This window comes from Bombina bombina, chromosome 6 (assembly GCF_027579735.1).
Source record: "Bombina bombina isolate aBomBom1 chromosome 6, aBomBom1.pri, whole genome shotgun sequence".
Lineage (NCBI taxonomy): Eukaryota > Metazoa > Chordata > Amphibia > Anura > Bombinatoridae > Bombina > Bombina bombina.
The window spans coordinates 342,468,653-342,540,741 of NC_069504.1; positions in this window are offsets into that span (position 1 = coordinate 342,468,653).

Consider the following 72,089-nt stretch of genomic DNA (forward strand, 5'->3'; position numbering starts at 1 on the left):
TTATGAGTCTTGTGGGCAGAGATAATGAGGACCAGGAAATTACCATCTGTTGTGAATTACCACCAATTTCTGTGACTCCATTTCAGTTCCTTTGCCAATACCAGCCTGGCTCCTATACATGACAATGTCACATATCCATTCTGTATAATTATTCTGGCTTTATATTCTTTAGATTTGACTGTAATCAAATTTTCTGAGTCACAGGTCTCTAGAGGGGAGGATGGAGGCATTGAATTATGTTCTTTTTTTTAATAATAATAATAATTATAATAATTTCTATTTGAAAATGTTTATTATATCCCATTACACATATACACATGGATTGCCTTTAACTGTAGGTACATCATGTAGATAATTAGCAGGACATATACACAAACTCTTACTACTTCTTTGCCCTCATCTACTAGCTATTTAATTCCCATTACCCACATTATTAATTACTTTGCAACAAAATTCTCTACACTTCACGCATACTAAAATTTTTGTTATTAGAAAAATATGTTTTTAATATCTTTATTTTTTTTGTTTTCAATCAAATTAATCCTAATGGGAAATGGGAAAGAGAAGAACGAGAATGGCACTACCGGAGAGTGACCCAATAAATATACTATACTATACTATGCACTGTACTATACTACTATCAATAGAGGGTAGGGTGCTGTACACAGGGTATGTATGAAGAGAATTAGTGGCATAGCCAATTACAAAGGTGTGTACATAACAGCACTCATCACCATCATTACCAATGTATAAGTAAGTCAAGTTGTTTCTATTTGAGAAACAAAAAATATCAGATGTGACAAAATTAGATCTCTTTAATATTGGAGTACATTACGATAAAAACAAAACTTTATAAGTTATTATTAAAATTGGGAAAAAAACACAGGTAAAAACAGTGTGAGAACAAGATGATTAGCACAAAATTATTATAGTACTGTACTGTGTATAAGTTGAAATGGTCACAGTACAGGTAGTCAATTTTTGCATATATAATGACCTCTTAATAAATGGCTATTATGCAAAAAATGGGGGATTGAGCTAATAATGCGAATGGAAGTGGGTTTACTAGTTAAATTGACACTGCTGGCACATCGTATAAAAAGAAATCCCTCTCACAAAGTGTACAAAACTAGCCAATGATAGGTAGTACTGGGTATAATTGTGTACACTTTACATGTAGTCAGTTATCAAATTTGCTAGTTATTTCGCTCTGTGTTCAACCATGTAATTTCTTTACAAAAGCAGCAGTGTAATATTGTCTACAATTGGATAAGCAGTATTAGGTAACTGTAACCATTATGTATCCAATCATATTAAATGCTACCAAATAAGCTGGTTTAATATGAGCTATATATATATTATAACGTAGATGTGTGACTGCAATATAAATATCCGGATAACGGATAGAGAGGACATTAAATAGACTTTTGTGTCTCTGATGTGTTAGTGATTTTCCCAGCATCAAAATGCCATTATTTATACAGCAGTGTATTTGTTAATATTGAGTTAGACCCATTATGTTATACGCTAATCGTAGCAACCCGGCAGTAGTTTACAAATTCGATGGGTCAGTATAATATTCTACTGTTTCGCAGTGCATATTCTGAGTGCCTAACATGTCAAGCCGTATTGGTAGTTAGCAGGCCAGAAAAGCAATTTAGGTTATGTTATTAAACAGAAGACCAAATACCCACTTACTGTAAATGTTAAGATGTGTGTTAGCCCACAACAAAGTATAGTACTTGTGCTATCTAAATTGTTTCACAAATTAAAAAAGAGGATCCCAAACCCTCTGGCTAGCTCCCTAGGGTAAGAGGACATGGATAATGAGGACAGGATAATGCAATACATTCTTATGTAGGCCAACACTAATTGGCCCACCAATCAGAACTCTTCAGTGAACACCCCCGTCAGTGGTTTACACACAATCAGTGGATATATACATATATAGTCATCATATACTATTATATAACTAAAACAGGTATTATTTACCTTATTTTTTTTAAATACTAAAATAACATAATGTTAAATCTGGATATGCAACAAGAATATCAAAAAAACAATTTATGGGAACAAAAAGCTTCATGTCTCTTTAAGAAAAGCTCTCACAGTGTCTAAAATCTGAAATCTGAGTTGACTGATGTTGTGCCCAAATTCTAAAAAATGTGAATAAACAGGGGCCTCAAGATTCTTACATCTGACATTACTTTTGTGTTGGCCAATCCTGTTGCACACTCTACGGGTGGTCTCTACAACATAGACCCTCCCACAAGGACATTTCACTAGATAAATAGCAAAAGTAGTGTCACATGTGAAAAACCCTAATAGCATACTTCTTACCCATCAGTGGATGAACAAAGGTAGAGCCCTTTATCATAGAGTTACAGTGAACACAGCCAAGGCAAGAAAAACAACCATTATTTTTAGAGGTTAAGTAATTCTGTTTAGATCCTTTAATGCTGCTTAAGTCAGTGTGAACCAAATCATCTCTAATAGTATGCCATCTCCTGTATGCTGGCATTGGTGGTTGTGTAAATTCTGCAATTAGGGTGACAAGCCCTAAGAATAGACCAATGCTTCTTCACAAATTTCAAAATCTCATAAATCTGGTCACTGTGATCCATAACTAGGATCACTCTTTTATCTTTGCCCTTTCCTTTCTCGTGCTTTGGGACAATAGGAGATTGCACACACATCAGCTCCTTAGATATCAGATTAGGGGGGGTACCCTCTATCTTTAAATTTGTGAGCCATCTCCTTCAATCTTTTAGACTGAACCTCCTTATCAGACACTATTCGTTTGACCCTCATAAACTGACTGCGAGGCAAAGATCTTAATGTACTGCTGGGATGGAAACTTTGGAAATGTAAAAGACTATTCCTGTCTATGGGTTTCACATACGGATCTGTAGACAAATTTCAATCCCTAAAATACACCATAGTATCTAAAAAAATTATTATTGACCTTACTTGCACACAGTGTAAATTTGATGGAGTCAGTGCTGCTATTCAACTCTTTTACAAACTTTTCCAGGGTCCCAATGTCGCCATACCACACACCAAAAACATCATCGATGTTGCACCACCATGCTGCTGCATGCTGTAAAAACAGCTTGTTTTCATAAACAAATTTTTCTTCATGAGCATTCATGTAGATGTTTGTATATGTTGGGGGCGACAATGGAACCCATGACTGTTCCCTGTAATTGGAGGTAGAAAGAGTCCTGAAATAGGAAATAGTTTTGATAGAGAACCAATCTTAATAGTTCCTCAAAAATAGTTTCTGTTCAGTAGTGTACTCCCTGCAATTATGAAGTGTCTTGATAACTGCTGCAATACCGCTTTCATGTCTAATGGCAGTATATAAACTGCTAACGTCCATAGTGGACAAAATACATTTATTGGATGTCAAATATAGATTATGTAATTTATTTATAAAATACCCTGTATTTTAAAGGTAGGAATTTGATGCAGTCACAAAAGGCTGTAGAATCTTATTAAGGATAATTGCAATAGGTGAGAGTACTGAGTCTACACCCGCCACAGTAGGCCTTCCTGGTGGATTATCCTGCCTTTTGTGCACCTTAGGGAGGGTATAGGAGATGGGGATACTTGGATGGTCTTTAATTAGAAAAACAGCAACATCTTTTGTAATTAAATTGAATCTTACCCCCTGCTCCACAATGCGTGTTATTTATTTTTTAATTAGATGGGTAGGATCAAAAGATAATTTTCTATAGACATCCTGTTGTGCCAACTGGTTAAGAATTTCCTTAACATACATGTTCTTATTCATTACTGTAATGGCACCTCAGTTGTCCACAGATTTTATGATAACCTCCTTGTTTGCTTTTAGCGTTTTTAAAGATTCTGCTTCACCCTTACTTATATTATATCTACTAAGTCTATTAAATTAAGTATTTTTTTCCAACAGAACCTCTGCCATTATTAATAAAAGTGCTAATTTGTTACATACTCAATTAAGTCTTTCACAACTTGGTTTAAGAAATAAAAGCGAATTTACTCCCAGCAATGTTAGCCATAGTGTTAATACTTATGTAGATCTTGTGAAAAGGGATGTTGAAAAATTTAAGAAAAATATCTACTGTTTACCTAGTGGATATAATCTAACTAAGGGTGAAGCAGAATCTTTAAAAATGATCCACCAGGAAGGCCCATTGTGGCGGGTATAGACTCAGTACTCTCATCTATTGCGATTATCCTTAATAAGATTCAACAGCCTTTTGTGACTGCATCAAATTCCTACCTTAAAGATACAGCAGATTTTCTAAATAAATTACGTAATCTAAATTTGACATCCAATAAATGTATTTTGTTCACTAGGGACGTTAGCAGTTTATATACTGCCATTAAACATGAAAGCACTATTGCCACAGTTATCAAAACACTTCATAACTGCAGAGTACACTACTGAACAGAAACAATTTTTTGAGGAACTTTTAAGATTGGTTCTCTATCAAAACTATTTCCTATTTCAGGACTCTTTCTACCTCCAATTACAGGGAACAGTTATGGGTTCCAATGTCGCCCCCACATATGCGAACATCTACATCAATGCTTATGAAGAAAACATTTTTATAAAAACAAGCTGTTTTTACAGCATGCAGCAGCATGGTGGTGCAACATCGATGATGTTTTTGGTGTGTGGTATGGCGACATTGGGACCCTGGAAAAGTTTGTAAAAGAGTTGAATAGCAGCACTGACTCCATCAAATTTAAACTGTGTGCAAGTGAGGTCAATAATAATTTTATAGATACTATGGTGTATTTTAGGGATGGAAATTTGTCTACAGATCCTTATGTTAAACCACGGACAGGAATAGTCTTTTACATTTCCGAAGTTTCCATCCCAGCAGTACATTAAGAGCTTTGCCTCGCAGTCAATTTATGAGGGTCAAACGAATAGTGTCTGATAAGGAGGTTCAGTCTAAAAGACTGAAGGAGATGACTCACAAATTTAAAGATAGAGGGTACCCCCCTAATCTGATATCTAAGGAGCTGATGTGTGTACAATCACCTATTGTCCCAAAGCACGAGAAAGGAAAGGGCAAAGATAAAAGAGTGATCCTAGTTATGGATCACAGTGACCAGATTTATGAGATTTTAAAATTTGTGAAGAAGCATTGGTCTATTCTTAGGGCTTGTCACCCTAATTGCAGAATTTACACAGCCACCAATGCCAGCATACAGGAGATGGCATAATCTTAGAGATGATTTGGTTCACACTGATTTAGGCAGCAATAAAGGAACTAAACAGAATTACTTAACCTCTAAAAATAATAAGAATACTATAAAAAAGTGGGATATATAGTATTAGTATGCGCCAGCTATAGGACCAATGACCATAAAATATGGCTGTGTATTATATTGATAAAATCAATCAGAAAATTAAACAAAAAATTAATTGGTAGTGCAATGTGAAAAACAAGAAAAGAACTGAGAAAAATATATAGTGTACTTGAAATAATGAAAAAAAAACAAATTGAAAATAATGAAAAATTATGAAAAAAACAAATATGAGAAGTCCTGTTTTAAATAAAATAACGTAACTAGTGCAAAGTGCAAAAAACAAAGAAATGTTGCAAACAGTGTTGAAAAACCTTGGTGGATAACAGTTCAAATATAGTCTCTGGTGAGATGTTAGAGATGGTTAAAAGCGTGAGGCTGCTAGTCTTGTATCTGAGTGATCCTTCAGTATATCTGTGAAATAGACAAAAAAAGACAGCGCCTCATAATGCAGACAAACTTCAAAGGTGATTATTCAAACTTGAAAGGTGAATGAAAATGTACTCACAAAGGAACTGACACTCTTATAGAAAGAAGTGCGAATATGCAGGCTGACCTTTTACAGAAGTCAGTATGCTGAGTGATGGATCCTCCAGGGGATCATTGCTGCAGCCGTGGACTCTCCTTCCAGCTCACACGGAACACTTAGATGTCAACGTCAAGTCTGAGTGCAGTTTACCCTCTTGTATCAGGATCAGGCAACACAGTGTGCAATGCAAACGACTTGAATGTTAAAAGACCTCTTAGGAGGCATGTAGAAACAGTCTACAGTCTATGTTGGATAAAGACCATAACAAAGTTATATTTAAAAGCAAAAGTTGGTTTAATATAGTGATCTGAAATTACAAATTGTAAAGAGCTTAAAAACGTGTTTCTCGGCCACTAGCTCCTGGCCGTTTCCTCAGTTAATTAACTGAGGAAACGGCCAGGAGACAGTGGCCGAGAAACGCGTTTTTAAGCAACTTTTTTTAACCCTTTTATTTTACCTCAGATTTCAAGTTGTTCTAAATATTCTAGCACAGTTTTGGCTTTTGCTCAAGCAAACTTGTTATATGAGTACAAGGTAACGCATTTGCATTCTTAATTAAAAGTATAGGTTGTGCTAGTGCAATGTCAGTCATGCTAACCCTTCTCTGGTAAATGCGATTTACTATGGACTTGTAATATCAAGTCTTGTGCTAGTGTTAGCGTGGTCCAGCGATGTTGCATATCATGGCAGCAAATTCTTAGTCACAAGTTAGCAGGAAAGACAAGTAGCCCAGACTATCTCCATGCTTGGGGTTAAATCATGTGATATAACCCCACCCCTTTTTGTTCTGTACCATCATTTGGGAATTGGTTAGGCCCTTCGGATTTTCACATCTCATAGGTCAACTTGGGAGACGCCTCCCTTCATTGGTTCCCTGGCAATGCATGGTTACTAGGGAAATGCATCTTTGTTAACAGCCAAATCTTTTGGCTGTAATTCTCGCAACACAAAACCAGGGGCAGCAGACATAGACAAACAGTTTGATTCAATTATTTTTATACAGTAAAAACATTTCTTTAAAAATGTTTATTTAATATACTATAATTTCTTTATATTAATAAGTTACATGTTCAAATACACATGGGTCACACAGTATCATTTTCTCTGATCATTCCAATACCACACATGAACATACTCCACTTACAATATACAAAATGCGTTTAAAACCATATTCTCCATGAAACGATTCAAAAAGGGATACAATATCTCCATCCCCTCAACATCACATACATACCTTGAGATCAGCAAATATAAGTGGTTTTCATACAATGATATCTACATTGGATTATTATCCCATACAGATCAACATTTCATATCTGTATATCTCTCTTTGAGAGCACAAAATATACAGGATATCATTTAAAACACCAATTATATGTGTACTTACCAGGTGACTGAAATGAAAGAAATAATGTTGTCAAAATGTTCATTTTAAATTCTTAACATTCTATGCTTCCAAATGTACTTAGGTTAAGACATTTGGAAATCTGGATTTTTAGGTTTTAGGCTTCCCATATTATCCTTCTTAGGCATAGACAATCTAACATATTCATGTGTTCATATTTAATATCATACAAATAGACAATCTCATATCCATTAAAATATATATTTTCCTACAATACTGGGGTATATTTTACTTGAAATCTAAATACAAGTTGTATTTTAACCGTGTATTTTGAGAGTCACAATGTAGACATGTTTCTTTGATATATTTATTTATGCAAATTATGACACTTGGGGAAGACTCCCCAAGTGTGATGCGGGAATCCAGACGTGGACCCGTTGCTCAGTGTGCCTAGAGGGATATGGCTGCACCTCACTGACGAGGCCCACAATAGGCCAAAACATACGTCTGGGGTTTTGCTGTTTCTCTCGTTCAGAGAGGGATTGCCTGGTATTTCGGGGCTGGACTGTACTGAGAAGTCAGGATCAGACTGATATGCTTCAGGAAAGTTCTTCTCTGTGAAAGGCACATGTTGAGCAAAAAGAGGCTGCTTCTTGGGTGGTAACTAGCCATAGAACAAGCTATTATGCTATTGTTCATTCCCAGGTTGAGCGCTTCTCTCTTTTTATTTATGCAAATTATGACACTTAGAGAAGTCTCCCTAAGTGTGATGCAGGAATCCAGATGTGGACCCGTTGCTCAGTGTGCCTAAAGGGATATGGCTGCACCTCACTGATGAGGCCCATAATAGGCCGAAATGTACGTCTGGGGTTTTGCTGTTTCTCTCATTCAGAAAGGGATTGCCTGGTATTTCGGGGCTGGACTGTACTGAGAAATCAGGATCAGACTGATATGCTTCAAGAAAGTTCTTCTCTGTGAAAGGCACATGTTGAGCAAAAAGAGGCTGCTTCTTGGTTGGTAACTAGCCATAGAACAAGCTATTATGGTATTGTTCGTTCCCAGGTTGAGCACTTCTCTCTTTTTATTTATGCAAATTATGACACTTGGGGAAGTCTGCCTAAGTGTGATGTGGGAATCCAGTTGTGGACCCGTTGCTCAGTGTGCCTAGAGGGATATGGCTGCACCTCACTGACGAGGCCCACAATAGGCCGAAACGTACTTCTGGGGTTTTGCTGTTTCTCTCGTTCAGAGAGGGATTGCCTGGCATTTCGGGGCTGGACTGTACTGAGAAGTCAGGATCAAACTGATATGCTTCAGGAAAGTTCTTCTCTGTGAAAGGCACATGTTGAGCAAAAAGAGGCTGCTTCTTGGGTGGTAACTAGCCATAGAACAAGCTATTATGCTATTGTTTGTTCCCAGGTTGAGCACTTCTCTCTTTTTATTTATGATTCTTTGTTAGCCAGTATAGATGTGGATTCAACACACAGGGACACATGGATGGGCAAGATGTGTATGGAGCTCAACAGGGGATCATTTAACAGGTAGTTGGTAAAAGCTACAATTCCTTGAAGATGTTTGTATATTGAGCCATTTCCCTAGACAGACCGACTATTCTCCACAGGGGCCTGTGAGTTAATTTCTTATCTTGGGCAGGAAACTCCATATATGGATCTACACGTCTGAAGGTTCCAAAATGCTAATATTTACCTTGAAATGGTTCACTGGTCTTATCTTATATAAAGCTTTAAACCTTTTTTTCTTCCTTAAGGTAACTTTGACAACATTTCTTTTGATGAATGAGTGATGGTTTATACAGCCAAACATCGTTTTGGCATAGAGGACTGCAACCTACAGTAAAAAGACTTATGCAACTAGTTTCATATGTAATTAATCCTGTGGTCTTAACAGCCATATATATATTAATAATACTCAGGTACCCTGACACTTTAAATAAGAAAGAACAATATACTGGATTTAGTTTGTCAAAGCCTGGGCAGATTACCCCAAGGAGAATTCGTAGTCTGTACTAATAAGGTCTCATGAGTTCCCAATGAAATGTGACTAAGCTTTAACTTTTCTGCCAAGATGAGCTGGATACAATTGTTAACTACTCATATGATACGTTCATAAAGATCTGCCCAAACAGGCATTTTTTCATAACAAAAAATGCTTTCACAAATAATTGCATACATTTAGTTTTTATATTTTTTCCAAAAAGCGACTTTTGTTTGCACCAGTTATCATAATGTAGCCCATGGTGTTATAGCCACGACTCTCTTAAATCCAGAAAATTAAGAAGTAGGCAAGGTTACTCTTTATTGACAGAATTTCACACATATTTTTAACTAATTGATGCAAATTATTTGAAATATCTTAAACATTACAAACCAATCACAATATAAATACTTAAACAGAGACCAAAGGCTTTTGAGGTATTCAATAGGATGGGGTTTTATGAGTGGAATGGGCAGCAGGAGTAATGGGCAGTATTAGGTGCTTATGAATAAATCTTAAGAGATTAAAATATATGTTTGGCACAAAGTTTATAAGGTTCCTCGCCCAAATATCACAGAATGTGCTATCAAGCATGGTCGTAACAGCATCATACTATGGGCTTCTTCTCTTCAGCAGTGATGGGACTGTGATAACGATAGAGAGGGAAATTAATAGCTTCAAATATAAGATTATTTTAGGTGAGTTAACCAAATAATTTCTTTATTTGAGGAATTCTAAACAAGAGTCTTCGGGGGTAAATACTCTTTCATCAAAAGTGCACTGCAGGAAGGGTGGCCACACACACATGTTATTGCTTCACCAGGTGTATTTAAGGAATTCTCACTAGATCATTGCTGTTGTGGAGCTAATATGAACTATGTCTTTAAGTCCTTTGCAGTTTATACTTAGTATCCAACTGACACACCCAAAAGGCTTCTCTTTTTAAATGTTTTTGTTTCAACTGATATTTTGCCTCCCTATTCAATTATATTCTTGAGAAAAGTTATTTGGAATAGAGGGTATGGCCACCCATGTATGCTAATAATTTTACATATGAGGTAAAAGATTAATACAATTGAGAACAAACCATTTTTACCTACTTTTTACATGGGTTAAAAAATATGGATGATTCTTATTTTTGTAATTGGAAGTTTTTTTTGTTTTTTTTTTAAATATTACAAATGATGGATTATGCAAATAATTTCCATAAAGATGTGGCATTTACTTTGGAATATAAAAACAGTTTTTAGTGTGTAGAGGAAAAAAGGGGGAGAATGAATGATTTGTACAAAAAAACAGAAAAATAGAATTAGAACTTTACTGCCATCTAGCCATTACCCATCTGCTATTCCATTTGGCCAATTTACAGTGGTTAGAATACTCTGTTCTACATGAGAACAGCATAATTGTAAGACATTAATTATGCTGGATACATTTAAATTCTGTAGTTATGAAAAAGAACCATTGATAAATATCATTAAATATATTGGATGTTTTCCAGAAGAACAACTTCTTTGGAAAAAAGAAAAATCTAAAGATACCCTAACTGCTTTTGTAACAACTTTTGATGTTCTTTCAGCAAGGTCAAAAAGTTAATTTGGCACATTGGAATATTTTGACCATATAAAAAGAAACGTATTTTGGATATTTTAAGAAGGTACATACATAAGCATGCATAGTAGATGAGATTGAAAGAAGTCCATTGAGTTCAACCTATACAGATCCTAACTGATTTATATTAAAGAAACTACCAATAGAACTTACTAGACATGTGCGATTCAGTTCGGTTCGATTCGGAAATACAGCAAATTCTGCAAATTCGGAGATTCGGATCGAACTGAATCTCCAAATTAAAATAGTGCCGAATCTACCGAAAAAAATCGGAATTACTTCGGATTTATTCAGATTTATTCGGTAGATTCGGATGGCCATGGATTACACTAGTATTGTACAGTATATTAGGTTATATCACTCTGCTATGGGTTACACCTAATGTACAGTACATAATACTAGTCTAATCCCACCTAACACTTACCGAAATTCCGAATTTCCGAACCGAACCGAATCAAACCGAATCCAGACGAATTTATTCGAATCCGAATGAATCCGAAACAAATCCGAAACGAATTTATTCGAATCCGAATGAATCCGAAACAAATCCAAACCGAATTGATTCAAATTTTTCCGAATTCGAATCGCTCCGAACCGAAATTCAAAAAAATCCAAATCGATCCGAACTGAACCAAACCGAATTTTTTCGCCATGCACATGTCTAGAACTTACATTATAAAAAATAGAAATCCTACCCATTTAACACAAACAGTCATATCCCTGAATTTGTTTTTGCAGACAGAAAAATATAAAAAGCCATTTATTTATTTTTAAAAAGATATTGGCATTCACCACCTTCTTAGGCAATGAGTTCCACAATTTGATTGCTCTTACTGTGAAAAAAAGTTTACATTTCTGGAGATTACATTTCCTTTCCTCTAACCTAAAATTGTGACCTCTTAATTGTGATCTTAATAGCCAAAAAGTACCCACACTCATCTTCATACTGTTATTAAGATCAGCTATTTAATTGTTACAATATTAGTTATTATTAATATAGGGCTGCTATATCTTACAGTATGGCTTCCACTTCAATGGCCATGTGTGTTACTGTGAGCTTTTTAAATAAAATGATGTAAGGCATGGGCATAGGAACCAAAATAAATCTGGTAGAGATATCACATTTTATATATATATATATATATATATATATATATATATATATATATATATATATATATATATATATACAGTATAAAAAAAGTATAATTTATATTTGGGAGAGGAAGCTGGGGTATTTGTACTGTACAGTTTCTATGTCCATCCACCACCCCAGTAGTCAAGAACCTGTATAGACAATTCTACTAATAACAAAAATGCGAGGATAGGCGTGGTTCTGAGCCTCCAGTCACTTCTGAGGTGCACAGTTGGGTGGTGGTATATCCCGTGGGTGCTGCAGGTGTCATTTGGGGGATTATGGGCAACAGGTGCATCCTACAGTGCTGCCGCTCACAGTGTGTGCTATATGTAGCACGTCTTCTGCAGCTCATTTTTGCCCCCATTGCTGTATAAATGAGCTGCTCCTGCAATGTAGGCATCCTCTGGCCATGGGGGAGGGGAACTAGAAGTCCTAGCATTCTTGCAGGGCCAGAGGAGAGGATGCCTACATTACGGAAGCATCCTAGAAAAGAACCAGCTACATATGGGTACATTTTAGGCACTTCTGGCAGCAGCAAGCTGCAATGGTGGGGTCCAGACCTGTGTTAAGCAATTCTCCTGCCTCATTTACCTGGGGGGGGGGGGATCTGTATTATCTGTCACCCCACATGATTTCCTTGGGGGGATGTGTTCCCTGCCCCCCCCCCCCCCTGGTTCCTACGCCCATGATGTAAGGAGTGATGTACTTACTATACAAAAGAATGTGAGTGTTCTCTCCAAGCTTCATTTTTTGCTTGTATCTGCCACCAACCTATTGTTCCTGTTGGAGAAACCAAAAACACATTTTTCAGAATAGGTGCAAACAAACTATTTAAACCAGTCAAAAAACTGAAAGATCCTACCCCCATAATAGCAAACAAGTGTATCAGAAAGTTAAGAAATAATGTTAGAGCTGAACTAACTAAAACATTAACCAGCTTAAACAATATACTGTGCAAACACGCATACAGATATTCTATTTGTCCATAATTATTATAAAATATCAAAACTTCCAATAAAGTTTATGTACTGAAATTATATTTATGTGAATCCAACCACAGAGAACAACATATGGAGCAGTATATCTAAATTTATTAGGAACCACCACTGCTTTAAAATTTTCCCACAATTATGAAAGCTGGGTGAAAACACGTATAATTTTATCTTCACAAGTCCCTTCTAAATCAAATCAATTAGGAGTTGTGGTGTCTCCTTAGTCTTCTATCCAGACAGAGTCAGCTCCTTTAAAATCCTAATAGGAATAAGAGAAAGCTGGATTCTCAGGGCTCAATGATTGAAAGCTCTCTGGGCTGGTGAGATTATTAAGAATCCTCGCCAGTCCTTCTATTCCCCTTGTGGAATGATCTGAAACCAGGGTGTCTCACTAAGAGGCGTATAATGCATTTTCATATGAAAAGTGCACAATAAAATTCGTATTTTAAACATACAAACAAATATTTGAACCATTCACAGAAAACTAAGCAGGGAAACATTGTATTGTTAAGGTGCATCAAATTCATAACAATATTCTTCACCAAAAATTGTATTTTAACAAAAACGTAAAATTTGTTTGTAATTTACACGGGAATAAATCATATTAAACATGCACAGCGTAAATCGTGATTTTAGTACACTGGATGTGCAAAAACACACATAAATTTGTATTTATAAATACAAAATGCAAAGCATAATTGTTTTTTGTAAAATGGGCTGAACATGGGCGTTTCATTGGATATATATTTAAATGTCTCTCTAATCCCAGCGTAATTCTTTAAAGCTCTTTGCACTGCAGATCTCAAAGTTTTTTCTCGCCAACTAAAATGTTGCAAGCTTTTCTCAAAACACTACAAATACTTAATACCCTAATTTAAAAACACATGCATAAGAAAATTCAAATCAGCCAATAGGATGAGAGCTACTGAAATCCTATTGGCTGTTCAAATCAGCCAATAGGATAAGAGCTACTGAAATTCTATTGGCTATTCAAATCAGCCAATAGAATTTCAGTAGCTCTCATCCTATTGGCTGATTTGAATTTCCAAAATGAAATCAGCCAATAGGAATGCAAGGGACGCCATTTTGAATCACGTACCTTGCATTAAAGATTCAGTGTACGGCGACGTCCGTATGAACAGCATGCTCCATGCCGGATGTCTTCAGGATGGACCCGCTCCATGCTGCCGGGATGAAGATAGAAGACGCCGTCTGGATGAGGATAGAAGATGCTGCCTGGATGAAGATGGAGCCGCCTGCTGCCTAGATGGAGGCACCGGGATGAAGCTCCTTCAAGCGGGACTTCAACAACTGTAAGCGGATCTTCAGGGGTTAGTGTTAGGATTTTTAAAGGTTTTTTGGGTGTTTTTTTAGTTTAGGGTTTGGGCTATTCCTAAAAGAGCTAAATGCCCTTTCAGATCAATGCAAAAGAGCTAAATGCCCTTTTAAGGGCAATGTGGATACAAATGCCCTTTTCAGGGTAATAGGTAGATTAGGTTTTTGTTAGTTTTATTTTTTGTAATTAGTTTGTAATTTTTATAGTAGTGTTAGGATTTTTTTAATGTGTATTTTAGTTTTATTTAATTGGAAGTTAGTTTAATTTTAGTTAAATAGTTATATTAGTTCAATTGTTAGTTTAAACTTAGTTTTTTTAATTTGACAGGTAAGTTTTAATTTACTTTAAGATAGGGAAATTGTACTTTTAATATAAAGTTAGGGGGGTTACTAGTTTATTGCGATGTGGGGGGCTTTTGGTTTAGTAGTTAATGGGTTTATTTAGTATATTTCTTTGTGAGGGCTTTCGGTTTAGCGGTTAATAAGTTTATTATAGTGGCGGCGGAATTAGGTGTAAAAACTTTGGTATAGCGGGGGCGATGTGGGTGGACGGTAAATTAGGGGTTAATAATATTTCAATAGTGTTTGCGTTGCGGGAGGGCGGAGGTTTAGGGGTTAATAACTTTAGTATAGTGGCGGTGATGTCAGGGAGCAGTGAAATAGGGGTTAATCATTTTAATAGTGGCGGCAATGTCGGGAGCGGCAGGGGTTAATAACTTTAAAATAGTGTTTTGCGATGCAGGAGGGCCTCAGTTTAGGGGTTAATAGGTAGTTTATGGGTGTTTAGTGCACTTTGTAACAGTTTAGTTATGAGTTTTATGTAACAGTTTTGTAGCGTAAAACTCATAACTACTGCTTTTCGATTTCGAAATGGATCTTGTCTGTATAGGCTGCAATGCAAGTTTTTAGCCTCATTGCAAAACTTGTAATACCAGCACTATGGAAGTCCCATGAAAAACGTCATTTTTACGAGTGCGGGACTGACTTTGGGTTACAGGCTAAAAGACTTGCGGTACAGCTATACCGACAAGACTTGTAATGGCTGCTGTGCTGTTTTAACACTGAAATTACAATTTTTTCAGCATTAAAACACTAACGCAAAACTCGTAATCTAGGTGTTAATGAATAAAGTCGCAAGGGTCTAAGTAATTTATACTCTAGAATAGACATGTGCAACGTGAAAAATTTAGTTTCGTTTCATTTCGTTTTCATTAGTTAAATAAATAGTTTTGTTTCGGGAAATTAGTTTAGTTAGGTTAAAAAAAATTGTTTAGGCAAATTAGTTATGTTAAGCTAAATCGTTATTTTGGATCCTTTCATTATTTCGGCTTCATTCTTTATTCATATTAATTATTCTATTCTGAAGTTTAGAATAGAATAACGAATATGAATAAAGAATGGATTTGAAATAAAGAATGGATCCCAAAAAACAATAAAACAATTTATCTTAACATAATATGCCGATTCCCGAAACAAAATTATCTAAGAAACCGCCGTCACCCACATCGCCGACATTAAATAAAGATATTAACCCCTAAAACGCCGCACCCCCACATTAACAACACTAACTAAACCTATTAACCCCTAAAACACCATCCCCCCACATCGCCAACACAAACCAAATCTGTTAACCCCTAAAACACCGGCCCCACATCGCCAACACTAACTAAACCTATTAACCCCTAAAATGCCGCCCCCACTTTGCCAACAATTACTAAACCTATTAACCCCTAAAATGCCGCCCCCCACATTGCCGAAACTAACTAAACCTATTAACCCCTAAAGCACCGCTCCCATGACTTCAGATTAATTTGCTTACTAGGACCACCCCCTATCTCACATGCATATTTAGCTTGCTGAGCCATCTTGCCTTGGGTTCCCTCCTGCAGTCGTGGTAGCGATGATTTATGCTTGAATATGAACAATTGCGGCCTAAGCAGCTGACTGCCACTCATATCTCCTCCCACATTTTATTCTGGAGACCTGCCCTCAGGTTAGGGTTCTCCAGCTGGGGTGCCCTCTCCAAGTAGTCCTCAACCAGAGCTTCCTTCTCCTCCTCGGAGTACCTTTCCTCTCTTAGCCTGCCCTTCATACCTGAAGGGCCAGCAGACACAGACTCACCCTCCTGTGGCTGGGGACCAGCCCTCTCTCCCTTCTCTGTCCCTGCATGCTGTGACAGGCTACCACCAGCCCCACCCCCACTTGCCACACTCTCCCTCTTCTTTGTGTTCCTAGTTGAGGCTGACGCCTCCTCTCTCCTCCCATCTCCACTCTTCCACCCTCTCTCCTTGCCTCCTCTGCCAGGGTTTGAGGAAGGAGAAATCCTCCACCCAAACCTTGGCCCCTAGACCTGCCCATACTACTCCCTATGTCCCCCCTCCCTCTATCCTCCCTCTCCACTGCCCTCCCCCTAGCCCCCCCTCCCAACTCCATTAGGCCTATCCATCCCTTTCTCCTTCCTCCCTAACTATAACCTACCACTAAATCTGAAATTAAATATCCCAAAACTAACTACCTAACCTATCTAGACCCCAACTATCTCTAATCTATATCCCTGCAAATAAAAATAAAAATGTGGGGGTGAAATAAAACAAAGGGATGTAAATTAAAAAAGGATGCGCTAAATAGTCAAATAAAAAATAAATGAAATATAAAAATAAAAAATATATGAGATTAGAAAAAAATATGGGATGTAAATCAAAAGAGGGATGGGTGAAATGTATAAATGAATAAAAGGAAAATAAAGTTATGTAGTGGTTAAGGGAAGGGTAGTTAAAGGGGAGATGGGAAGTGGGATAGGGGGTTAATGAAAGAGGTAATAAAAGAAGAAGAAGGGGATATGGGGGGTTAATGAAATGAAAAATAAATTTGAATGTGTTTGTATCAAATAAAAGTGTGTGTGTGTGTGTGTGTGTGTTTGTGTATATAAACTAATGTGTGTTTATTAACTAATGTATGGATGTGTGTGTGTGTTCCTAATACTATATGAGGCCTACAATAAACATATCTGAAAGTAAAATCTCAAACTCTCCACTAACTCTCAAACAACTATCAAAACCACCAAATTCCTACCACCACAACTAGCTCCCGTGTCTTTCTTTCTAGAGGCGATCATAGGTAAAGAGCGCAGGGGCAAACCGTTATTCTTATAGACAGAGGTCGGGTTACCATGGCAATGCACTTGTTATGATGCGCTTTTTGTCGAAACTGACATTGGTTGGCAGCGCAAACTTACATATGGTCGAAAAGAGCACCGACATGCGCACAACATGCTATCCTTTTGAATGGAAACCTGGTATTAAAATGGAGCGATAATTTACTTTTAGCTGTCGGCCGCTTCAGTAGCTTACGGCTCTATTTTTTAATGGCTCAATGGAAACAAGCCCGCTGTCGGCCTTTAACATTGCACAGGCAGTTCTAGTGATTATGATCTCCAAAGATGTGAGACAGCTCCTACCAACCCATAGAAAGTTTGGCATAGGATGGGGCAAACTTTGTCCCCATGGCCGTCACACATCTCTGGAGATAGAAGTTAGAGTATTGAGATAGAAAAAAAGAGATAACCTCTAGCCCTTTCATGTGGGGAATGGATGAATAAAGTGCAGTGACATCTATCGTAATCCATACATGGTTGGCACTATACCCAAACTTGTTCAAGCAAGTTCAATTCCTGCTTAGTGTCTCTCAAAAACTAGGTAAAGATGCCACAAATGTATATAGAATAGAGTCCAACAAAAAGCCTCTATTTACCAAAGTTAACATCCAAGCCTGAGAGCAAAATAGCGCTCCACTCATAATCTAGCCCATTATAAGGTAAATAAATCAACATATAAGGATTAACATTTTGGATTAATGATTCTATTGAACTAGTATGTGACAAGGTGGGTGGCAGTAGAACAGCAGAAGAATCCATCGATAGTAGTCTACAGGGTGGGTAACATGGCTGAGCTATATTTACATCCTTACATACAGGGGTGAAAATAATATCACTATTGTTTACCAGTTTGGGAGAAAAGTTCTAGTACAGGTAGTAGTACAGAAAAGATACTGTTCCTCTAGCCTAGCGGCTAAAAGAAATTTCCAACCCTTGTGTTTAGTTTTTTACATTTTCTATAAATTAGTTGTAGCTAAAGTCAAGAGCCGAATGGCCCCTGATGCCCCTGTTTCTGAGCAAGCCTTCAGGCTAGTCGGAACAGCAGTCCTAAGACCATTGCTCCTTAACTCGTCCGCCTGCTCTGAGGCTGCGGACATCAATCTGCACAATCGCATATGATCGAGTTGATTGACACCCCCTGATAGCGTCCGCAAATCTGCAGGGGGCAGCATTGCACAAGCAGTTCACCAGAACTGCTTGTGCAATGTTAAATGCCAACAGTGTATGCTGTCAGCATTCAGCGATGTTTGTTGATAAATCGGCCCCATTAGCTGTAAATTTAAAAAGTAACTGAAATCTGCAATTTTAAGATAACCTCTGATTTTATTATGACTAGTATAAAGGGTTTAATGAATGTCAGTCCGTGGAAACCAGAGTTAGGTTGACTTTTTCAGATGACAGTCAGGGAACACTAGTGCGCATGCGATTATTTGTGTCCACAATGCACATGCGATCGTGATTGAGATTTTGCATAATGAAAATGCAAATTTACAGTGCTGTGAATGGTCACCTGCTTTTCAAAGCCCACAACCCTATTTATAGTGATGTCGCGAACCTAAAATTTTCGGTTCGCGAACCGCGGACTCAAACTTCCGGTATTGTTCGCGAACGCGCGAACCGCCATTGAATTCAATAGGCAGGCGAACTTTAAAACCTACAAGGACTCTTTCTGGCCACAATAGTGATGGAAAAGTTGTTTCAAGGGTACTAACACCTGGACTGTTGCATGCTGGAGGGGGATCCCTGGCAAAACTCCCATGGAAAATTACATAGTTGATGCAGAGTCTGCTTTTAAGCCATAATGGGTCTAAATCAACTAACATTCCCAAAGTGGCTGTCTCAAAACATCCCGGACAGAAGATAGATTGATAGTGATAGATAGGATAGATAGATATACATAGATTGATAGTTAGATAGAATCGATAGAAGAGAAATAGATAGATTTGTTAGATATATAATTACCCTAATAAATTCTAATAATCAAACATGCGTTCTTGGACCCAACTAGCTTGTGTCAATTAGTACTTTTCTTAGCACTTTAATCCCTGTTCCCCCCCCCCCATCGGGGGAGTTCTATATGGCCTGCCAGATTACCCTGAAAAATTATAATAATAAGACATGTGGTCTGCTACCTATTTTAACGAGGTTGTGTTTTAAGTACTACCATTCTTAGCACTTTAATCTCTGTAACTCCCCCTATTTGGTGAGGTCTATATGGCCTGGATGATTACCCATACAAAATATAATAATAAGACATCTGCTCTTGGTCTGCGACCCATGGTAACTATGTTGTGTTAATTAGTAATGTCCTTCGCATTTTAATAGCTGTTACTCATACTCACCCTATCGGTGGAGGTCTATATGGCCTGCATGATTACCCTTACAAAATATAACAACCAAACATATGTTCTGGGACCCATGGTAAGTAGGTTGTGTTATGTAGTACTGTTCTTTGCATTTTCATACCTGTTACAACACCAAATGGTGGCAGGTCTATCTGTCCTTCATGATTAGCTGCACCCAAACCCAAAAAAAAGCCGAGTGGTCTTAGACTAACACCCATGGCTAACTCTGTTGTTTCAATTAGTACTATTCTTAGCACTTTCATCCCTGTTACGGGCGGTCTACATGGCCATCATGATTAGCCGAACAAAATACTACAATCCAACCTTTGCTCAGTCTTCATAGGCCCTTCATTGTCTGTATTTTGATAGTACAGTTCTTATTATTTTTATAGCTGATACAACACCGAATGTTGTCAGCTCTATATGGCCTGCATGATTAGCTGCACCCAATACAAAAATAAATCCAAGCGGTCTTGGATTAATACCCATGGATAACTCTGTTGTTTCAAGTAGTACTATTCTTAGCACTTTCATCTCATCATCCCTGTTACTTCCAGGACTCTCGGTGGTGGTGGTCTACATGGCCATCATGATTAGCCTAACCAAATACTACAATCCAACCTTGGCTCAGTCTTCCTAAGGCCCTTCATTGGCTGTATTTTGGTAGTACTGTTCATATTACTACATGGTGGTCTACATGGCCATCATGATTAGCCTAACCAAATACTACAATCCAACCTTGGCTCAGTCTTCCTAAGGCCCTTCATTGGCTGTATTTTGGTAGTACTGTTCTTATTAGTTTAATAGCTGATACGACACCGAATGTTGTCAGCTCTATATGGCCTGCATGAATAGCCGCACCCAAAGCCAAAAAAAGCCAAGCGGTTTTGCACTAACACCCATGGCTAACTCTGTTGTTTCAAGTTCTACTATTCTTAGCTCTTTCATCTCATCATCCCTGTTACTTCCAGGACTCTCGGTGGTGGTGGTCTACATGGCCATCATGATTAGCCTAACCAAATACTACAATCCAACCTTGGCCCAGTCTTCCTAAGGCCCTTCATTGGCTGTATTTTGGTAGTACTGTTCTTATTAGTTTAATAGCTGATACGACACTGAATGTTGTCAGCTCTATATGGCCTGCATGAATAGCCGCACCCAAAGCCAAAAAAAAGCCAAGCGGTTTTGCACTAACACTCATGGCTAACTCTGTTGTTTCAAGTTCTACTATTCTTAGCTCTTTCATCTCATCATCCCTGTTACTTCCAGGATTCTCGGTGGTGGTGGTCTACATGGCCATCATGATTAGCCTAACCAAATACTACAATCCAACCTTGGCCCAGTCTTCCTAAGGCCCTTCATTGGCTGTATTTTGGTAGTACTGTTCTTATTAGTTTAATAGCTGATACGACACCGAATGTTGTCAGCTCTATATGGCCTGCATGAATAGCCGCACCCAAAGCCAAAAAAACCCAAGCGGTTTTGCACCAACACCCATGGCTAACTCTGTTGTTTCAAGTTCTACTATTCTTAGCTCTTTCATCTCATCATCCCTGTTACTTCCATGACTCTCGGTGGTGGTGGTCTACATGGCCATCATGATTAGCCTAACCAAATACTACAATCCAACCTTGGCCCAGTCTTCCTAAGGCCCTTCATTGGCTGTATTTTGGTAGTACTGTTCTTATTAGTTTAATAGCTGATACAACACTGAATGTTTTCAGCTCTATATGGCCTGCATGAATAGCCGCACCCAAAGCCAAAAAAAAGCCAAGCGGTTTTGCACTAACACCCATGGCTAACTCTGTTGTTTCAAGTTCTACTATTCTTAGCTCTTTCATCTCATCATCCCTGTTACTTCCAGGACTCTCGGTGGTGGTGGTCTACATGGCCATCATGATTAGCCTAACCAAATACTACAATCCAGCATTGGCTGTATTTTGGTAGTACTGTCATCCTTTTGATTACTGACAGTCTAAACAGTGATGATTGACAATTTTTGCAATACTGTTAACAGAAATATGATTGCTGACAACAATTGGCTAGGTGGGCCTGGCTCACAGCAGGCTGCAAGGCAGGAGGAAAGTGTTATTCAATGGCACCAGCAAACTGACGATTCAAATCACAGCAACTATTACCAAAAATTTTAATTTTTAATTATTAGAATACTGTCACAACAAATATGATTGGTGTAAATATTTTTTAAGTAGGCCTGGCACACAGGCTTGGAAGGCTGTAGAAAAGTGAAATTCAAAAGCACGAGCAAACTGAGGATTAAGATCATCAACAATAAAGATTTTTTTAATTTTAATTAGTAACTATACTGTGACAAAAAATTTGGATTGGTGTAAATAGTTGGCAAGACGGCCTGGCACAAAAGGATGGCAGGCAGGAGGGAGATGCAATTCAAGGAAACTAGGAGACTGATTACTGACAGTCTAAACAGTGATGATTGACAATTTTTGCAATACTGTTAACAGAAATATGATTGCTGACAACAATTGGCTAGGTGGGCCTGGCTCACAGCAGGCTGCAAGGCAGCAGGAAAGTGCTATTCAATGGCACCAGCAAACTGAGGATTCAAATCACAGCAACTATTACCAAAAATTTTAATTTGTAATTATTAGAATACTGTCACAACAAATATGATTGGTGTAAATATTTTTTAAGTAGGCCTGGCACACAGGCTTGGAAGGCTGTAGAAAAGTGCAATTCAAAGGCACGAGCAAACTGAGGGTTAAGATCATCAACAATAAAGATTTTTTTAATTGTAATTAGTAACTATACTGTGACAAAAAATTTGGATTGGTGTAAATAGTTGGCAAGACGGCCTGGCACAAAAGGATGGCAGGCAGGAGGGAGATGCAATTCAAGGAAACTAGGAGACTGATTACTGACAGTCTAAACAGTGATGATTGACAATTTTTGCAATAAATGTGGTGTCATAAAACCAGAGAATTTATCCCTAGAGTGTTCAAATAGTTAATTCTTAAATTTACAAACATATTTTAAAATATAGACTAGGCCTCTGGCCTAGTCTTTGTCTAAGAAGGACACTCCCATGTAGCCTTTTGATTGGTGTATGGTAGGACACACCTTAAGTGAATTAAGTATACAATGGGAGCCAACAATTAGTATACATTTTTTTTTTATCTTCCTCACCTCCTGGAAGCAACTGATGAGAGAGAGAGAGCATTGGAGGACTGAACTGGCTGAGTATATTAGCATTCGTATACATTTTACTTTGGGATAAATTCTCTTGTTCACTATGTTTAGTTAATATTGCTTAATCTGGGTTTGTTTAAAATAGAGTTGCCCCATATAATTTGGACTGTAATTTATGTTTGTAGCTCTTGGTATTTCTTGAGACTTGTTTTATATTTTGTAGCCTATAGATAATTGTTAATCTTCATACCTATATTATTTGTCTTCCAATAAAATAATTTTAAAAAGTGGACAACCCCTTTGGTTTTATATTCTGGTACTAATTACCACCACATTTTGGCAATCACGAAGTGTAGACATTTTCCATGTAAAATCATTTTTTTTTTGGAAGATTAAATTATATAGGAATTTATAGTTTAATAAATTGAGGAATATTTCAGGCTCCTTGGCTACTTTTGCTACAAGAGTGTGGTATCTACTAAATATTACTTATCCAGTTTCCATTGTGTTTTTTTTTTGTAATTTAATTTTTATTTTACATGTTGAATTTGATTCTGAATTAAAGCTACAGTCTAAGTGGTCTCTTAGTGAAAAAAAAATATTTGATTTGGTTTTGTAAATACACAAACATTCAGTTTCTACTAATTGTTTTTTTTTTGTTTTTTTTTAAATATTGAATTTTATTCTGACTTTTTCTGGAATTTGTGTCTGCTCATATTTGCATGGGATTTGAACTTAAAAATATATAGTCTAGTACAATTCAAATTTGGTTTTGTTTGAATTTTCACTTTTGTGAGCAAATGTTTCAGATTGTATGGAAATTGTGTAGAATTTAAAGTTAGGAAAATACAGTTTAACTTGGGGAATATGCTAAGCCATCAGCAGTTTGAAGCATAACAAACTCTAATAATCTATTTCATTATTTATTTTTTTTGAAACTTTGTTTGAAAACAAATAGCTTAACTCTTGGGGTATATGTAAAAGCTTAAAAAAAAGTTAAAAGTTATTTAAGACTTTCTAATGTCTTTATTTTTTATTTTATTTTTCCCTCTCTTTTTCAATTTCCTTTGTTTTTCTTAAAGGGACACTCAGGCTTTATTACATTTTCATGATTCAGATAGAGCATGCAATTTTAAACAACTTTCCAATTTACTTCCATTAAAAAAAATGTGCACAGACTTTTATATTTACACTTTTTTTGAGTCACCAGCTCCTGCTGAGCATGTGCAAGAACTCAGACTATACGTATATGCATTTGTGATTGGCTGATTGCTATCACATGGTACAGGGGGAGTGGAAATATACATAACTTTAAAATGTGTTAGAAAAGAATCTACTACTCATTTGAAATTCAGAGTAAATGCTATTGTATTGTCTTGTTATCTTGCATTTGTTGATTATGCAAATCTGCTGTGTTTACTGGTCTTTTAATTCTTATTACATTGTTAAAATATTGTGAGCAGATGGTTCAGATTTTTTTTAATTAAGTTTGTATTGAATAAAAAGGTGTGTAACCTTTGTTTGGGTAAAAAAGTTAAAAAGTAAATAAATAAAAATTGCATTTTAAACAACCATTGGTAGACGCTTCTTGTTTACTGTTTTATATATCCTGTGTTTGGAGCAGAGGCTGAAACCAAAGATACAATTAAAATTAGCATTTTTGGTTCCAGCCCTTTAGTGGGTATTGTTACATTGCAGTCAGCTTTTAATTAGGTTTTTTTTTTACAATGTGTAACCTTTGAGTAACAAAAAGTAAAACATTTGCATTTTAGGAGCAATTTGATTTTTTTATATATATCCTGTTTTTAAAGTAGATACTTGGAACCAAGCTACAGTTGAAATTAGCATTTCAAAAAGTTCTATAGAAACTACTTGAAACTACCTTTAAAATGTTTTAAGCTCCAATACAGTTATACATATCATTTATTTGCTTTGCTTAAAATATAAGTTTAGATTAATGTGATCCCCCCCCCCTGCTAAACAATCAAAATTTAAAATATTACTACAGTTTTCCTCCATTTAATACTATACTTCCATTGCTTTAGCTATTTCTTTTAGTAAAAATATTAAATAATTTAGAATTAATTAGCTTGGAATTTAATGTGGTTACATTTAGTTTAGTATATTCATTCATAGGCAGTAAACAGCTTCCTTATTTATTTTTTTGTTCACTTTATTTTTGTATTTTTTTTTATCATTATTTTTATTTTATTTTTATTTTTTTATTTTTTTATTTTTTTTCCCTTCTTCTTTTATCTCTCCAATTATTTTGACTAGTAATTGTTGAGGGTTTTACTATTATTTGTAATTATTATTTTTATTATAAGTAGTAGTGTTAATGGTATTGGTACTGGTAGTGAGAATAATGTTAATAACAGTAAATTATTAATAATTGCTTGTTTTTGTTTTTCTCCTCCTTTTCCCTCTGCTTCTGCTGCTTTAAATTATTTTTGCTATCTTATTTTTGATATAAAACACTTTAATCTTGATACAATTTAGTGTAGTCTCCCATACATTGTATCTATTGCTTAGGTTATAGATACCTATGTAACTGTAACTTTATTTCCTTTTAATTTCACTAATTTTATAACTTGGTAAGGTCATTTTGTTTAAAATAAGCTAACAGTGTTTTACTTAGAATTTTTTTTTCTCTTCTTCTGCATACAAATCATAGCAACTGGTACATATTGAACTGTTTCTGCATTACTACTCAGTTTGCTTTGATTTCTTATAATTATTTATTTTATTTTATTTTTCCCTTCTGCTGCTACTTTAATTTGTTTTGCTATCACATTTGGGTTAATTTTGTTTCTCTTGCTTAGGCTATTCTATTCAGTGTCTAACCATATTTTAGTCACATGTATTTCTAAATTATATGAATTAATTTTAATTACACAAATTTGTCAAGGTCATTTAAAAAATTTTTTTAATCAAACATTAGTTAACAGTGTTTTAATTAGATTTTTTTCCCCTCCTTTTACATATAACAAATGAGTATAATAGCTGTTACATACTGAATTATCAGTGGGCTACTATTTATTTTATTGTTATTACAAACAATAGCATTCCTTTCCTATTTTTAATTGTAATTCTAGGTAATAATGTCTTTTCCTGGGGCAAAATATTTTTCTGATGCAGTAAGGGAATATTTTAAAGATGATATTAACAAACATGATGGGCCATATATTCTTCCAGAACCCTGTGAATCAAAAAATAACACATATGAAGGTTTTATGGATGTGTTAACACAAATAGTGTTAAACAAAAAGAACTCTAATAAGAAACGTAAAGCATTAGTTCAAGCAGTCATTGCTACAATTGGTGGACTTGCATACATAATAGAAACATTAAAGAAGGAAAATAAAGATCTCACAGGAAAGATGGAAGAGGCACTAAACAATAGAGACTGTCTAAAAATAGCATCACTTAGAACAACGAATATGGTGGAAGAACTAGAGGATGAAATGAGAATAATTGAAGACCAGAGAGATTCATATGAGTGTAAAATCACAGAGCTTCAAAATATTATAATGGAGCAAAAAAACAAATCTTATATACAGGAAGACAAGGAAGGAAAGGTTATTCCAAGATTATACCCGAATTTGGAGTCACTATGGCCTAGTAAAAGAGAGGCAAAACAAGATATAGAGCAAGGTCAATTACTACTGCCTGTGCCTTTAGCACCAGTTATAGTATCTGAGACTTTTAATGCACATAAAACACCTACAGGTTTTTCAATGCAGACTCGCCCCATGTCTATGACGGATAAAGACAATTTTCAGAAATGGTGGGGTGCCATGCCTCAGAATGATTTCAACAAGTTCACACATTGGTTTCAGAGGGGAGCTGAGAAGGCACAAAAAGGAGGTCTGTGTTTTGATGAATGGACTGAATTACTAGAATTTGCTCTGGGTCCATTTGCAAGCAGACTATTGGGATTTAACACAAGTGTTTCAGATCAAGCTGGAAGAATAGCTGCAACCTATTTCTACTTAACTAATATAGAAAAGGAAATTAGCCACATTACAATGAAGCCTACAGATGGCCCCCGGGAGGTAGCACAGAAAATACTCTTCTGGTGCACCCTAAGGCAGCCACAGACACCAATGGTACAGGGATCAGCAGCACATATAGCTCGTGTGCTTGAAGCCCTTCCCCGTGAATGCCAGGAATTTGTGCATCTGTTTGATAAAATGCCTACAGATTTGGAAATGGTATTAACCAGGGCAGATAAGTGGTGGATGGATTACTCACACAAAGATCAAGCATGTGCAGTCTCAGCAGTAAAACCATTTAAAGTAGAAGCAGATAAGACAATGCAAAGTAATTGGAGAAAAAAACGTGAAGAGCCACAGTGGAACAATCGTAATAGAATCAATGGAAACTGGAGAATAAATAGGCGTGCTGATTTACAGCAGGAAAGATACAGTGGTGACTGGAGAAGGAATGAAGTGGCAGAAAATAACAACAAGGAAAGGCACAACGGTGACTGGAGAAGGAATGATATGGAAGATAATAAAGGCAATATGGGATACTGGGACCTGAGAAAGCAGAATGACAGGATGGGAGAAGAAATAGAAGCATTAAAGAGGCAAATAGAGGCAGATAGGAAGCCACAACGTGAGGAAAATAGGACACAATATACTGTAATAAAGGAGGAAGGGAAACACAAATCAGAGTGAAGAGGCCCAACCCCTGCTCAAGACCACCTCATACATGCAGCTGACCTTGGCATGGATGAGGCAGGTCGGCCCACCATATTTACTTACATTGCAGGGGTGGGAAAACACATGTTGTTAGACAGTGGTGCAGCGGTTACTATGACAAACAGGGTCACAAATGGGAACAGCTTAGTTAAAATAGTAGGAGTTACAGGGAACCCACAGGAAGTCAGTGCAGGGCTAATAGAGATTAAGGTGGGTGGAGAAACAGTTAAAGATGAAGCTATAGTTGGATGGGCTGAGGAAATATTAGGGATAGAAGCATTAAAAAAAGGTAAATTTATTGTAGACTTTGCCAACCAATGCTTGTGGAAAAAGGAACCAGGTAGTGAGAAACATGGAGGGACAACACAGGCAAATGGTACAGTGTGTCCCATGGCATACATAGTGGCACCAGTAAAAATCCTAGGAGAAAACAGGCTACAGTTGGAGGGACGACCAGAATGGTTGAAGCAACTCATGCAAGCAATTCCAGTATGGGCAAGAGATAAGCTTGATTGTGGGAGAATGGATACAACAGTGCTACTTGAAGGAAAAGATCCACCATGGCAGAAGCAATACCCAGTTCCAAGGGAATCTGTGGTTTCTATTACAGAAATGATAGAGACACTGGAGGAACGTGGAATCATAAAATATGGAAATGGATATGGATGTAATTCTCCTTGTTGGCCTGTCAAGAAGGCAGTATTGAAAACCAGTGAAGCAGAAGGCAAAACAGCTCCATCCTGGAGACTTACCATTGATTACAGAGCTGTCAACAAACTAGCAAAGAGAATGGCACCAGTCGTATCAGTCTATTGTGAAATGATGTCAAAGATATCACCAGAAATGAGAATATTTACAGTAATAGATGTAGCAAATGGATTCTGGTCAATACCCCTGGAAAAAGAATGCCAATTCTGGACTGCATTTACCTGGGAAGGACGGCAGTATGCCTTCACAGTTCTGCCACAAGGGTACTGTGATGCCCCAGCTATTTTCCATACACACATGAAGGAAGCATTATTACAATTCCCACGACCTGAACGTATCATCCAATATGTGGACGATGTGCTTCTTCAGTCTCCAAATATGGAACAACATCAACAAGATCTGACACTCTTGCTAGAGTGTATTAATAATGCAGGACTAAAATTAAATGGTGCAAAAGCTCAGTTGGCCTGCAAGGAAGTTCATTTCTTGGGAGTAACTATAACTGGAGAGGGTAGAACAATTGATCAGGATAGAGCAAAAGTGATTGCTCAACTACCAATCCCAACTGATCGTACAGCACTACAATCTTTGTTAGGAATGATGGGCTTCTGTAGAGAATTCACTCCAAGATATGCACAGCTGGCTCAACCCTTGTATGAAATTCTTAGAGCAGAAAATTGGGATTGGTCTGATGAACATACTAAGGCTGTTAACCAGTTGAAGACAGAACTAGGTAGTGCACCAACCCTTGCAAGTCCTGACCATGAAAAAGAGTTCAGGTTGTATCCCATCACAATGCCAGATGCACATGGAGTAGTCATTACTCAGACCTGGGGTAACACAGAGCGACCAGTGGCATTCGGATCCCAGACACTTTCAGCTGTGGAACTGAAATTTGGATGGTGTGAGAGAATCATATTGGCCGCATACTGGGCAGTGAAGCGATTTAAATACCTATTTGGCACACAAAATGTAATTATCTGTACCCACCATACACCTTTAAAAGTACTCAGGCAAGGAGTTCTGACAATCAGTCATATTAATAATGCTCGTATACAAAAATGGACAGTGGCATTGCTTGCAGATAACATTTCAACACATGAATTAAAAGAGCCAAAGCAATAGGTAGCTGGAGTTTGTATTAAAGGAAATGCACATGAATGTCAGGTCAACCACAAAAGAACAGGGCCTCATCGAATAGGAAATAACCTTGCAGATCATCGAGCAAAACAAGCAGCAAAGTGGGCTGAGGAATGGAAACCAGACTATGAAGAAAGAAAGCTAACTGTAGCTGCAACAACAAGGGGAGAATCTAAAGTGGTACAAAAGAGAATGCAAGAATTGCAAGAACTTCAAGATGAAGATGCTGAAATTAAAGAACTCAGAATGAGAATAAGAGGAGGAGAGGAAGTACATCATAAAGGGAAAATGATAGTGGAAGAAAAGGGTTTGGTTTGTGTACTAGAAGATGGCTTTCCTGTCTGGGTTGTACCATTCCATATTAGGAAAGACATCCTTAGATGGATACATGAGTCACAAGCAGGAGGACACCCAAAGATAAAGGAAGCAAAGGAAAAAATACAGAAGATGGGATGGTGGCATGGACAGAATAAGTGATATAATACAAAGTGAAATCAGAGGCGCCCTCAAATACTAGCTGCAAGTATATTGCTAGTATTGATGTGATATACACTGCAACAAAGTGATAATTGTGAGACCTGTCACTAATTACTATGATATGTATCTATGCAATACAACGTGTATATACACAATATAACAACCTATATAAATATATATAAATTGATAGACGACAAAGCAATTGATAAATATATAATATACTACAATGATATGACTATCTCTTAATAAGTATGTAACAAAGATAGTCCACACTCTAAGAGATATTTTGCAAATCTCCAGGCAGCAGACTCATTCCAGATCGATGTTGGCAGTCACAGGTTCTGTTAAAAAGAAAAAGAGAAGAGGCGCCAAATGGTGTGTATCGTTTTAACTTCAGCAGGCCAAAGCCCCCAAATGAATCTTACTTACAAAATTTCCAGCACTTGAGAAGTGCCACAAATGCCTTCTGAACTGTTAGCAGCCGTCCAGCTAGCTGTTTTTTACCAGTATTGCTTCAATATTGTGCTGTGTAAAACAAAAAACACAAAAGAGCCACAATAGTGTGTATCAGTGTGATCACTATCAAAAGCGCAAATGTTGAAATGTACTCACAGGATATAGGGCACTTGAGAAGTGCCACAAAGACCTCCTGGACACTTATCAGCTGTCCAGATCACTGCGTTCACCGGTATTCCTCTGGGCTAAATTGTTCAAGTCACAATGGCTCCAAAAAAGCACCTTGGGATTGCTTTCAGCTAGGTATAAATATCAGTGCATAAATGGCCATTAAAATAAAATGCCAAAAATGCCGTGCTACTCGTATAATAAAAAATGTGTTTATTAAAACAATGTTACACAACGCGTTTCCCGGTTTCTATAACCGCTTCCTCAGGTGTAAATTTAGATACAGAGTAGCAAAGTTTTATAGCCCTTGTCTGCGTCTACCCCGACACAGGGCGCATGCGTGAGCAACTTTAGGTCCATTAGCCAATCAGTGCCTTCGAAAAACTTGCTGAAAAGTGATAGGTTACTATCAAGGGGCTTGGTTTGTCATGCCTCTAACTATCGTATGTATAGAGAAAAACATCAATACCCGATGTGTATTAGTGGGGTTTAAAGTTTTAAATAAACACATCATGCGTGTCATTGATTCTAAGTGTTACCTAGGATGTATATTTGCCCCATTTACAGTGTTTTTCGAAGTTATTGAGACCGAACTCAAGATCGTTGTTCATGCATTTACAAATGATGGATACAATAATGGATCTATTAATTGCTCTATATTACGTATATAAAAAAATCTCTAAATACATGTTCTAAATCAATATCAAATAGTTGACATAGAACATAAATATTCCACGTTATCATTATACAGTGTGTAAACAGATCACATTATCTACACCGTATAATACATCTAAAATATAAAGAATATATAATAATAAAAATGTAAAAAACCTACATATTGGTTTTTTACTTTAGGTTTTTTACATTTTTAAAAAAAAAAAAACCAGCTAGCTGGACGGCTGCTAACAGTTCAGAAGGCATTTGTGGCACTTCTCAAGTGCTGGAAATTTTGTAAGTAAGATTCATTTGGGGGCTTTGGCCTGCTGAAGTTAAAATGATACACACCATTTGGCGCCTCTTCTCTTTTTCTTTTTAATGGACAGAATAAGGACCTTGAAGATTTTTTGGACGGCTGCCTCACCTGTGCTAGATTTGATCGATCTAACAGAAAGAAAAGGGGAGAACTAATGAGACAGCCACCTGTAGGACCATGGGAAAGAATTCAAATTGATTATACTGGACCACTGCCAACAACCACACGAGGGAATAAATATATTTTGATGGTAGTGGATAGTTTTTCAAGATGGATGATCGCAATCCCAACAAGGAACTGTACAGCGGTAACAACTGCCATGAAACTAGTGAATGAAGTAATTACTGTGTGGGGGGTCCCAAAAGTAATTGATTGTGATAATGGAGCTGCATTTATTGGAAATGTAATGAAGGAAATGTGCAAAATGGTTGGAATAGATCTGAAATATCACATACCTTACCATCCACAGGCAGCAGGTCAAGTTGAACGGATGAATGGGACTGTAAAAAGAGAACTTATGAAATTGGTTGCAGAACATGGGTCAGCCTGGGATACCTATGTACCTTTGGTATGTGCAAGGCTTAGAGCCAGACCCTCTAGATCTACAGGATTTTCACCCTATGAAATCCTTATGGGGAGGCCAATGCCATCCTGGACCAACTGAATGACCATTCCAGCACCAGTGGCATTACAAACTGCAGCCATCACAGATGAATGGGTAAAAGAGCTTGCCACACATCTAAAAATTGTGCACAAAGCAGCAGCAGTAGAAGATGAGAATCAGTACCAGCAACGGAAGAGATGGCATGATGCCTCAGGAGATATAACTACATACCAGGCTGGTGACAGGATTATGGTACAAAACCATGATGAACTTCTACCATGGGGTAGAGCAAGATGGAAGGGTCCATATACGGTCATAGATAGATTAGGGGCTACAGTATACCTGATTGACCATGCAGAAAAAGGAGAAGTCTGGCTGCATGCAAGTCAATTAAAACGATTTAAAAAAGACAAGGTTAGGGACCCAGCAAACAACATGCCTTAGTAAGTACACATACACCCTAAGACCTAGAAAATCATAATAGTTAGGTCAGGAAAATAAAATGGGTGTAAGTTAAAGGCAGCAAATGATAATTCATTTTGGGAAATTGAGTATGTGGGTAGCAAAAAAAAAATAAAAAAAAAAAATGAAGAGGGATGAAAATGATTTTAATAGTCATACCATAAAGTTCCTATAACGATCTATACATTTCCTGTTTTTTGGGGAGACAATGTAGATGACATACACACCATTGCCCACAATTTACAACTAGTGGAGGAGAACATTGCCGACATCTCAAACAGCATTAAAAATGAAGAAATAGGAGCTGCCATCTTTTGCTCCATGACCGGGAATAAACTATTATCTGATCTGAAGGATACTATAAATGATATAAAAGGAAACAAGTGGACAGAAAAACTTAATGCAACTAAGATCATAGCAACATTAAGGAAAACAGGTGTGATAGTTACAGAGGACAATTTAAAGCATGCATACATTGAGGGACCAGGACAATGGCTACCGGAAGAATCTGAATCTGGGAGAGTAGGACTAATCCTAGCAATTCCATGTTGGGAAGGAGAAGCGGGACCATTGAATTTTGTGCATAGTATTGGTACTTTTAGCCAACGCACCTACCAGCAACATTTTCCTTCAAAAAAATTGGCAACTATTACAGAAGTAGTAATTGATGAAGGCTGTTGCAAGAAAGTTCAACATCGATGGCTATGTACCTGCACCTGGGAAACTAGAGACATTGAGAATGGATGGGTGCAGTTTACAAAAGCTGAGCTGGTACGCGAGGTCATTCATATTGGAGATATGGCCTGTTTCATAGGCCATAAGGAGTACAAAACATCAGATGAGACATGCCCAGTGGAAGAAGGGACATGTGTTAGAGTAACAACACCCCTCCATGTTGGAACACATACTGTCTTTCCATCAGGAAAACTCACTACTGACTGCATGAATTTTACTGAGGACACTGTCTGGGAGAATTGGACTTTGAAGCTTTTTCCTCCTATTCCTAAGCTCACTTTGCAGTTACATGAACTAGTACAACGTACTAAACAGCAGCTACGCCCCATCAGCAATTTGCTTGAGCAACAAAATAATGAACTTGAAAAAACTAAAGAAGAAGTTATCCATCCATGGTGGGGAGTACTCACTGATGTAGAAACACACCCGATAATGAGAACTCTCTCCTTAATGCTTATGTTTATCCAAGTTATAACAACAGCTGTGATACTGTATTTTTGTGTGATATTAAAGAAGATGAAGAGGAAGCTGAAAGCAAGGAACCAAAATGACTTTATTTAAGTGTTATTCTTGTTGTTCAGGCACGACTGCATACTCTTCTAATAAAGTTTATCCATAAATTCACACACAATCACATACACATCCCTCATCAGGTAAGTATGCTTTGCCAAACCCACCGTCATGCACCCACATTTCTCTCTATCTTCTGATAATTGGTTTTTCTGACTTGTATTAATTTGTTTGGATTGTGTTGGGAGTAATAGTTAGTTTTTATTATTAATTGTATAACATTTAGGTTAGCAGTTGACAGTCCTAGGAAAGTACAGAAGAGCTCAAGTCACCAAGGGATTTATTCCGGAGGGACGGTGGGTTGAATTTTTCCTATAAGGTTTTCGCTCCCACTGGTTTCTTCTGTATTAATGGGTATAAATAGAAAACGGGGCAACATAGGAGAAATTAAAGTGGGGGAATGTGGTGTCATAAAACCAGAGAATTTATCCCTAGAGTGTTCAAATAGTTAATTCTTAAATTTACAAATATATTTTAAAATATAGACTAGACCTCTGGCCTGGTCTTTGTCTAAGAAGGACACTCCCATGTAGCCTTTTGATTGGTGTATGGTAGGACACACCTTAAGTGAATTAAGTATACAATGGGAGCCAACAATTAGTATACACTTTTTTTTTATCTTCCTCACCTCCTCGAAGCAACTGATGAGAGAGAGAGAGCATTGGAGGACTGAACTGGCTGAGTATATTAGCATTCGTATACATTTTACTTTGGGATAAATTCTCTTGTTCACTATGTTTAGTTAATATTGCTTAATCTGGGTTTGTTTAAAATAGAGTTGCCCCATATAATTTGGACTGTAATTTATGTTTGTAGCTCTTGGTATTTCTTGAGACTTGTTTTATATTTTGTAGCCTATAGATAATTGTTAATCTTCATACCTATATTATTTGTCTTCCAATTAAATAATTTTAAAAAGTGGACAACCCCTTTGGTTTTATATTCTGGTACTAATTACCACCACAATACTGTTAACAGAAATATGATTGCTGACAACAATTGGCTAGGTGGGCCTGGCTCACAGCAGGCTGCAAGGCAGGAGGAAAGTGCTATTCAATGGCACCAGCAAACTGAGGATTCAAATCACAGCAACTATTACCAAAAATTTTAATTTTTAATTATTAGAATACTGTCACAACAAATATGATTGGTGTAAATATTTTTTAAGTAGGCCTGGCACACAGGCTTGGAAGGCTGTAGAAAAGTGCAATTCAAAGGCACGAGCAAACTGAGGGTTAAGATCATCAACAATAAAGATTTTTTTAATTGTAATTAGTAACTATACTGTGACAAAAAATTGGATTGGTGTAAATAGTTGGCAAGACGGCCTGGCACAAAAGGATGGCAGGCAGGAGGGAGATGCAATTCAAGGAAACTAGGAGACTGATTACTGACCGTCTAAACAGTGATGATTGACAATTTTTGAAATACTGTTAACAGAAATATGATTGCTGACAACAATTGGCTAGGTAGGCCTGGCTCACAGCAGGCTGCAAGGCAGGAGGAAAGTGCTATTCAATGGCACCAGCAAACTGACGATTCAAATCACAGCAACTATTACCAAAAAATTTTATTTTTAATTATTAGAATACTCTCACAACAAATATGATTGGTGTAAATATTTTTTAAGTAGGCCTGGCACACAGGCTTGGAAGGCTGTAGAAAAGTGCAATTCAAAGGCACGAGCAAACTGAGGGTTAAGATCAACACAAAAAAATTTTTTTATTTAAATTAATAACTATACTGTCTGACTGTGACAACAATTATGATTGGTGTAAATAGTTGGCTAGACGGCCTGGCACAAAAGGCTGGCAGTGGCAGGCAGGAGGTAAATGAAATTCAATGGCCCTAGGAGACTGAATATTTGCAGTCCAAAAAATTATGTTTTTTTTTTTTTTATTACTGTTACAAGAATTGTGATTGGTGCCACTAATTGGCTACTTGGGCCTGGCAGACAGGCTGGCAGATATGAGTCGTAGATGGTAGGTAGGGCAGTAATTTAACACAGTATGCTGTGTAAGTGACAAAAACACAGGACTGATAGAAAATTAAGTTACATTACACTAGCAAAATATTTAAAAATTTTAGATTTTAATATTAAAATTATGTTAAGAAGTGCAATGCACATATGACTCTATGAGTGGTCGCACTGGCTGGCTGCTACGTAGGGCAGCAATTATAACAACAGTATGCTGTGTAAGTCAGATAGACAGTTAGACACAGGCCTGATAGAAAATACAATTAGATTACACTAGCATAATGATTTAAAGACTTTTTTTTGGAAATTTTAAGAAAAAGGTTAAGCACATACATATGAGTCGTGGCTGATAGCCTTGGAAGGGCAGCTATTAAAAACAGTAGGCTATGTATGTCGGATACACACATGCCAGATAGAAAATACTATTAGATTACACTAGAAAAATGATTGAAATTATTTTATGGGGGGGGGGAATTAAAAAAAGGTTAAACACATATGAGTCGTGGCTCATAGACTAGGGAGGGCAGCAAGTAAACACAGTAGGCTCTCTATGTCAGCAAAACACACAGGCCGGATAGAAAATTAGATTTGATTACACTAGCAAACAAATTTAAACTTTTTTTTTTTTTATATTAAAATTAAGGTGAAAGAAAAATAGATATGAGTGCTGGGTGGCTGCCTGGCACAGACCAATTGACCAAAAGACTGAAAAAAAAGAGGTATATTAATGCTGAGTGAGCCTGACAGACACAGGCATGATAGTAAATGTAATTAGATTACACTAGAAAAATATTTTTTTGTGTTTTTTTTTTTTAAATTAAAAATAATGTTATAAACGGATATTAACATTGCTGGCTGCTGGCTGGCACAGAGCAATGAACCAGAGTATATGCTGTGTGACACTGGCCTGATAGAAAATGAAAAAAAATTACACTAGAAAAATAATTATATTTTTGGGTTAGTTAAATTTAAACTAATGTTGTTAGGGAGATATCAGTGGTGGCAGTAGTCACAGCATATTTTGTGAGCCTTAAACACACAGCTGAAAGCCAGGCAAATGCTAATAAAAAAATATGGGAAAAAAAAAAAAACGGCACGAAATATAGCCCTAAAAAGGGCTTTTTGGGGTGCTGTGCTTGCAGCAGAGATGAGTGGAGTCCTTCTGGACTGTAAATACACTAGCCTAGCTATGTTTTTCCTATTAATGTCAGGAGCAAAAACACAACACGTCCTCTCATTAAAAAAGCAAGGTCGTTATGAGTCTAAAATGGCGGATTCCGAGTAGCTGGGAGTGTCTGTGAGGGAGTGTCTGATGTTGATTGGCTCTAATGTGTCAGGCGGCTGTGACATAAAGGGTCAAAGTTTCCACAATGATGACACATAGGGGCGGATCGAACATCGCCATGTGTTCGCCCACAAACGCGAACGCGAACAACCTATGTTCGCTGTGAACCGTTCGCGGGCGAACAGTTCGGGACATCACTACCTATTTAGAGGGCTGTCTTTGATGACATAAAAATGTAATATTTCATAAGAAAGAAGGTTTGTTTTGCATACAACATAAGTGTGTTTTACTTACAATAAAATTGTCTTCAATATGCAACTGATTTGATGTATGAATTTCAGCAAAGCTTTACTGCAACCCTTTAAAGTGAGGGTAAACCCAAGCATATAACAAACACTAGGATTTACCTTCACTAAGAATCAAGTGGACTTTAAGTGATCAAACGTAAAAAAGGGTGCTAAACTCACCCTTTCTGTGCTTTTGCACAGCACTAAATTCAGCTGCTCCAGCCATCCACGGCATACTGCTTTTCTGCCAATGAGGTGCCGCTTGCACCTCTAAACCAATAGCCGTGCGTGCATACAGAAACCTGTCAGTTGACTCGTACGGCTATTGGGTCAGAGGTGCAAACGTCACCTCATTAAAGGAGATCAATGTGTCATGGGCGGCTGGAGCCGCTGAGTTTAGCGCTGTGCAATGGCACAGAAAGGGTGAGTTTAGCACCCTTTTTTTTACATTTGATCACTTAAAGTTCACTTGATTTCTAGTGATGCTAAATCCTAGCGTTTCTTATACGCTTGGATTTACCATCACTTTAAGACTGCACATCTATGCTTAGGTGCACTGGACTTCAGTGCTTAAGTACAAGGCAGTGAATACAATTCAATGATTTCTCCTTGCTTGAGCTTGTTAAAGGGATATTTAATTAAAGTCATTTTTTATTCATATGTTTGTAGGACTTTGTCCATATCAACCAATGAAGCTGTGGAAATCTTTCTTATTAGCCATTTACCTGTTGTGCACTTCCAGCTTTTCATGCAAAAAATATTTTAATATGTTTAAAAAGTGCTTTTTCAAAAGTTCATAGTCCCTTTAACAATTTTATATTTTATAATTTTTGGCAACTGACTCTTATCTCCTTCATGATGCAGGCTACTTTCTGCCAATAAACATTTGCTGTCCGTAATGTGAGCATTATGTAATTATATAAAGAAACTGGTTATCAATGTTTTGTAGAGAATTATAGCTAAAATATAAAAGTAAGTATAAAACTGTATTTGTTTACTATTGCAAAATAAAACCACCCAATTTAAAAGAATGGATAATATGAACAATTTAAATATATTTATATGTTGTTTTTTTACTTGGAAAGTTACAGTCTTGCTGGTTCCCTGAGTTTTAGGCTTAGATGTTAAGTTACTGACCCTTTCATACTGTGGCAAGGGAAATAATCTGAGTAGTGTACAACACATTTAAATACAATGAGGCTTTCTGTTAAAATAAAAAATATGCAGCAATTGTGTTGAATGGGGTCACTTTAATTAAACGTTTAATTTGTACATCCTTTTTTTTCTGAATTTAACAAGAGCTTTGTTATGGCCAAACCCAAATGTTAGCATACAGGGCCAAGATAATAGTTTGGCTTTATTCAACAAAAAATAAATGAATACAAATTTTATAAAACATAGTTGACTAAATACATATGCCTATAAACCTGAACGTGTGCCAGCAAATTGTTAAATACTAGCAAAAAAATTATACCACAAAAACATACATTTTGTGCCAGATTACAAGTGAAGCACTAAATATCGCTTTCCCTATTTAGTCAGCGATATTTGTGCTCCACTGAGTAATACCAGCGCACGCTAATTTGCGCTGGTGTTACAAGTTGAGAGCAATGCTAACGCGAGCTTGCATTCGCATTACTGGAAGCATTGAGCTCACGAAAGCGTGCTTCCATAGTTTACAATGGGAGCCTCATTCTCATGCCGTGAGACATGGTAGGAGAACTAGCACAGCAAAGGCGGTAAGTTGTGCAGCGATGGCAGCAAATTGTAAATATATATGTAGTATATATGAGTATATACACATATTAACAAATAAATATATATATGTATATAAGCATATACATATATATTTACATATGTATTTACTGGAAATACATAGACCGCAATATAAAGGCACTTTTCAGTGCCGTTTTTTTTTTTTTTTTCTACCACCCCACACCCACATGCGATAAATTATCACTACATTTGTAATATAGCCCTTTATGTATTTCTTTATTAGTGCTATTTGTTTTAAAGGTATGTCAAAATATTTGTTAGTTTAAATTAGAAATGTCATGAAAGCTTCATGGTTTTAGGCGCAAGGGGTTAACTTTGTATCTGTGTGTTAAATGTTTTTGTTTTCCCAAAGGATGTGTGTCCCTGTGTTTTGCTTTTTTTTTGTTTCTTTTTTTCTTTAAAAAACAGAACTCCGTATATGTCATAGTTGGTGTCAAAATAATCCTCATTAAATCACAGGGGGATGGCCTATCTGTGTATATGAACTAGATATACATAACAGAAGTAATTATTATTATTATTATTATCGGTTATTTGTAGAGCGCCAACAGATTCCGCAGCGCTAATAATAGGGTGTTCTATCATTTTAACCAGGGATTTTTATGACAGGCCATAAGGGAGAGAAGTAGTTATTTTCTGGGCCCACCCTGGATGGAGGGTTGGTCCAGAAATCTGTTATCAGAGTTTGTCATTCTACATTGGAGACTATGAGGCCGTCAACTATGCTGCATTCGCCGGGACCAATACGCTCGTCTAATATCGCCTAACATCACGGCCGTGGACCTGAATACGATCTCCATATATAGAAAAAAAGCTAGCAAAAAGACGCACACCAAGTACGGGGCGATGAGCAGCGGACTGTTGTTAACTAGCAGTCATCGATCTCGCTGCTATTTTTGGCTTTTTCACAACTTTATTTATACCCTGTCACTAAACACCACTACTATACTAAAATGTTTAACCCCTATCCCGCCACTCCCTGAGCCCACCGCAACCTAAATAAAGTTATTAACCCCTATCCCACCGCTCCCGGACCCCGCCGCAACCTAAATAAATGTATTAACCCCTATCCCGCAGCTCCCGGACCTCTCCGCATCTAAATAAAGTTATTAATCCCTATCCTGCCACTCCCGGAACCCACCGCCACTAAACCCCTGGCCTCCCACATCACTACCACTAACTAAATCTATTAACCCCTAAACCGCCAGCCCCCAAAACGCCATAAACTAAATTAAGCTATTAACCCCTAAACCTAACAACCCGCTAACTTTACATTATAATTACCTCATCCCTACCTTATAATAAATTTAAACTTACCTTTATAATTAAATTAAACTATTTTAAACTATTAATTAACCTACCCTAACTATTATACTACAATTACATTAAACTATATTAAAATATTAATTAACCTACCCTAACTATTATACAAAAATTACATTAAACTACAAATTAAATTTACTATATTACATATTTAAAAACCTAACCCTACTCAAATTATTTAAATCTACAATTAAAAATTACTAAGTTACAAAAAATAAAAAACACTAAGTTACAAAAAATAAAAAAACTCTTACAAAAAAAAACACTAAGGCCTAGATTTAGAGTTTGGCGTCAGCCGTCAAAAACAGCGTTAAGGGGTCCTAACGCTGCTTTTTAACGCCCGCTGGTATTTAGAGTCAGGCAGGAAAGGGTCTACCGCTCACTTTCTTTCCGCGACTCCAGGCTACCGCAGATCCCCTTGCGTCAATTGCGTATCCTATCTTTCAATGGGATTTGCCTAACGCTGGTATTTGGAGTCTTGGAAGAAGTGAGCGGTAGAGCCTCTACCGACAAGACTCCTACCGCCAAAAAAAGTCAGTAGTTAAGAGTTTTATGGGCTAACGCCGGAACATAAAGCTCTTAACTACAGTGCTACAAAGTACACTAAACTACCTATGTACCCCTAAACCGAGGCCCCACCACATCGCAAACCCTCTAATAAAATTTTTTAACCTTTAATCTGCCGACCGGACAGCACCGCCACCTACATTATAGCTATGATTTAATCTGACCTAATCTGCTGCCCCTAACATCGCCGACACCTACTTTATATTTATTAACCCCTAATCTGCCCCCCCCCAATGTCGCCGCCCCCTAACTACAATTATTAACCCCTAATCTGCCGATCGGACCTCGCCACCACTATAATACATGTATTAACCCCTAAACCGCCGCACTCCCGCCTCGCAAACACTATAATAAATTGTATTAACCCCTAATCTGCCCTCCCTAACATCGCCGCCACCTACCTACAATTATTAACCCCTAATCTCCCACCCGCAACGTCGCCGCTACTATAATAAAGTTATTAACCCCTAAACCTAAGTCTAACCCTAACACCCCCCTAAGTTAAATATAATTTTAATTAAACAAAATAAATTTACTATTATTAAATAAATTATTCCTATTTAAAACTAAATACTTACCTAGAAAATAAACCCTAATATAGCTACAATATAACTAATAGTTACATTGTAGCTATTTTAGGATTTATATTTATTTTACAGGCAACTTTGCATTTATTTTAACTAGGTACAATAGCTATTAAATAGTTAATAACTATTTAATAGCTACCTAGTTAAAATAAGTACAATCAGCCAATCGTATTAAGCTCGCATTCTATTGGCTGTTCCAATCAGCCAAAAGAATGCAAGCTCAATACGATTGGCCGATTCTATCAGCCAATCGGAATTGAAGGGACGCCATCTTGGATGATGTCACTTAAAGGTACCGTCATTGTGTTAGAAGACTCCGGATGAAGAGGATGGCTCCGCGTCGGCTCCTTGGAAGATGGCTCCACTCCGGATGGATGAAGATTGAAGACGCCACCTGGATGAAGACTTCTACCGGATGAAGGACCTCCTCTGCGCACCTTGGATGAAGATTTCGGCCCGGGTTGGGTGAAGACGACTCAAGGTAGGGAGATCTTCAGGGGGTTAGCTTTAGGTTTTTTTAAGGGGGGTTTGGGTGGGTTAGAGTAGGGGTACGTGGGTGGTGGGTTTTAATGTTGGGGGGGGTGTATTTTTTTTTACAGGTAAAAGAGCTGATTACTTTGGGGCAATGCCCTGCAAAAAGCCCTTTTAAGGACTGGTAAAAGAGCTTATTACTTTTGTAATTTAGAATAGGGTAGGGCATTTTATTATTTTGGGGGGGCTTTTTTATTTTATTAGGGGGTTAGAATAGGTGTAATTAGTTTAAACTTCTTGTAATATTTTTTTATTTTCTGTAATTTAGTGTTTGTTTGTTTGTTTTTTGCATTATAGACTAGTTTATTTAATTGTATTTTAGTTTAGCTAATTGTAGGTAATTTATTTAATTAATTTAATGATAGTGTAGTGTTAGGTGTATTTGTAACTTAGGTTAGGATTTATTTTACAGGTAATTTTGTACTTATTTTAACTAGGTATCTATTAAATAGTTATTAACTATTTAATAGCTATTGTACCTAGTTAAAATAAATACAAAGTTGCCTGTAAAATAAATATAAATCCTAAAATAGCTACAATGTAACTATTAGTTATATTGTAGCTATATTAGGGTTTATTTTCTAGGTAAGTATTTAGTTTTAAATAGGAATAATTTATTTAATAATAGTAAATTTATTTCGTTTAATTAAAATTATATTTAACTTAGGGGGGTGTTAGGGTTAGGGTTAGACTTAGGTTCAGGGGTTAATAAATTTATTATAGTAGCGTCGACGTTGCGGGCGGGAGATTAGGGGTTAATAATTGTAGGTAGGTGGCGGCGATGTTAGGGAGGGCAGATTAGGGGTTAATACAATTTATTATAGTGTTTGCGAGGCGGGAGTGCGGCGGTTTAGGGGTTAATACATTTATTATAGTGGCGGCGAGGTCCGGTCGGCAGATTAGGAGTTAATAAGTGTAGGTAGGTGGCAGCGACGTTGGGGGGGGGCAGATTAGGGGGTAATAAATATAATATAGGTGTCGGTGATGTTAGGGGCAGTAGATTAGGGGTTCATAGCTATAATGTAGGTTGCGGCGGTGTCTGGAGCGGCAGATTAGGGGTTAATAGTATAATGCAGGTGTCAGCGATAGCGGGGGCAGCAGATTAGGGGTTAATAAGTGTACGTTTAGGGGTGTGTGACTCGGGGTTCATGTTAGGTGTAGAGAGTGTTTCCCCATAGGAAACAATGGGGCTGCGCTAGGAGCTGAACGCTGCTTTTTTGCAGGTGTTAGGTTTTTTTTAAGCCAGCTCAGCCCCATTGTATCCTATGGGGATATCGTGCACGAGCACGTTTTTCCAGCTTACCACTACCGTAGGCAACGCTGGTATTGAGGGTTGAAGTGGAGCTAAATTATGCTCTACGCTCCCTTTTCTGAGCCTAACGCAGCCACTCAGACAACTCTAAATACCAGCGTTGTCTTAAGGGTGCGCTAGAGAAAAAAAACAGCGTTAGCACCGTGGGTCTTTACCGACAAATCTCTAAATCTAGGCGTAAGTTACTAAAAACAAACAAACCACAGTATCAAAAATAAAAAACAATTACACCTAATCTAATAGCCCTATCAAAATAAAAGAGACCCCCCAAAATAAAAAAAAACCTAGCCTACAATAAACTACCAATGGCCCTTAAAAGGGCCTTTTGTGGGGCATTGCCTCAAAGAAATCAGCTCTTTTACCTGTAAAAAAAAATACAAACACCCCAATAGTAAAACCCACCACCCACACAACCAACCCTCTAAATAAAACCCTATCTAAAAAACCTAAGCTCCCCATTGCCCTGAAAACGGCATTTGTATGGGCATTGCCCTTTAAAGGGCATTTAGCTCTCTTACTGCCCAAAGTCCCTAAGCTAAAATTAAAACCCACCCAATAAACCCTTAAAAAACCTAACACTAATCCCAAGACGATCCACTTACAGTTTTCGAAGACCGGACATCCATCCTCATTGAAGCTGGCAGAAGTCCTCATTGAAGCTGGCAGAAGTCTTCATCTAAGCGGGCCGAAGTCTTCATCCAAGCGGGGAGAAATCTTCATCCAGACATCATCTTCTATCTTCATCCATCCGGCGTGGAGCGGCTCCATCTTCAAGACATCCGGCACGCAGCATCCTCTTCTTACGATGGTCAACGACCTTTAAGGTATGTCTTCCAAGATGGCGTCCCTTACATTCCGATTGGAATTAAAGGGGAAAAATCATATTGGCTGTTGCAATCAACCAATAGGATTGAGCTTTCATCCTATTGGCTGATCCAATCAATTGGCTGATTGGAATAACCAATACAATGCAAGCTCAATCCTATTGGCTGATTGGATCAGCCAATAGGATGAAAGCTCAATCCTATTGGCTGATTGCAACAGCCAATAGGATTTTTTCCCCTTTAATTCCTATTGGCTGATCGAATTCTATTATCCAATAGGAATGTAAAGGACGCCATCTTGGATGACGTACCTTAAAGGGAAACTTCATTCTTCATTGACCATCGTAAGAAGAGTATGCTCCACGCCGGATGTCTTGAAGATGGAGCCACTCCGTGCCGGATGGATGAAGGTAGAAGATGCCGTCTGAATGAAGATAGAAGATGCCGTCTGGATGAAGACTTCCGCCCGCTTGAAAGAATACTTTGGCCCGCTTGGATGAAGACTTCTGCCGGCTTCGATGAGGATTTATGCCGCTTGGATGAGGATGGATGTCTGGTCTTCGAAAACTGTAAGTGGATCGTCTTGGGGTTAGTGTTAGGTTTGTTTAAGGGTTTATTGGGTGGGTTTTAATTTTAGGTTAGGGACTTTGGGCAGTAAAAGAGCTAAATGCCCTTTTAAGGGCAATGGGGAGCTTAGTTTTTTTAGATAGGGTTTTATTTGGGGGGTTGGTTGTGAGGGTGGTGGGTTTTACTGTTGGGGGGGTGTTTGTATTTTTTTTTTACAGGTAAAAGAGCTGATTTCTTTGGGTCAATGCCCCGCAAAAGGCCCTTTTAAGGGCCATTGGTAGATTATTGTAGGCTAGGGTTTTTTTTATTTTGGGGGTTCTTTTTTATTTTGATAGGGCTATTAGATTAGGTATTATTGTTTTTTATTTTCGATACTGTGGTTTGTTTTTTTAGTAATTTACGGCCAGATTACGAGTTTTACGTTATGAGCTGTGCAGTGCTAACGTGCAGTTTTTTCTCACCGCTCACTTACCAGCAGCGCTGGTATTATGTGTTTTTACAAACCCAGCGTTAAAAGACAAGAAGTGAGCGTAGAGCAAAATTGAGTTCCATACCGCACTCTAATACCAGCGTGTCAGGGTTTTTTCCTGACTTGTTTGCCATGTGCTGCTGGCAGCCATTTTACTCACCTCTCTTGCTGACTTTGGTGCATTCTGGGAGATGCTGCTCACTTCCTGTACTTCCTTTTATGGCCAGACTGGTTTACATCATCCATGTGAGACAAGATGCAGTCTCAGAATTGTGATGTCATCACTTATTATTTAAAGGGCCTTTGTTCAGTATGCTTTGCTCTTGCGTTGTCTCAGACCTGTTTGTTAGAGCTCCTGTGTATTACCTGGCTGTCTGACGTCCCTCCTGGTTCCTGATCCCTGGCTTGTTCCTGACTCTGCTGTTCTTCTTCCTGATTCCGGCTTGTCTGACTACTCGCTTTGGCTCCTGACTCGGCTTGTCTGACTACCAGCTCTAGTTTTGACTCCTGGCTTGTTATTTGACTTGTGGACTTTTTATTATTTTTTGCTAATAATAAAGGTGTGATTATTTTTGCACTTCTCATCTCAGTCTGATTCCTGGCACCCTGACATTATGCAAGGGCCATGAATCCTGATGGTGCTAATAATCCACCTTTACCTGCCATAATTTCCAGGATGGATGAACAGGATCACCGCTTGGATCAATTTGCACTAGCCCTGCAAGCCATGCTGACTCGCACTGCACATTTGGACCAAAGTGTCCCGCAAGTTATGGCTGCTCCTGTTTCCACTGATGCACCTAGTCTTACCAGGAGCTTGTCCGGTTCTGCACCTCTACCTCAGCGATATGGAGGCGATCCTAATCAGTGCAGAGGGTTTTTGAACCAGGTGGGCATTTACTTTGAGATGTTACCTCAGGCGTTTTTCTCTGACAGAGCTAAGGTGGGATTTCTCATCTCGTTACTCTCTGACACAGCTCTTGTCTGGGCTAATCCCTTGTGGGAGACTAATAAACCTGTGATTTCAAATTACCCTTAATTTGTGGCCTCCTTTCGAAGGGTATTTGATGTTCCAGCTCGCTCCTCCTCTGCTGCTAAACGACTCATGTCCATTCAGCAAGGTACAAGATCTGTTGCTCAGTATGCCATTGCAGCAGAGGTAGGCTGGAACAATGAAGTCCTTGTTGCCGCCTTCTTTCATGGGCTCTCTGATGCGATTAAAGACAAAGTTGCTGCCAAAGATTTACCAGAAGATCTTGAGGCATTGGTGTCTTTTTTGATCCTAATTGACATCAGACTAAGTGTGAGGCCTTCTTTCAAGGAGCGCTTGCAGAAGCCTCCTGTACCGTTGTCTCCTACGTGTTCGTTCCCACCCATTCCTCCCTCTCCTCCCATGCCTCCTGGTTCCCGAGTCACCAGGTACTGCTGAGCCGATGCAGTTGGGATTCATACATCTCTCCGCAGCGGAGAGGGCCTTTAGGAGGAGGGAGGGGCTCTGCCTCTATTGTGGGTTACAGGGCCACCTCTTGAAGTCTTGTTCTACACGGCCGGGAAACGCTCACACCTAAGGTCCTGTCGGGGGCAGACCTTAGGTGGTTTATCCTTGTCCCCGGAACCGCTAAAGGAGAAACCTTTGGTCACAGTTGTCCTTTCCTGGGTGGACTCCTCCATAGTCAACCAGGCTCTTGTTGACTCTGGTGCTGCGGGCTATTTCATTGACAGTGCTTTTGTATCGAAGCACTCCATTCCTGTTTTGCCTCAGTCCATTCCGCTTGCTATTGAGGCCATTGATGGCAGGCCCCTTCAACCCGCACTCATTACTCACGAAACCGCTCCGTTGTCCATGGCTGTTGGGGCTCTCCATTTTGAAACCCTCCAGTTCCAGGTGATAAACTCTCCGCATTTTCCGGTTGTTCTGGGTTATCCCTGGCTCCAAAAGCACAATCCCAGTCTCAACTGGCGCAGGTCCGAAATTTTGTCGTGGTCTCCGCAATGTATTTCCACGTCTTCAGAAACCAGTTAAAGTCTTGTGCACTTCTTCAGTATCTCAATTGCCAGAGGAGTACCGAGTGTTCCTAGACGTTTTTGACAAGGTGCGTGCCGGTACGTTGCCTCCTCCCCAGTCTTACGATTGTGCCATAGATCTGCAACCCGGAGCCATTCCTCCTCGGGGCCGGGTTTACCCTCTGTCTGTTGCAGAGAATTGTGCTATGGAGGAGTATGTTTCCGATGCTCTGTCGCGGGGGATAATCCACAAATCCTGCTCTCCTGCAGGGGCTGGCTTCTTCTTTGTGAAGAAAAAGGGTGGTGAGTTAAGAACATGCATCGATTATAGGGGTCTTAATCGTCTTAACATTAAGAATGCTTACCCTATTCCGCTCATTACGGAACTCTTTGACCGCCTCAAGGGAGCTACAGTCTTTACTAAGCTTGATTTGAGAGGAGCGTACAATCTCATTAGGATCAAGGAGGGCCACAAATGGAAAACAGAATTTAACACCAGGAGCGGGCATTATGAGTATCTTGTAATGCCCTTTGGCCTATGTAATGCTCCTGCTGTTTTCCAGGAATTTATTAATGATGTCCTACGAGATATGTTGCAACAGTGTGTTGTGGTGTACTTAGACGACATCCTCATACACTCACCCACACTTGAGGCTCATCGTTCTGATGTTACACAGGTTCTTCAGAGACTACGTGAGAATGGCCTGTTTTGTAAATTTGAGAAATATGAGTTCCATCAGACTCAAGTAACTTCCTAGGTTATGTTATCTCCGTTGCAGGGTTCTCCATGGATCCTGACAAGTTATCTGCAGTTCGGCAGTGGCCTCGCCCAGTTGGTCTTCGGTCTATTCAGCGTTTTTTGGGGTTCGCCAATTACTATAGAAAGTTTATTAAAAACTTTTCTTCCTTGGTCAAACCTATCACAGACATGACCCGTAAAGAGAATAATCCCCTCCATTGGTCACCTACTGCCATTAAGGCCTTTGATAGTCTTAAGACTGCCTTTGCTGCTGCTCCAGTTCTGGCTCATCCTAACCCTGTCCTGCCTTTCTTGAGGTCGATGCATCTGAGACTGGAGTAGGTGCTCTCTTGTCTCAACGTCCTACACCTGATGGTTCCTTGCATCCGTGTGGTTTCTTCTCTAAGAAATTGTCTCCAGCGGAGTGCAATTATGAAATTGGCGACAGGGAATTACTGGCCATAATTTTGGCACTCAAGGAATGGAGGCATCTTCTCGAGGGTACTAGCATGCCAGTGCTAATTCTTACTGACCACAAGAATTTAACTTATCTATCTGAAGCAAAACGTTTGTCGCCCCGACAGGCCAGATGGGCGTTATTTTTGTCTCGGTTTAATTATTTGGTCTCCTACCTGCCTGGTAGTAAGAATGTTAGGGCTGATGCCCTCTCTCGACAATTTTCACCTCTGTCCAAGGAGGAGTCTGTACCTACTCCAGTTATACCTCCTGACCATATTTTGGCTACCATATGTACTAATTTGACTTCTCCCTTGGGGGAGGAGATCCTGGCTGCACAAACCAATGCACCTCCTGAGAAACCTAGTGGTAAGTGTTTTATTCCTGAGAATCTTCGAACTAAACTTTTGCACACTTACCACTATCCTAAAGCCGCAGGTCACCCAGGCAAGAACCAAATGATTTGGTCTGTCACTCAACAATTCTGGTGGCCAGGTCTTCGTTCTGATGTTGCTGCGTATGTTGCCTCCTGCTCAGTTTGTGCACAGAATAAGACTCCTCAACGTCTTCCTGTGGGTCTTCTTCAACCTATTGCTAATCGTGAGCGTCCTTGGACACATCTTTCCATGGACTTCATTGTCGAGCTCCCTGTTTCCAATGGCAATACTGTTATCCTTATGGTGGTTGACCGTTTTTCTAAAATGTCACATTGCATTCCCTTGAAGAAGTTGCCTACCGCTCAGGAGCTTGCTTCAATTTTTGCCCGTGAGGTCTTCCGTTTACATGGGTTACCCAAGGAGATAGTGTCGGACCGGGGTAGCCAGTTTGTCTCTAGATTTTGGCGTTCCTTTTGTGCTCAAATTGGGATCCAGCTCTCCTTCTCCTCGGCATATCACCCTCAATCCAATGGGGCTGCGGAACGGTCTAATCAAGCTCTGGAACAGTTCCTCCGTTGCTATGTCTCAGATCACCACAATAATTGGTCTGAACTGTTACCTTGGGCAGAGTTTGCTCGTAATAGTGCTATTAATGCTTCCTCCAAGTTATCCCCGTTCATGGCGAATTATGGGTTTCAACCATCCTTGTTGCCCGATTCATTCATGTCTCAGGGTATTCCAGCTTTGGAGGAGCATCTCCGGCAACTCCGTTCCACGTGGGTGCAGATTCAGGATTGCCTTCATCGTTCTATGCAGCGCCAAAAGTTCCAGGCTGATCGTAGGCGTCTGCCTGCACCTTCCTACCAGGTTGGTGAGAGAGTTTGGCTGTCCTCCCGCAACTTGAACCTTCGTGTGCCTTCCAATAAACTGGCTCCCCGTTATGTTGGTCCTTTTCGAATACTCTGATGGGTCAATCCTGTGGCCTATGCTCTTGACCTTCCTCCTGCAATGCGCATCTCCAATGTTTTTCATGTCTCCCTCTTGAAACCATTGGTTTGTAATTGGTTTACCACTGTGTTGACTCGTCCCCGTCCTATCTTTGTTGACAACCATGAGGAGTATGAGGTCAGCACCATTATTGACTCTCGTATGTCCAGGGGCTGCGTACAGTATTTGGTTCATTGGAGGGGCTACGGTCCAGAGGAGCGTTCATGGGTTCCCTCCTTTGATGTTCATGCTCCTGCCCTCCTCCGTGCCTTCCATGCCCATTTCCCCAATAAGCTTTTTGTCCTCCCTCGGGGGAGGGGTCGTTGAGGGGAGGGTACTGTCAGGGTTTTTTCCTGACTTATTTGCCATGTGCTGCTGGCAGCCATTTTACTCACCTCTCTTGCTGACTTTGGTGCATTCTGGGAGATGCTGCTCACTTCCTGTACTTCCTTTTATGGCCAGACTGGTTTACATCATCCATGTGAGACAGGATGCAGTCTCAGAGTTGTGATGTCATCACTTATTATTTAAAGGGCCTTTGTTCAGTATGCTTTGCCCTTGCGTTGTCTCAGACCTGTTTGTGAGAGCTCCTGTGTATTACCTGGCTGTCTGACATCCCTCCTGGTTCCTGATCCCTGGCTTGTTCCTGACTCTGCTGTTCTCCTTGTTCCTGATTCCGGCTTGTCTGACTACTCGCTTTGGCTCCTGACTCGGCTTGTCTGACTACCAGCTCTAGTTTTGACTCCTGGCTTGTTATTTGACTTGTGGACTTTTTATTATTTTTTGCTATTAAAAGGGACATGAAACCCAATTTTTTTCTTTCATGATTTAGAAAGGGCATGTCATTTTAAACAACTTTCTAATTTACTTCTATTATCTAATTTGCTTCATTCTCTTGATATCACTTGCTGAAAAGCATATCTAGATATGCTCAGTAGCTGCTGATTGGTTGCTGCACATAAAGGCCTTGTGTGATTGGCTCACTTATGTACATTGCTATTTCTTCAACAAAGGATATCTAAAGAATTGAGCAAATTAGATAATAGAAGTAAATTGGTAAGTTGTTTAAAATTGCATGCCCTATCTGAATCATGAAAGTTTAATTTTGACTAGACTGTCCCTTTAATAAAGGTGTGATTATTTTTGCACTTCTCGTCTCAGTCTGATTCCTGGCACCCTGACACAGCGCTGCTTAAGTCAATGGGGAGAGCCGGCTGAGAAAAAGTCTAACACCTGACGTCATTCAATTAAGGTAGAAAAATTGAAATTAAATTAAAAAACAAAAAAATTGCAAAGGAAAAATTGAAAAAATGTTGCGCAAAAAATGAAAAAAAGAGAACAAAGTCAGTGATCCAAAAAAAAGGAAAAAAGAGAACAAAGTCAGTGATTGTAATCCAACAAACAATATCCTATAAAATTCTAACTGTGAAGATCCAAATAGAAATCAAAAGTTAATAATGTGTAGAAAAGGAAACCTTATTTTCCTAGTGGTGAGAGTCCATCTGAAGTTTCTGATGGTGAGAATAAAGTCAACGGTCTTTTAAGTAAAACCCAATTGATGGGCTGGGGTTCCTGTTCCTGATGTTGAGAACCCTTGGTGGTTGGGAGAAACTCCAATCCCAAAAAATTAAATAAACCTAAAAGCAAATAAAAACAACAATAGTGTAGATGGTACTAAAAACCTATATAAAATCAGAATAGTCCTTACCAGCTGTGGTCAACGCGTTTCTGCCTCCTCTAGGCCTTTCTCAAGACTGCCAGCTGGTTGTCAAAAGTGCCCCTTTTGTAGTGAAATGTTTTGCGCCAAAAAATGTGTTTGGGGGCGTGGCTAAAAACCGGAAGTGATGTAGGGTATGTAGAAGAGTTAAAACTTTTTTATTTATTTATTTATTTATTTATTTTTTCCGTTCACCCTAGTAGTCAATGGTCACATAATAACAGTGTATTGCGGTGATCTATCCTATCTATGTTATCGCAGTTTTTAGGGTGACGTCATATCCGCTTTGCTTGGATTGGTCGGGGGTTTGTGTACATTCCTAGAGTAGCCATGTGTTTTTTGTGGCATTCCTATTGGTTGATTTTTAGTTCCTTTCGTTATTCTAGGTATTTCATTGGGCATAGTGTTGTGTTTAGAGGTAGTGGAATCAAGTGACTGCTAAAGCTTTTGTCACGTCGGCTAGGAAAACAGATACTATCCTTTAGAACTGTATTCAATAATAATTGACCTTTAACAAATGCGAGTTGTTCTTATCCAAATGTTTATGTATATAATGTTGGATGGTTATAGAATCGATTATCAAAAATTTAGAAAATTAAAAAATGAAAAAATTGTATGCTATCCTTTGATACTGAATAGGTTGTCTCGTTAATGTAGGTTTTTCGCTTATAATATTTAGATTATGTTTTTTGCACAAGCTGGAAAAAACATATGTTTTTCTTATATGTTCACTATAATATGACAAAAAAAATTTTTATGTAAAGTTTTTTCAAATTATAATGTAGTATACCTTATCAGAATTCTTTTGCTGATAGGTCTAGAAGTGTTTAAATCAACATTAATAAACTAAGATGGCTTGTCTCATAGCTACAAATAATTTCAAATAATTTATTGAGCCTAACATACGGCTAGATTACGAGTCCTAATGCTGGGGTCCTAACGCTGCTTTTTAACGCCCGCTGGTATTACAAGTTTGGCAGGTACAGGTGTACCGCTCACTTTTCTTCCGCAACTTTTCCATGCCGCAAATCCCCTTACGTCAATTGCGTATCCTAACTTTTTAATGGGATTTTTCTAACGCCGGTACAGCCTCTACTGCCAAGACTCCTACCGCATTTAAAAGTCAGTAGTTAAGAGTTTTATGGGTTAACACCGGAACATAAAGCTCTTAACTAAAGTGCTACAAAGTACACTAACACCCATAAACTACCTATTAACCTCTAAACCGAGGCCCCCCCCCCACATCGCAAACACTAAATAAAAAAATGTAACCCCTAATCTGCCGACCGGACATCGCCGCCACCTACATTATACCTATGAACCCCTAATCTGCTGCCCCTAACATCGCTGACACCTACATTATAGTTATTAACCCCTAATCTGCCCCCCCGAACGTCGCAGCAACTATATTAAATTTATTAACCCCTAATCTGCCGCCGCCACTATAATAAATTTATTAACCCCTAAACCACTGCACTCCCGCCTCGCAAACACTATAAAATTTGTTATTAACCCCTAATCTGCCATCCCTAACATCGCCGCAACACCTACCTACAATTATTAACCCCTAATCTGCCGCCCCTAACGTCGCCGCTACTATATTAAATTAATTAACCCCTAAACCTAAGTCTAAACCTAACCCTAACACCCCCCTAACTTAAATCTATTTTTAATAAATGTAGAAAGTGTAACCGAATGGGTCATTTAGAAGTGACGTGTAAAACTGAATACATTGAGGAGATGCAGGTGGATAGTGACCAGGAGATTCAAGAAGTTACCTTTGCAGGGTCTGTTGTTGAACAGACGGCGGGTTACCCTTACTGTAATGGGAGCCAAGGTGTCCTTCAAGATTGACATGGGAGCAGACATCACTGTTATGTCCCTCGCAGCATTTATAAAACTCAGCCTCAGCTGGCGAAAATTACAACGAAAGTTCATAATCCTGGTGGCCGCATCGATTGTGCAGGACATTTCTTGCCAGCTGTGAGTACAAGCAGAGGAAATTCACCATGTGGGTACATGTAATTAGAGGTCAGGGTGTTAACAACCTATTGAGCAGGAAAGCAGCCTGTGGTTTGGGCCTTGTCGCCAGAGTGAATGAGATTTTGTAAGACATGTTTGGTGAATTGGGCCTACTGAATGGCAACCCAGTCCGTATATCACTTAAAAGTGATGCAGTCCCATACAGCATTGCCACTCCTCGTAGAATTCAATTCCCACTCATGCCTCAAGTAGAGAAGGAACTTCTGCGTATAAAGAATATGGGAGTTATTGAAGAGGTGGTTGAAGCAACTGACTGGTGTGCCCCCATTGTGCTTGTTGTGAAGAAAAATGGGAAGGTAAACTTGAAAAGGTTAAATGAGGCGGTGAAGAGAGAGAGATATGTGCTGCCGAAGCTTGAAAACATAGCTCCAAAACTGGCTGGGGCAAAGTTCTTCTCTACACTGGATGCTTCCAGCGGCTTCTGGCAGATACCTCTAGATCCACAGTGCCGCAAACTGACTACCTTCATTACACCAGTAGGTCGGTTTTGCTTCTGCAGACTCCCCTTCGGTATATCCTCTGCTTCTGAAATATTTTAAAGAGAGATGAGTTCCCTCCTAAGGGACCACGAGGGCACGGCAGTCGTCATGGATGACATTTTAGTGTATGGGTCTACATTGGAAGAACATGACCAGCGATTGAGCTGTGTGCTGCAGAGCATTAGAGAGTCCGGGCTGAAATTAAATAAAGAGAAATGTCATTTTAGAAAATCTAAGTTATGTTACTTTGGGCATATCATCAATGGAGATGGCATCAAGCCGGACCCTGATAAAATCCTCGCTATTGAACACAAGAAAAGTCATTCTGATGTACACAAGCTGAGACAAATATTGGGCCTTGTGAATTATGTGGGCAGGTTTCTTCCAGATTTATCCACAGTACTATACCCTATCACAGAGTTGTTGAAGAAAGATGCTGCCTGGGTTTGGGGCCCTTCACATTAAGAAGCTTTTGTACAGGTCAAGTCCTTGCTGGGGTCTGCCCCAGTGTTAGGGTTCTATGACCCTTCTAAAAAGACTGTGGTTAGTGCTGATGTGAGTAGTTATGTGCTAGGGGTCGCCCTCCTGCAGCTGAATGAGAACAAACTACAGCACATCGCCTACTGTTCCTGTACACTGACGGCTGCTGAGTCAAAATACACCAAAATAGAGAAATTTAGTCTGGAGACTGACCATAAACCGCTAGTCCCTCTAATCAACTCCTATGATATTGACAAAACACCCGTAAGATGATAGAGACTTCTGATGAGGCTGCTCAGGTTCAACATTCAGGCAGTGCATGTGCCGGCGAAACAACTGGTAGTGGCAGATTCACTTTCCAGGCTCCAGCTGGCTGCTGCTGAAGAATCTTCAATGGAATCAGATGTGAAAGTGTATGTGGATTCAGTTCTGGCATCCAAATCCATTTCGTCAGGGAAGCTAGAGAAAATAAGAAAGGAGACATGTTTAGATACAGACCTTCAAGATGTTATTAAGGACATAAAAGAATGTTGTCCCGAGAGCCGGGCAGCCTGGATATCTTTAAGTTCATACCAGTCAGAGAGGTCGCAGCTCACAAAGCTGGATGGGTTGGTGCTGTTCCAGGACCGCATTGTTATTCCTGTTAGCATGCGGCAGGAGATGTTAAGCAGGATTCATGATGGCTACTTGGGCATTACAAAGTGCAGAGAAAGGGCAGCTATGGCAGTATGGTGGCCTGGGATCAGTTCCGACATTGCAAACGCCGGCCTACTCAGAGAAGGGAGCCCTTAATTTCTACTTTGCTGCCTGCAGGCCCATGGCAGAAAATAGCTGCTGATTTGTGTGAACTGCATGGGAAAAAAGTACCTAGTTGTGATTGACTACTATTCCAGGTATTTGGAGATTGCACCCTTGAATGAGATCACCAGTCAAGCCGTTATCACTCGTCTCATGGGGCATACCAATGGAGTTAGTGAGTGATAAGGGAAAGCAGTTTGCTTCCATAGAATTCAGTTCATTCAGCAGTGAATATGATTTTGTCTATTCTACATCAAGTCCACATTACCCGCAGGCCAATGGAATGGCTGAAAGGGCAGTTCAAACAACAAAGTTCATTTTGAAGCCATCTGAGCCATACCTAGCTCTCTTGGCCTATAGGGAGACTCCTATCCAAGCCACAGGTTTTAACCCGGCACAGCTGATGCTAGAACGTCATATTCGCACCACTTTACCCTCTATGGGTGTCTTCCAGCCGACCAGCTCTGTTCCTCGGGATGAGGTCCTTAGGAGGGATGAAGAGGCTAAAAGGGGTTATCGATTCTTCTACGACAGAAAGCACTCTGTGAGGCTTGTAGGAGCTGAATGTGGGGCAAAGTGTTAGAGTTAAACTGAATGATGAGAAGAAATGGAAGACGCCTGCTACAGTAATTAGACACTCTCCAGAACCAAGGTCTTATGTAGTCCTTACTGATGGAGGGACAGTCACACATCGAAATAGAAGACATCTTCAGCAAGTGCCTGAGAGTTTGGGACTGGATGCCTTAGACCCACCGCTGGTGGGATCCCCTGTTTTAAGAGGGGTGCCTTCCACTCAACAAGATCACAGCAGGGATACTTCTTTGCTTCCAGCAGACTCTCAGTCACCTTCTTCTGTATCAGAGGACAGTTCATGTAAAATTACGTCAAGTGGAAGAGTGGTGAAACTTCCAGTCCGATATCGGGATTAGCACTAGTTAGAGCAGTGACCAGAAGAATGGGCAGAATAATCCCATGGTCACTGTGGACAAGGGTAGTCTACCCCGATGTTCAAGTCAGGATTGTATTTTTTGTTGTTCATATATATTCTCTTTAACTTGTTATTTGTTATTCACTAAACAAAACTATTTTTGTATGCTTCTTTTATACCTTGTTATTTGATGTACTCTAAAAAAAAATGTATGTTTTGTCCTTTGAAAAAGGGGAAGATGTGATGAGAGTGGGAGGTGACATCACCGGATGGGGGTGTGGTTTATAGTCGTTATTGTTTATGTCGCAGTTACCAAGTTAGATGTGTTGTACAAGTTGTATACTGCTATGCTCTGTAATAAAATAGCGTTGTACGTTCTATGCTGTGTCCGGCATCTCATGACATGTTCTATTTATTTATAAATAAATATTTCTCTCTATATCTGATTATTTTTAGAATGATAGATCTATTTTTAGCGAGATATGTATATGAATATATATATATATATATATGTCTAGATATATCGAGATCTATATGCGAATATTTCTTTGAAAATCCCTCTGAGATATTGTTTAATTTGCATAAGATTGCATTGTAAAATCTTTTCATTATCTCCATTGTTAAACATATCTCTATACATATAAATCTATGTTTGTCTATGTATGTGTATGTATGTCAATATAAAATCCCTTTGTCTGCTTTTTTTTTTTTTTTAACACCCGAGATCTCATATCTTTTAGCCCTTATAACTTTTGTGTGCAATACATTTTTAAAATAATTTTTATTAGACAGTGTTAATATGAGTGTAACTGTACTCTGTAATGTACTTTTGAAGTGTTAACTATATCTCTCTGAGCACGGAAAGGATTGTTGCATTTTCAAGACTTGAAATATCTGCGCAATGGAAATTGATTGCGAAAAGTCCATATAGTGCACGGAAAACTAATACCGTTCGATTTGTAATCTTGCCCCAAGTAGGTAACCAACCATGATAATCATGCAATTAACATCAAGGTGGGTGGGTTTGATCAGGAGTTGCAGACCCTCAATACAACCAAAAAAAAAAAGGTAAGAATTTTGAAAACATTTTATACCAGTAAATCACAAGCAGTCTTTATATAAATGTAATTTTAAACTTGCTTGATTAGATGACTATTTTGTACTTGGGGAACTAAACCATTGTGTGGCCCATTTGACAGCAAAGTGCCGCTCTCCTTACTTATAGAAACATAGAATGTATCGTCAGATAGGAAACATTCGGCCCATCTAGTCTGCCCAATTTTCTGAATACTTTCATTAGTTCCTGGCATTATCTTATATCTAGCATAGCCTTATGCCTATCCCATGCATGTTTAAACTCCTTCACTGTCTCTACCACTTCTGCTGGATGGCTATTCCACCATGCATCCACTACCACTTTCTTGGTGTCCTTCACTAAAGTCTGTACTTTGCAAAATGTCCGCCACATCCTATCCCTGCACAGTGCATATGTACTCTAAGGATATAAGGGTATTGCCAACAAGCAATTCAGCAGCCAGATCAGAACCATAACATTACAACATTTGTCCGTGGTCTTTCAAATCATGAGAAAATGAAAGTGCATTCAGAGACATGTCTATAGGCTTCCTAAAATCTAATTAGATAATTGCAGCCATTAACTGCAATGTTAATAAGCCATGCAAGCATTTCAATAACTGTAGGATCTTCACATGCTGAGCAAACATAGCATCTAAATGAGCCGTTCTTATCTCATTTTAATTTAGCTCAATCTTTCCAATACATTAACTTTTCTCCAAAATATCTGTAAAAATCTGTTCCCATCTTGGCAACACTAAAGAGCTTTTCCATACGACCATAAAACACTTCTAGTTGTCTTGATAAAACTTAAATTTATTTCCATGTAATAATTATTAGGTAATAAATTGCAAACCAAAATCCATTTATTTTCTTATGTGTGGTACAGTATTGCATTTTTCTCTTTATGTGTTTGTACATTAGTTGTACCAATCATTTTTCTTACATCATCTCTGTGTGGGGTTATTGTTCATCCCTTTCATTCCACTTTTTGAATGACTTTTTTAAGTGGATTTAATAAATATTTGCAGTTTTACATTACATACTGTTGCACATGTTTAATTTCTAGAAGAGATGGTGGGAGGAGTACAGATGTGAATACTGTTGATGACATTGTCGGTACTAGAGGTGTCATCTCCTGCACTCTCCTAGTTCCCGGCTCAGGCAACACCATTGTGCTACCGCTGAAGACACGCTGGGGCTTTGCAGGAGAAAAAGCTGAGCACTGCTGGTTTTGTTGTATGTCATCTTATATAACTGTTTCATTAAACAATATGGTAGCTCTACCTCCACCCCAAGATATAAAAATAATATACATACTGTGCCAATACATATCAATGCATTTTTATAATAAGTAGGTATAAAAAGATGTTTAACAGTTTAACATACTACTGCTATTTAAGAGTTCAGGTGTCAGGCTTTTGGGTGTACTGTTTCCTTAATTAGAATTCAACCAATCATATCTTACTTACTCTCATAAAACACCTGTTCACTGAACACACCTTGCTTAGTATTTTGTTATTTTCCTCAGAGTAACACTGAGCCTCTGATACCTCTGGAAGGTTAATATTGTATCTAAACTTATCTGCAACTCAAGTTACCTCATTCAAGATCTACCTACTACGGATTTAATATTTATTTCCAGCCTGTTGCAACATCTTTTGGAAATCTACTTTGGCAAGTACTTTTCATTTATTCAAGACTGTCTTTATTTTTTGGAAGTTACGTTACCTGTTTCAACTTATCAGCTCATATTATTTATCAACCAAGTCTTTGGCTGCCATAAAGAATAACCGGTTATTGAAGTTCTTTTCTGTTAATCTTATCTGTTCTGTTATATTATCCTTATGTTGATTTCTGTTGCACCGGAGAATCGTGACGTCACACGCTGACTGTTAGCTGGCTTCAGCGTGTCTCTGCTGCTGCTGCAGCCTCAGCCCACAGAACCCGGAAGTGTTTGTCCTTACTTACCGCACTCACAGTTTTCAAGGTACATTACTACGTTTTCAACTATAATCATATCTGCAGAAGTTCTCCATTATAACAATCTATCAATACTACATTGGATAAGACTTACTTGCTGTGTGTTCAATATCTCATGTTACGCAATATATTATAATTATTCCTTACTTATTCTTAAGAAAGTTTCACCTATTCCTATATCCTTTTGTATTATTACAAGCCTGCTTATTTCTAAGATTGCATTTGATTTTGATTCCTATAATACAGATAATACTTTAGTGTGTACTTTTTGTAGGGAAACATTAATCTATATTAACTGCACATTTATCCATATGGGTTTACTAAGTAATAGTACTCTCAATTGATATTGTGCTACATACCTATACTAGTAATCAAACTAAGCAGGATTGATTATTACATAATACTAAGCCATAAAAGAAAATGGAACCTGCTGAAATTCCCCAAGTAGTCTATAACCTGAGTCAAAAGGTAGACAAAATGGGACAGGCTATCTTGGACTTACAACTAGAAAATCAGGTTCTCAGAGAGCTTATAAAGGAGGTAAAAGAACAACAAACCCCCAGTTCTGAACCACAGATAAGCTTGCCAGAATTATATAATGGTAATAGGAAAACCTATAGGCAGTTTAAAAATGCCTGCTACCTGCTCTTCAATTTAAAACCAAAAACTTACCCCACTGACAGGGTAAGGGTTTTGTCTACAATATCTTTTCTAAGATCTGAACCCAGAATTTGGGCAGATCATTTGTGTGAAACAAATGACCCTCTACTAGATTCACTAACAAATTTTTTCCAAGCCATGGATGAGCTATATAGAGATACTGATATTCAACTAACGGCTGAACAAAAGATGAGGAGCTTAAAACAAGGAAAAAAGACAGTGGAGGAATATACCACTGAATTTAAGCTGTACGCATCAGACTCAGCATGGAGTTTGGTTTCGCTCAGAAACCAATTTAGATTGGGACTGTCTGATCCTGTCAAGGATGAGCTAGCACGTATAGAGCTTCCAAGTACCCTGGATGCATTAATAAAAGTCTCAACCCAAATTGACCGGAGGCTCAGGGAACGCAAAGCTGAACGTGGTTATTCAGATCCAACATTTAAAGCCACTATGTCCACCTCTGCACACATAAAATCACCTCCAATGGAGCATGTCACCCCCATGGAAATAGGAGTTATTCGTGGACCATTAACCCCTGAAGAAAGGATAAGAAGAAGAACTAATCACCTCTGTATGTATTGTGCAAATCCCAGTCATACAGTTATGAATTGTCCAACATTACAAAAAAATAAAAAGAGTAAGTTTGTTCATATTAACAATACTCAAAGTCTAGATAAACAAATTTCTTATTGCAAACTATCTCTCCTTTTGCAGTGGGACCTTAATAGATTGGCTACTTCTGCCATCGTTGACTCTGGAGCCTTTGGAAACTTTATAGACAAATCTACTGTATTGAAAAATAAAATACCTATTGTATTAAAGAAAACACCAGTTTCAATCAAAGTTATTGATGGCTCTGTAATTGCAAATAGTCCTATAACTCACAACACAGTACCTATATTAGTTATTACAGAAGATGGCCACACCGAATATATAACATTCGATGTAATTCCATCACCTCATTTCCCTATTGTATTAGGGTTATACTGGCTTCAGACACACAATCCCTATATTGATTGGTCTACTTTAACTGTTGCCTTCCAATCAAAATTCTGTGAAAATACATGCTTCCCACATCATAAAATACTACACACAGAATTAGAACAGATTCAAATACCGGAACCATACCAGGACTTCATAGAGGTCTTTAGTAAAGTTGAGGCAGAAACTCTTCCACCTCATCGGGTTTATGATTGCCCAATTGAATTAATTCCAGGTGCAACATTACCGGTTGGTCATTTGTATCCATTGAGTCACCCTGAGTTATTACATCTTAAACAATACTTACAAGATAATCTTAGAAAGGGTTTCATCAGACCCTCTTCTTCACCCACAGCAGCTGGAATGTTCTTTGTAACCAACAAAGACACTTCCCTCAGGCCGATAATAGATTACCGAGAGCTTAATAAACGGACGGTAAAAAACCGATATCCGTTACCTCTCATACCAGAATTAATTGAAAGATTAAGTAATGCTACCATCTTTACTAAGTTGGACTTGCGTGGGGCATACAATCTCATACGTATAAGAGAAGGAGACGAATGGCTCACAGCATTCAGAACTCGCTATGGACTCTATGAGTACCTAGTGATGCCATTCGGTCTCTGTAATGCCCCCGCAACGTTCCAACACTTTATTAATGATATCTTCCGGGATTTATTAGACATATGTCTAGTAGTATACTTAGACGACATCCTAATTTACTCCAACAATTTGCCAGAACATATAAAACATGTACGTTGGGTATTAGCTCGGTTACAAACACATAAACTATATGCCAAATTAGAAAAGTGTTCATTCCACAATACCACTATCTCATTCTTAGGTTACACTATATCTCCTGCTGGTATCCAAATGCAAACCGAGAAGGTTGATTCAGTAAAAAATTGGCCAACTCCTAAAGATAAGAAGTCTCTCCAAAGGTTTTTGGGGTTTGCCAATTATTACAGAAAATTTATAAAGAATTTTTCATCAATAGTGAGACCACTCACACAACTTACTGGTTCAACCCAACAATTTCATTGGAATCAAAGTCATTCCAAAGTATTTGACTTCTTGAAACAAACTTTCACAGAAGCACCCATACTCAAATTTCCTAATGTTGATTTACAATACGTATTGGAAGTTGATTCCTCAGACTATGCAATTGGGGCAGTACTTTCACAACAGAAAACACCTAAAGATCCTCTACATCCAATCTCCTACTTTTCAAAAAGTATGACATCAGCAGAGAGGAATTACGCAATAGGAGACAAAGAATTACTCGCCATCCGTAAATCTTTAGAATTTTGGAGACACCTACTAGAAGGTGCAAAAATGCCCTTCATAATTTACACTGACCACAAAAACCTCCAATACCTGCAAAATAACAAGACTCTATCAGCTAGACAGGTACGGTGGAGTCTCTACTTTGCAAGATTCGACTTTCAAATCCAATACCGCCCAGCAAACAAAAATGGAAAAGCGGATGCACTCTCTCGACAACTATCTGAACCTATTCCTAACGAAAATCCTACTGCTATAATTCCTCCTGAACGCTTCATCGGATTAACTTCAGACTTTCTAACTGATATAAAGAACTCTTCAAAAAATTCACCTACTGACACTAAGGTTCCTTTGGAATTGAAGGACGGATTATACTACTACAAGAATATGATTTATATTCCTAAAGAATTGAGACAACAAATTTTACAACATCACCATGATTCACCCTTAGCGGGACATCCAGGGGAATCACGCACCATCGAACTTATAACAAGGACATATTGGTGGCCTCATTTGAAGGAAACTGTTTCAGATTATATTAAGACTTGTGTTACTTGTCAAGTATGCAAAACTGAGCGGAAATTACCTTATGGACTTTTAATATCAATTCCAACATCTGACAGACCTTGGAAACAAGTAGGAGTTGACTTCATTGTGGATTTACCTCCATCAAAGAATTATACCACCATCATGGTAGTTGTTGATAGTTTCACAAAAATGTCGCATTTTATTCCATTTCATAAGCTTCCCACTTCAGCAGAAACAGCTAACTTATTTATACAACATGTGATTCGGCTTCATGGGGTACCAACAGTTTTGATATCTGACAGGGGTTCCCAGTTCACATCTAAATTCTGGAAAAGTCTCTGTCAATCTCTTAACATAACCCATCAATACACCACTGCATTTCATCCACAAGCAAACGGACAGGTTGAGAGAATCAATCAATGGTTAGATGAGTACCTACAATGTTTTTGTTCCTACCAGCAAGACAATTGGATAACATACTTACCTTTCGCTGAATTTTCCTACAATAATCTAACCAATTCATCCACAAAATTATCTCCATTCTTCGCAAATTATGGGTACCATCCAACCATCACTTCAGTTAGTACTTCTCCTTCCAATTCTCCTCTTGTAGATGAATGGAATAATGCACTTCTAGACAATTTTCGGGTTATCAAGGAAAACATTTCAAAAGCTCAGACTTCCCAAAAGCACTATTATGATTTGAGACACAGACAACCACCTTCATATCAAATTGGAGACCAGGTATGGTTGTCAACTAAAAACCTAAAGCTACATCTTCCTAGTAGGAAAATGACACAAAAATTCTGTGGACCATTCCCTATCACTAGGGTAATAAATCAGAATGCAGTCACTCTGGATTTACCTTCATCTATGAGAATACATCCGACTTTCCATGTTTCCCTCCTCAAACCATACGTTCCTACTAGAAATAACACACCCCAATTACTACCAACCACTTCCATCCAAGACTCAGAAATCTATGAAGTTAAAGAAGTACTTGACTCAAGGTTTTCCAAGGGTATTCTGGAATATTTAATTAGGTGGAAGGGGTACTCAGAGGAAGATGACTCTTGGGAACCCGCATCTAATCTTAATGCTCCTCGACTGGTTTCCCAATTCCACAGGAGATATCCAGATCGCCCCAGACTTCAAGCTGAGGATCAGCTTGTTTGAGGGGGGAATCATGTCAGGCTTTTGGGTGTACTGTTTCCTTAATTAGAATTCAACCAATCATATCTTACTTACTCTCATAAAACACCTGTTCACTGAACACACCTTGCTTAGTATTTTGTTATTTTCCTCAGAGTAACACTGAGCCTCTGATACCTCTGGAAGGTTAATATTGTATCTAAACTTATCTGCAACTCAAGTTACCTCATTCAAGATCTACCTACTACGGATTTAATATTTATTTCCAGCCTGTTGCAACATCTTTTGGAAATCTACTTTGGCAAGTACTTTTCATTTATTCAAGACTGTCTTTATTTTTTGGAAGTTACGTTACCTGTTTCAACTTATCAGCTCATATTATTTATCAACCAAGTCTTTGGCTGCCATAAAGAATAACCGGTTATTGAAGTTCTTTTCTGTTAATCTTATCTGTTCTGTTATATTATCCTTATGTTGATTTCTGTTGCACCGGAGAATCGTGACGTCACACGCTGACTGTTAGCTGGCTTCAGCGTGTCTCTGCTGCTGCTGCAGCCTCAGCCCACAGAACCCGGAAGTGTTTGTCCTTACTTACCGCACTCACAGTTTTCAAGGTACATTACTACGTTTTCAACTATAATCATATCTGCAGAAGTTCTCCATTATAACAATCTATCAATACTACATTGGATAAGACTTACTTGCTGTGTGTTCAATATCTCATGTTACGCAATATATTATAATTATTCCTTACTTATTCTTAAGAAAGTTTCACCTATTCCTATATCCTTTTGTATTATTACAAGCCTGCTTATTTCTAAGATTGCATTTGATTTTGATTCCTATAATACAGATAATACTTTAGTGTGTACTTTTTGTAGGGAAACATTAATCTATATTAACTGCACATTTATCCATATGGGTTTACTAAGTAATAGTACTCTCAATTGATATTGTGCTACATACCTATACTAGTAATCAAACTAAGCAGGATTGATTATTACATCAGGCTTTAGTCATTTTAAAACCAGTGATTAAACCAAGTTATTCTTCTTGGAACCTTATATTAGTTTCAATAATTTTGCAGGTCTCTCCTTTGGAGCCTATGTATACTTTAAACATTTTGCTTCTGTTTTGGAAGATCTTGTTTCTTTTAGCAATATCTTCTGCCAGAAGAGTTTTAGAATTGCCTGCTTTTTCGTGTGAGCCTCCTTATCTTGTTTTTTTCCAGGATAAGGTGGTTTTATGGAATCATTTAGATTTTTTTTTTTTTACCAAAGGTGTTTTTTCCAGATAAAATCAATTGAGAGATTGTAGTTCCTTCTCTTTGTCTTAGTCCACGAAAATCAAAGGAGAGGCTCCTACATAATTTAGATGTAATGAGAGCATTACAATTCTACTTATATTCTACAAAGGATTTTAGGCCATCCTCTAATTTGTTTATTCCTTTTATGAGTCCAAATTAAGGCCAAAATGCCACAGCTGTTACTTTAGCTTCTTGGCTAAAACTCTTGATTCTCAAGGCTTACATGGAGATAGGAAGGTCTCTCCAAAAAAAAGCATTTTGCCCATATTAATATTTCAGTTTCCACTTCCTGGGCTTTCAAAAATGAGGCTTCTGTTGTACAAATTTGCAAGGCAGCAACATGGTCATCCTTACATACTTTTATTAAATGTTACCACTTTGATGTATCTACTTCTTCTGAAGCAGCTTTTGGTATAAAACTCCCCCAAGCTGCAGTATCAGAAAAAGAGGTGCCTGTCTTATAAAAAAATGTTGTCCCACCCAAATTACTCGTGGACTATACAGCTTGGGTATTACTTCACAGGAGTAATGTCTCGTGGGCCTTAGGAAATAAAATAAAATTTATGCTTACCTAATAAATTTCTTCTTTCATGTTGCTGAGAGTCCACAAGACTTGCCCGATTTCATTATATTTAGTAAAAAATTAGTAAAAAAAAAGTTTTGGGAGAAATTCTAGTTAGACTGGCATACTAGAGAGGTGGGAGTGATAAGTGCTCTTGGAATCTTTGCCTACTCCCAATGGTCAGGAGGTGAATTCCCAGGAGTAATGGCTCGTGAAATGTATCAGGTCATAGAATACCTAGGGACAAAGGGTCCACAGGTAAGCCCCAAAAATGCTGCCAGCAAGGGATACCCAACTACTATAATATATTGTATTTTAGTTTATTATATAGATGAATCTAAAAACTATAGCAGCCAGCCACCACAAAAGTAGATAAGTCCCTCAAACTTATCAGATAAGTAAAATCATAGAAAGATCAGGGATGGCACTCTATCTAAAATAATGTATACCAATAAGTGTGGATACTATTGCAGGTGACTATTTATCCCTAGCCACATCAATGAAAAAAGTTCATATAATTATAAACAGACTAGGTAATATATGTACATGTAAAGCATATCAACCTGGTTAATATATGTACATGTCAAACATATCAAACAAATAAATAAATAAATATTTCAATAAGAAAAAAAAATCATATTCATGCAGCATAAAAGAACATAACATAAAATGGCATAGAATAAATAAATAATTTAAAAAAGGAGATGAATGTATGGGTACATACAGCTAAGGGAAAAAAATTAGGAGACCACTGCAAAATTATAATTTTCTCTGTTTTTCCTATTTTTATGTGTTTGAGTAAAATGAACATTATTGTTTTATTCTATTAACTACTGACAACATTTTTCCCTAATTCCAAATAAAAATATTTATTGTCATTTAGACCAGACAACTGATCAAAATAACAAAAAGATGCAGCGTTTTCAGACCTTGTATAATGCAAAGAAAACAAGTTCATATTAATTTTTAAACAACAATATACTAAAGATTTACCAGAAATCAATATTTTGTGGAATAACCCTGATTTTCAACCACAGCTTTCATGCATATTGCTATGCTCTCCACCAGTCTTTCTTGCTTTTGGGTGACTTTATGCCTCTCATGGCTCAAAAATTCAAGCAGCTCGGCATTGTTTGATGGCTTGTGACCATCCATCTTCCTCTTGATCACATTCCAGAGGTTTCCAATGGGGTTCAGGTCTGGAGATAGGGCTCGTGATGACAGGGTGGTCTTGATCTGGTGGTCCTCCATCCACACCTTAATTGAGCTGGCTTTGTGGCATGGAGCATTGTCCTACTGGAAAAAACAATCCTCAGAATTCGTGAAGTTGACATTGTGCTGACGCACCTCAAGATCATCACTGATCCTCCACCAAATTTCACAGTGGGTGCGAGACACTGTGGTTTGAAGGCCTCTCCAGGTCTTCGTCTAACCATTAGATGACCAGGTGTTGGGCAAAGCTGAAAATTGGATTCACCAGAGAAGATGACCTGGAAACAAGCAGATGGTTAATTCCATTTACCAGAGAAGGCTTAGCGCAGCTAACATCACTGCAGTGCAACCTATACTTTCAATGGATACTGCAACAGCGCTAAATAGCACTCATATTACAAGTTGAAAGGCATGAATTGGAATTGCGTTATGGCGCAAGTCAAAACTGCACTAGAATCGGGTCGTGGTTAAGAAGCGGCCATGAACAGTCGCAACTCATGAAGCTCCTGGGGCTATTCTACTAATTTACAAGCTTTTACGGGATATAGCTCTAGTCTCACACTATAATTATAGCATTTTACTACTACTTCTCCTGCAGATCCGAGCTATACCCAGATCCACGAATAAGAGCTTCCAGGACCTGAATGAGCCAGTTACGATAATAGGCCGTCACCTCTACACGAGCCTGCAACAATCTCCCCGACAACTCAAACTAAGCAGCTCTCGCACTGAGAATCCAAGAAGGTTCTACATTGCTTCTACTAATAAAGTTTAGTCTTCAGAGGACTATATCATCTGGAGTACTATACCGAATAACTAGTCGGGTAAGAAGACGGCCTCCAACTTCTCTCTCAAGCCCCCCCCCCCCTTGGTTCGCTGGGTATAGCGGGCCCATCTAACTAAGACTTTTAGAAAACAGGATGAAGGAGTTCCACACAAGTATATCAGCTTTGCTACTTGAACTTGACCTCAAAATGGATAAAGGGTTTGCTGACCTAATAGCCACTGTCAAAGGGACCTACATAGAAGATGGCGCTCGACAACCACCACTATCCGAGCGTGATACCACTGAACCAACAGAGGTCTGCCGCAATATAAAATAGACTCCGAGCTATAGATCAGAAGAGTGCAGGCAGACCCCAGGCCCTGTTTGGAGAGAAAGTGCCGAAATCAGCTCCGAGGCACACCCTTTAGCTCACCAACTGGCTCCCTCTACAGTAACACTGAATCCCAGGAGGCCAAATACTACTCCGATACCTGATCGTGTATGGCTTCCTGCTGTGGAGTGTCCAACACTTTACCACCCATTCACCTCCACTTCGGCTCCAGATGAGGAGCTGGTACTTAACCTATTGCCCCAGATGTCTTGGTCGGGAGATGCGGCCGGCTTTTGGGTGAAAGATTCGGGGCTATTCAGGAACCACATGGCTCCTGGACTTCCGAGCAAGTTGGAGGAGATCTTGCCATCTATTTTCCAAGGACGTTCTGCATCAGGGACCTACCGAGAACTTTCCTTAGTTTCCTGCAAAAATGCTGATGGGGAGTGAGATTTGTTTCACAGTGGGGCAGACTTAACCCGATCCGGCGTAGGCTAGATACGGAGATGCTCCTATGATAAATAACAAGCCTACATTTATGTGACCTTATGAAAACTGTTTTATTTTATTTGTTTGTCTTATGTACATGCTCAGATGACAGGTTCCATGTGTGTAAACTAGATTAACTGCCTTTCATACTTAGAGTTAGTTTTTTAACATGGCTGCAGATATACGGTACTATTGAGTCCTTGGGTAGTTTGTTTACATTCCTGTACACTCTTGAAACTTCTGTAACTCCTCATTAGAGATAATTTATAGAGGAACCTACAGTTTCACTTTATTATATGAGCTCTATGCCTTATAGATATTATTGCAGTTGTACGTTTAATGGTTCACATTATAAGTTGACCTATTTTGCACACCTACTATAAGCAATTAGATATATGTCAGTTGCTGTTATTCAGATATGAATCTCCTCTACATTAGGTCATTCCTTAAGGTCTCAGGTACACCAGTGGACCCAAGAGTGAAGTTGCTCTATAGCTTCTACGTCCATGAAAATTGACATTTGATAAGTCTGTAGATCACATATGATTTTTATGTAGGAATCCTATGACAACGCTGGGTACTGTTCATATAGTAGTTTAATACTTTGACATGTTCTTTTAACAACTTGGCTCTACACTGTTCACCTTGATTCTGACTACTAATGAAGCCCTTAATGGCCAATGATCAACATCTATTATTGGGTCCACACATGCTACTTTATTTTAGTTGCCACCCTACCTGTTACTCCCTCAGCATAACCCACTACTCAAGTTACCAAGCTGCTATTTTTTTTTGTTATATATACATAAATAGTCATTATCCAAGGTATACAGATACCTTCAGCCCTAGACTCCTAATAGAACATACTCCATCCTAATTCCACTACCTAGTTGTGTTTCGTCAATTTATCACCTTTTTCATTTCCTCTCCTTCAGATAATGCACAACACCAACAAAGGCCCAACCTCCCCACCCTCCTTTAGCCTAAAGCAGCTCTTGCCTTCTGACCCACCCTAACTTGTTATTTCCTATTTCATACCTTACATTAGTACACTCATTGAGTTTCAGTTGCTAATCTTCTATTAATTAACTAGGTCCAAAAGTGACCATTTCCAAGGCCAATTTCCTCTCCCAGATTACATAAATTCTCGGTGTCACATGAGGAACCCACCAAAGAAAATAACATAAAACAGGTTCTAGGCGCCTACCTATAGCGATTCACTGTAATACTTTTACATTTCTCAAAAACGATATGCCATTTGTGTTTTATGGTATTCCATTTATGTTGTATTTCCTGCACAACCTCAATAAAATTTTATTTAACCCCTTAGTGACCAGAGCACTTTTCCATTTTCTGTCCGTTTGGGACCAAGGCTATTTTTACATTTTTGCGGTGTTTGTGTTTAGCTGTAATTTTCTTCTTACTCATTTACTGTACCCACACATATTATATACCGTTTTTCTCGCCATTAAATGGACTTTCTAAAGATACCATTATTTTCATCATATCTTATAATTTACTATAAAAAAAATGATAAAATATGAGGAACAATGGAAAAAAACACACTTTTTCTAACTTTGACCCCCAAAATCTGTTACATATCTAAAACCACCAAAAAACACCCATGCTAAATAGTTTCTAAATTTTGTCCTGAGTTTAGAAATACCCAATGTTTACATGTTCTTTGCTTTTTTTGCAAGTTATAGGGCCATAAATACAAGTAGCACTTTGCTATTTCCAAACCATTTTTTTCCAAAATTAGCGCTAGTTACATTAGAACACTGATATCTTTCAGGAATACATGAATATCCCTTGACATTTATATATTTTTTTTTAGTAGACATCCCAAAGTATTGATCTAGGCCAATTTTGGTATATTTCATACCACCATTTCACCGCCAAATGCGATCAAATACAAAAAATTGTTCACTTTTTCACATATTTTTTCACAAACTTTAGGTTTCTCACTGAAATTATTTACAAACAACTTGTGCAATTATGGCATAAATGGTTGTAAATTCTTCTCTGGGATCCCCTTTGTTCAGAAATAGCACACATATATGGCTTTGGCGTTGCTTTTTGGTAATTAGAAGGCCGCTAAATGCCACTGCGCACCACAAGTGTATCATGCCCAGCAGTTAAGGGGTTAATTAGGGAGCTTTTAGGGAGCTTGTAGGGTTAATTTTAGCTTTAGTGTAGTGTAGTAGACAACCCCAAGTATTGATCTAGGCACATTTTGGTATATTTCATGCCACCATTTCACCGCCAAATGCGATCAAATTAAAAAAAACGTAAAATTTTTCACAATTTTAGGTTTCTCACTGAAATCATTTACAAACAGCTTGTGCAATTATGGCACAAATGGTTGTAAATGCTTGTCTGGGATCCCCTTTGTTCAGAAATAGCAGACATATATGACTTTGGCGTTGCTTTCTGGTAATTAGAAGGCCACTAAATCCTGTTGCGCCTCACACGTGTATTATGGCTAGCAGTGAAAGGGTTAATTAGGGAGTTTGTAGTGAGCTTGCAGGGTTAATTTTAGCTTTAGTGTAGAGATCAGCCTCCCATCTGACACATCCCACCCCCTGATCCCTCCCAAACAGCTCCCTTCCCTCCCCCACCCCACAATTGTCCCCGCCATCTTAAGTACTGGCAGAAAGTCTGCCAGTACTAAAATAAAAGGGTTTTAAAAAAAAAATGAAATTTTTTTTTTAGCATATTTACATATGCTAGGGTGTAGGAACCCCCCCTTAGCCCCCAACCTCCCTGATCCCCCCCAAAACCGCTCTCTAACCCTCCCCTCTGCCTTATTGGGGGCCATCTTGGGTACTGGCAGTTTACAATAAAAAGTGCTTTTTTTTTCTTTGTTTTTTTTTTTCTGTAGTGTAGCTTCCCCCCCCCCCACCCCCCACAGACAAACCCCCACCACCTTGCTGATTATTTTAATTTTCAATATTTTTATCATTTTTATTTCCATATTTTCTGCAGTGTAGCGGTTCCCACCCGCTCCCTCCCGTGCACGCGCCCGCCCCCACCCTCCCGTGCGCGCCCCCAGCCACCCCCGCCCACGATCCCGCCCCCCTTCACATCCACAGGGCCATCGATGGCCGCCACCCGCCTCCCGGTCCGGCTCCCACCCACCAACACAGGGAGCAACCGATCTCCGGTGCAGAGAGGGCCACAGAGTGGCTCTCTCTGCACCGGATTACTTAAAAAGGTTATTGCAGGATGCCTCCATATCGAGGCATCACTGCAATAACCGGAAAGCAGCTGGAAGCGAGCAGGATCGCTTCCAGCTGCTTTCCACACTGAGGACGTGCAGGGTACGT